This window comes from Papaver somniferum, chromosome 3 (genome assembly GCF_003573695.1).
Source record: "Papaver somniferum cultivar HN1 chromosome 3, ASM357369v1, whole genome shotgun sequence".
NCBI classification, from domain to species: domain Eukaryota; kingdom Viridiplantae; phylum Streptophyta; class Magnoliopsida; order Ranunculales; family Papaveraceae; genus Papaver; species Papaver somniferum.
In genome coordinates, this window is record NC_039360.1 from 127,258,880 (window position 1) to 127,330,968 (window position 72,089).

A 72,089-nucleotide genomic window follows, 5' to 3' on the forward strand; every position below is an offset into this window, starting at 1 on the left:
GTTATTCAAATGTCTTTGTTTGATCTTCAGTCTTCAATCTTCTAGAGTTATTCAGTATGTATGTCTGATACTCAACTACCAAACTCTTATCCTAGTCTGAGACTTGACTTAAGTAGACTTGAAATCAAGATATATTTTTGTGCTATATCTTGATTGCTAAGGATCTACGAACATCCATTGCTTGAATCATATTTCGAGATGTTTAACAAGACAATCTTGACATGAAACTTCTTATTTGCAATATCTACTAGAAGTCATACGACGTAGTCTCATATATATAACATGATAATACTTGTGATTAAATAGAATGGTTCACTCTTCACATACCTCTTTGATGATGAAGTTCTTCAAATGTCTTTGTTTGATCTTCGGTCTTCAATCTTCTAAAGTTATTCAGTATGTCTGATACACAACTACCAAACTGTTATCCTAGTATGAGACTTGACTTAAGTAGACTTGAAATCAAGATATAGTTTTGTGCATCTAGCATTGACAACAAGCTTGAGATAGAAAAATTTGTAAGTTTGACCGAGCAGTGCTCTAACACATACCAATACTTGTGGGTTGAACCAAGCAATATTTTAACAGAACTTACCATCGAATTTTTTAACTTTTTTATTAAGGTAAAATAATCCAGATATTTGACGAATTTGATCATATATAATACATTGTGCGGTAATTTATACAGCGTGATACTTCAAAATTGATAATGTGCCTGTATCAGCGCCGTATCAAGTTTGGATTCTTGGGGATACTTTCAGATAATATTAGATACTTTATTTAAACTTATTTTTTATTATATATTATTTTATAAAAATAAGCAAAGAGCAGTGAATACTTTGGGATACCTTTCATATGACTCAATGATGTTTTCAATAACTTTTGACATATTATCATACATAAAATTTAATTATTTTTAGAAACTTACAATGTATTTCTTTCAAATCCAACATAAAGTTTGTATTTATCAAATAAATAACCTGACTGGTAGACCCGGAGGAGCGTATAAATTAAGCTAATGAAAATGCGGGCCTACAGTAATACCGCAAGTGCACGGTCGTCAGTTGTAGCTCGTGCAAGTACGGGTCGATCCACAGAGATTGGGAGTGCTTTGTAGTGTTTAGCTATTTTGGGTTCTAGTTGCTATTGGGCTCTAAATTTGCTTTGGGCAAATTGGGTCTAATGGGTTTGTTTTTAACAATGAAATGAACTGAGCTTGGGCTCAGTTGGTCTTTGAATTAGGCTTTTGATTAAGCCTGAATTGGATTGGGCCTTTAATTGAGTTCAGGCTTTTGGATTAAGCCCACAATTGACTGAATTGGGCTTTTAGCCTTAACCTAAACTGTGGCTGGGCCTTAATGAACTGGGCTTCACTTTGTACAAACAATGGACAGTGGGCTTCAACTTTTGGTTCAAACCCGGGCTTGGTCTTGAACTGAGAACTAGGCCTTTAGTGGACTGAACTTGAGCTATGAAGAGGAAGCAGCAGCAGCAGTAGGACTTAGGCCTTAACCAGCTGCAGCAACAGCAGCAACAGTGGAAGGAAAGCAGCAGCAGCAGCACAACAGCTGCACAAGCAGTGGAAGGGAGGCAACAGGGTTGCAGGGCAGTGGAAGCAGACAGCTGCAGTAGCAAAGAAAAGAAAGCAGCAGCAGCAGCAGTACTGCACAGCAGCTGCACAAGCAGTGCAATTAGTAGCAGCAGCAGAACAAGGAGAAAAGAAGAGATGGCAGTGAAGTAATGGTGGCACTAAGCCAAGGTAACAGTGGCAATGAGGCACAAAGTCAGTTAACAGGAAACAATGGAAGGTGACAGACAGCACAAAAGCAAGGGAAACTACAAGCAATGAACAATGGAACCAAGGCCTAAGCCAAGGGCAGGGGAGATAGGAAGCTAACAAAGCAAAGCTAAGGCATTCATCTAGAGTGGGAAGAGAACCAGCTTGCTCACAGTCACTAGTGAGCACTAGTTTCTCCCCACTGCTCAATCAACTCAATGCACTGAGATTTCTAGCCTAACATTCCACTAAACTAACATTACATGGAACACAAACATCAACAGGAACAACACACATTAACAGGACACATGTAAACAACATTTAACAGGAACAACACATCTCTTGATTATAGCACATGTAAACAACATGAACATTAACAACACACATTTAACAGGAATTGATTGGAAACTGAAATTGAACATTAACAGAACAAAGTTCTGGACACTGGCTAGTCCAGCATGCCCATTACATACACCACAGTCCTCAATTTATACCCAAAGAAATTTCCCTCAAATTAAAAATTAGGGTTTTCACCCAAATCCCTAAATTACAGACAAAATTAGGGTCTGTGAAAAGTTAACCCTTACCCTGAAATTGTCTCCTCTGTCGAACCCATCTCCCCTCTGCTTCTGTCTCTTCGAGCAACCCCTTCTTTTGGTCTCCTCTGTCGACTGTGGTGAAACCCTAGTTTTATCTCTCTCTTGATTGTAGCACCTAGTGTGTGGGGGTGCTAAGAACGAGAAAGAGAGGCAACTAGGGAATGTGTTTATGGTGTCTGTGGTGAGGGTGGCGCAGGCGGCGGTGGCAAGGACTGGTAGTGATGGTGGTGGCAGGGAGAGGTGGTTGCAAAGCTCTCTGCACACGGTCGGGAGACAAGGAAGAAAAAGAAAGAGAAGAAGAGAAATGTAATGTGTAGTTCTCGATGGTTTTTAGGGTATGGGATGTTCTGGTGTGAGGCGGGTGCATCAAGAGATGATGTTTCGCGAGCTGGGCCGTGGGATGTGTAGTTAATGGATGATCTAACGGCGAGATGGGGATAAATCTTGAGCGACCGTTAGATTACGAGATACAACGAAACTGACGGCTCCGGATGGAGTTAGGTGCTGTAGTGTTTGGCAGGAGCTTCAGACTTCGATGCACGATGATGGAGCGACCGTTGGATGATGAGATGAATCCGATCTAACGGCTGAGAATGGAGGCGGGTATGGATATAGAAAATGGGTTTGGGTAAGGATTTTGGGCCTTGGGTATGCCAAGCCTATATCTTATTTAAGAACAATTCTTCCTTCTTGAGCCCATTTCTACCCTTTTGGTCTTGTGCACAACATTCTTCGCGGCTTCCTTGTGTAATTCCTCCCGGCTTTTCACTACTTTTCTGCTCTTTTCCGCTCTGCTATTCATCCAAACTTTATTTATTACCTAAAAATGCAAAATTAAGTAAGAAAAATATTTATTCTTGAAAACAATGAAAATACAGAATATGTGATAAAATGTAGAATTACTGCACAAAAGATGAGTTAAATGCCAACAAAAAGGGATAAATATATACAATATTTGGCACTCATCAAATACCCCCAAACCTGAATTTTACTTGTCCTCAAGTAAAACAAAACTAAGGAAATCCTACCTATACCACTGTCGCTGGTCTCTCGAATGCATTTAGCGTATGCACTAAGCCTTTTAAACCACTAAGTGTCCCTAGTGGACGAGTTGAAGTCTCGTGAAGGTTTGCTTAGAACGTACCTACAAAGTTCTAGGTCAAAATATAAGCTCAGATTCCATCAAATGTGACATGTGCAAAACAGTTTAAGCTCACAGCAAAATGGAGATGTCAATCTAGCTATCGAAGGCACAATCCTAGCACTGATAACAAAAAAAGACATGTGATAAGAGTGTAAAGGGTATCTACACATGTGTAAAGAAAGATCTGAAGTTATGACTACTAATCACCAAGAGATAGTTTCTCAACCTAAGAACCAAGGTCGAAATCTAGCTAGCTGTCTGGACTTTACGAGAATTGTGAATGAGTTGGAGGTATTTCACAATTACTCGCGTTGTACATCAATGGCATACACCCTCCTTGCTTATTACAAAAAACAACAAAATGACTATTACATTGATTATTCTCTCTTTTATTTTTGGAACAAGAGATGATGGAATTGATAAATACTTGATTTTTTTGTATTTTTTATATTTTTTTTTTTTTTTTTTTCTGAATATATACATCGTTTTTTTTTTTTTTTTTTTTTTTTTTTTTTTTTTTTTTTTTGAACAAGGAAACACTTTTGATACATACAAAAGGAAACAAAAATTACATGACACTTTGCAAGAGGTAGCCCTTTTTGATGCACCCAGTTAAATTCGATGGTTGTCTTTCTTAATGTAACCTCCACCTTCTATCCCAACCAACCAAAGAACAAGCTAGTCAAGTTTCGTTCAGTATTCTAAAGTGATTGGCAATCGTAACTTCCTATCAAACACCTTGAAGATCGAGGCCATACATGTATTGGTAGATCGTGCGCGTGCAAATTTCTTATCACTATGTGAATTGTGCTAGAATCAGGGTGCCTAAATATCTAGACTAAGACTCCTAATAATACATATTTGCACAAGAGTCAACATTTCAAGGTAAATGAGCTCCATTTTTATGATTTTTTAATTTTTTAATTTTTTAATTTTGATTTTTCAATTTTTTTGGAATTTTTCAATTTTTTCAAAAAGAAGGAGTTTGTTTTCAATTATGGCAATTATCATGGTATCTACTCTATACCCCAAACCTAAACTAAACATTGTCCTCAATGTTTCAAAATATGGAAAGAATTAAAATGCAACATATGGAAAGGGACATGCTGAGTAGAGAAAAGGAGAGAGAATACCCGATTTCGGCGAAAGCAGAATTAAAACTCCGTTATTCAAGGCAAAAATCCAACATATTTCAGCCGAGATCATATTGGATTAGCAAAATATATACAAAAGGAACAAAAGGGTTTTTAAGAAATTTTATCTACTGGATTATATACAAAAATTCACCATACACAACAATCTAAAGAGTTGAGGATCAACCCAAAAGACAAAGTGTAGACATTTCAACAGCTTCACACAATAAATATGATAGAAACGCAAGTGAAGCTGTGAAACAAAATGAGCTACCCCCAAACCTGGATTTTACAGAAGATATATTTTGAAAACAAAATCGCGCAGTTTCGGGGGTTCATCATGCAAAGGTCTAGCTCAAATGAACTGTGCTAGGGACGGGCAAACATGCTAATTCCAACTGTGGTTCCTCAAAGTATTATACTTAGAGCAAAATAGTCCAAAGGACTTGGGAAGCACACAGTTCCAAACCTAGATTAGGATTTCAGAAAAAGGTTTGACAATATGGGTACAAACCAAATCTAGGTTGGGTGGAAGGCCATCAGATTGTGACTTAGGTAGAAGATAGGCATATCATTATCAATCAAATCAAAATCTCCTAACTCATCTACACATGTCACATCATGCTCACAATCATCAATCAAATTGGCAAGATCACAATCAGAGTCATCAACATCATCAAAAATTTATTCTCATGCATCGGCAAATCAGGAGAAATATCACAATGTGACCTAGGTAGAGAATCAGACACATCAAATATATTTTCATGCATATTAGTGTCTACAGAAGATTCAACTATTCCTATGTCTCATCTTCACAGAATAATTGTACGAATCCCATGTCAATATCAAAATCATATGAATTACAATGAGTATTAGAAAGAACAACATTCATGAAGGTCGAGGGCGAGAAGCCATATGTTTTGAACCAACAGGTTCCACAATATTTTCATGTTCTTCTAACATATCATCATAATCATCATAATCATCATCATGGTAGCATGCATATTGGTCCTCATTAACAGTGGTGGTGTCATTAGTCGATTCATGTTCCTCTAAATTAGGTTCATATTCAACATATTTACATGAATGGGACTAGACACTTCATTAGGGACAACATACATTTCCTCATGAATTTCCTCCTTTTGTAGGTGAAGCAAAATCTGATCTAAATATGCATGAATTCGTGATGTAGATCTATCATTCTTGCTCACTGAGTCTAAAGCTTCTGTGGTGGAGTCTAAATTCATGGGAGTACAAAATTCTTCATGTTCAAATTGTGGTGAATGGTACATGTGTGCATGGTCATTAGGGTTTACAAAATATTGATCGCAACCCTCAAAGGATTGATTATGGTCCCAATGACTACCATTCTCACAATTCATGGGCATTTCATACATTGGATTTTCTCTAGATTGCCTAAAATTATGCAAAATATGACAATTCTCAACAGGGTGGTCTAAACTACCACATGCGGGACATGCATAGATTTCAGGTTGCCTAAGAAAATTAGATGTGACAGATTCCTCATGTGATTGCATTTCTAAAGCTGTGATTCGAGCTTCTATTTGATCCATAAGTGATGATTGTGTGAGTGAGGCACTAGCAAAATGTTCATTTTCACGTTGCGACGAATGATGCATGTATGAATAGTCATTAGGGTTCATGTATTGCGGCTCGGGACTTTGAAAATGTCCATAATAATTCCTATGACTATTGACATCATGGTCCGTGGAAGGTTCATAACGTGGCACATGCCCATAAGCAAGTTCTCTAAGAGTTTTATTTCCATCCCCAGGAGCAGATCAAAATCCAGACATGATTGGCTCAAAAGCTAAGTAACTATGTTACAAAGCCCAAAATTTGGTTTTTAAAGGGTTTGGATTTTTGGGAAAAATTTGGTTTTGGTGGGAGACATTTTTTTTGGTTGTTTAAAATTTTGGGAGCAAGTTTGGTTTTAATGGGTTAAAGAAGAAAAAATTTGGTTGTTAAAATGGGAGCAAGTAAAATTTGGTTTTTGAATGGGAGAAAAGATTTTTTTTTTTTTTTTTTTTTTTTTTTTTTTTTTGAAAAAAGAAGATAAAATTTGGTTTTTGAATGGGAGCAAGCCCACTGTTTGTTTTGTATTTGCTTTGGCTCCGCTTGGTTGAAAACTTTTGGTGGAACTGAGTCCAAAATCTCGGCCTAGAATTTGGGTACTCGGCCCACTAACGAGTTCAACTAGCGTGATCGGTTACAAGCTCAGCTGGGTTTAAAAACCCAGAATACAAGATACAAGTCCAAATTAAACAAGCTCACAAAAATTAAATACACAAGCCCACAAATTAAACAAACAAGCCCACAAATAAATTATTACAAACCCAACAGAAAATAAGAGAAGCCCAAAAATTGGCTTTAATATTACATGCCCACAATTAAAAATTGGAAGCCCACAATTCGGGTTCTCTTAAATGGGTTACCTTTTAAGCACAGCCCAGCTGCTCTGATATTGTTGCAAAAACCCAGTTGGGCTTTGGTTCTTTTCCTTGGTGGCGTCCCAGCAGAGGAAAAACAGGTTCAGAACAGCAGGTCCAACAACAAAAGAAGTGAAGCAGATGCAGATGCAAATGCTAAGCAGTGAAATGCAAAAATAGCTAATAAAACAACAAGAAAAACACAGCACCAATCCCCGGCAGCGGCGCCAAAAACTTGGTAGACCCGGAGGAGCGTATAAATTAAGCTAATGAAAACGCGGGCCTACAGTAATACCGCAAGTGCACGGTCGTCAGTTGTAGCTCGTGCAAGTACGGGTCGATCCACAGAGATTGGGAGTGCTTTGTAGTGTTTAGCTATTTTGGGTTCTAGTTGCTATTGGGCTCTAAATTTGCTTTGGGCAAATTGGGTCTAATGGGTTTGTTTTTAACAATGAAATGAACTGAGCTTGGGCTCAGTTGGTCTTTGAATTAGGCTTTTGATTAAGCCTGAATTGGATTGGGCCTTTAATTGAGTTCAGGCTTTTGGATTAAGCCCACAGTTGACTGAATTGGGCTTTTAGCCTTAACCTAAACTGTGGCTGGGTCTTAATGAACTGGGCTTCAGTTTGTACAAACAATGGACAGTGGGCTTCAACTTTTGGTTCAAACCTGGGCTTGGTCTTGAACTGAGAACTAGGCCTTTAGTGGACTGAACTTGAGCTTTGAAGAGGAAGCAGCAGCAGCAGTAGGACTTAGGCCTTAACCAGCTGCAGCAACAGCAGCAACAGTGGAAGGAAAGTAGCAGCAGCAGCACAACAGCTGCACAAGCAGTGGAAGGGAGGCAACAGGGTTGCAGGGCAGTGGAAGCAGACAGCTGCAGTAGCAAAGAAAAGAAAGCAGCAGCAGCAGCAGTACTGCACAGTAGCTGCACAAGCAGTGCAAGTAGTAGCAGCAGCAGAACAAGGAGAAAAGAAGAGATGGCAGTGAAGTAATGGTGGCACTAAGCCAAGGTAACAGTGGCAATGAGGCACAAAGGCAGTTAACAGGAAACAATGGAAGGTGACAGACAGCACAAAAGCAATGGAAACTACAAGCAATGAACAATGGAACCAAGGCCTAAGCCAAGGGCAGGGGAGATAGGAAGCTAACAAAGCAAAGCTAAGGCATTCATCTAGAGTGGGAAGAGAACCAGCTTGCTCACAGTCACTAGTGAGCACTAGTTTCTCCCCACTGCTCAATCAACTCAACGCACTGAGATTTCTAGCCTAACATTCCACTAAACTAACATTACATGGAACACAAACATCAACAGGAACAACACACATTAACAGGACACATGTAAACAACATTTAACAGGAACAACACATCTCTTGATTATAGCACATGTAAACAACATCAACATTAACAGCACACATTTAACAGGAATTGATTGGAAACTGAAATTGAACATTAACAGAACAAAGTTCTGGATACTGGCTAGTCCAGCATGCCCATTACATACACCACAGTCCTCAATTTATACCCAAAGAAATTTCCCTCAAATTACAAATTAGGGTTTTCACCCAAATCCCTAAATTACAGACAAAATTAGGGTCAGTGAAAAGTTAACCCTTACCCTGAAATTGTCTCCTCTGTCGAACCCATCTCCCCTATGCTTCTGTCTCTTCGAGCAACCCCTTCTTTTGGTCTCCTCTGTCGACTGTGGTGAAACCCTAGTTTTATCTCTCTCTTGATTGTAGCACCTAGTGTGTGGGGGTGCTAAGAACGAGAAAGAGAGGCAACTAGGGAATGGGTTTATGGTGTCTGTGGTGAGGGTGGCGCAGGCGGCGGTGGCAAGGACTGGTAGTGATGGTGGTGGCAGGGAGAGGTGGTTGCAGAGCTCTCTGCACACGGTCGGGAGACAAGGAAGAAAAAGAAAGAGAAGAAGAGAAATGTAATGTGTAGTTCTCGATGGTTTTTAGGGTATGGGATGTTCTGGTGTGAGGCGGGTGCATCAAGAGATGATGTTTCGCGAGCTGGGCCGTGGGATGTGTAGTTAATGGATGATCTAACGGCGAGATGGGGATAAATCTTGAGCGACCGTTAGATTACGAGATACAACGAAACTGACGGCTCCGGATGGAGTTAGGTGCTGTAGTGTTTGGCAGGAGCTTCAGACTTCGATGCACGATGATGGAGCGACCGTTGGATGATGAGATGAATCCGATCTAACGGCTGAGAATGGAGGCGGGTATGGATATAGAAAATGGGTTTGGGTAAGGATTTTGGGCCTTGGGTATGCCAAGCCCATATCTTCTTTAAGAACAATTCTTCCTTCTTGAGCCCATTTCTACCCTTTTGGTCTTGTGCACAACATTCTTCGCGGCTTCCTTGTGTAATTCCTCCCGGCTTTTCACTACTTTTCTGCTCTTTTCCGCTCTGCTATTCATCCAAACTTTATTTATTACCTAAAAATGCAAAATTAAGTAAGAAAAATATTTATTCTTGAAAACAATGAAAATACAGAATATGGGATAAAATGTAGAATTACTGCACAAAAGATGAGTTAAATGCCAACAAAAAGGGATAAATATATACAATATTTGGCACTCATCACTGACCTATTAACCATGAGTTTTTTTTTTGAATCCACTCTGAAATTTGTATTGATTAAATAAATAACTGGGACTGAGAAGTCCGTGAAATTTTAGCAAGTTTTGTTTCCACCATAGCTTGTGGTCGTCTAATACTGAGCGAGTGAAAGTGATGCATCCGGCCATGTTAGACCTAATAATATATTCTTTATATAATCGCCACTTTGAAGATCTCTACTTGCTTTACTCAGTAGCAATCATTTTCTACTTGTGATATAAGTTTTTTCCAGCACAATGAAATGACAGTTCACTCATTTTGGATGATTCAGTTCAATTTATTGGAAACTATAAACTATAAATCGAAGTAATAATATACACAAAATTAAAAACCAATTTACTATGAATGAAGAGGCTCATACATGACTATGTAGTTGATGAATTCACTTAAGCTTGGCGGATATCCCATGTAGGGCACTAACAAATATCAGAAGGGACCAATAAGTACTTGGACCGTGCATCCAACAAAGCTAAAGGGTGTCCTAATTGCATGAAATAACCAAGTTACCGTTTAATTAAGTTTTTTTCTACTTTTTATTTTTATTTTTTTCCTTTGTATTGGATTTGGCTAGGAAAAGAGAAACATAGTTGTACCTCTATGTTGTTTTCCTGAGAAACAACAGAATAAAAAAATCTAGTAGAGCTCGAGGTTAGGGTAATAATATATAAATAAAATATAGACAAACTTCTATGTTGCTTTATTAAATGAAAAACCCACTGAATTTTGCTAGAAAAAAAACTAGCCGAGTTCATATACGAATAAAAAAATCTTAGCCAAATTTTTATGTTTCTTTTAAAAAATAAACAACCCATTGAATTAAACTAGAAAAAATGAAAATAAAATAAACAAGTTTGGTTATGAATAACAATTGTATCCAAATTCAGTGAAAAATAAAAAACATAGTCCAACAAACTTAATAAAAAAATTAAGTTAAAAAAAGGGGTCAGGATCCCTTAACAAAAGGCTTTCACAAATAACCGTAAGATCTAACGGATGATCCTATGAATGTTGTTCGCTTAATTATGAGTTTGGCTTATTTAGAAACATGCCAAATTTTATTACAGATGAAAGAATACACTGGAAAGTTTCTGGAAAAAAATCAGCAATTTTTTTTCTTTTGAATATAAATCAGCAACTTTGTAATGATTCTTATAAGAGTGATTACTGTTGGATGGTAGGGCGTGGTGATCAAGTAATCATATTGAATCTAAATCTAGAAACATTTTGGTAACAATAATCTTTAATGACGGGAGAAACTTGAAAGGATTTTTTTTTAATCGGTAATAAGGGATTGAAAGAAAATTAACTAATCCAGTATTTTGAATAACTAGCCTACTATAAATTAACTTCGGTCTAGACTGTAGTTGAACCCCACTCAATCTCACACTGATCCAAGGTATAGTTGTGCACCTTACGTCTCTGATCCCAGCAGGATACTACGCACTTGATTCCCTTAGTTGATCTCACCCACAACTAAGAGTTGATACGACCTAAAGTCGAAGACTTTAATAAAAAAATATGTATCACACAGAAAATCCTGTAGGAATAGATAAATCTGTCTCCCACATAAATACCTACGAGTTTTGTTCTCTCTTTTGATAAATCAAGGTGAATATGAACCAATTGATATACCGGAGTTATATTCCCGAAGAACAGCCTAGAAATATCAGTCACCTCACAATAATCTTAATCGACTAGCGAAACAATATATTATGGAATCACAAACGATGAGACGAAGATGTTTGTGACTACTTTTCTATCTTGCCTATCGGAGAAATCAATCTCAATCCAATCTTACGATTGTACTCAAATACGATAGAAACAACAAGATCATATCACGCAACTATAGAGAAAATAGTTGGGTCTGGCTTCACAATCCCAATGAAGACTTCAAGTCTTTAACCTACAGGGACTCGGTGGAAACCTAAGGTTAAAGGAGAATCGACTCTAGCTTATACAACTAGTATCACACATGAGGTGTGGGGATTAGGTTTCCAGTTGCTATAGTTCTCCTTCATCTAGTCTCCAAATCAGGGTTTGCAATCTAAGTTACCTTGGTAACAAAGCATTCAATATTCACCGTTAGATGAAAACCTGATTAGATTCAAGCTAATATCTGTCAACCATTAGATCGAACTTAGCTTGTTATACACAAATTAAATGTAACTTCATTTAGGTTTGAGTAACCGTACCCAACGTGTACACCTAGTTGGTTCAACAATAGTTTACCAATGGTTAGCCATATGAGCATTTTCATATCAACCTTATTCATCTTCATCATAACTAGTTCAAATGACTCAAAAGAACTAGTTATAGAGTTGTTCAATTGCTTAGATCTTATGGAAGTATATAAGACACAATCGAAGCAAAAACGATTCTGATTCTCTCGAATCAATTCATGAAATTATAGCCACGGTTTGCAAAGATTGCATTCCTTAATTTATAAATGTTTTAGTTCACGAATAAACCATTTTTAGAAAATAACCCACTCAAGTATGCATACTTAATTACCCGGATTGAGTTTGTTTTCCGTTCACAAACTCCAAAAAAATTCACGGGATGTGAACTTCCGGCATTACGCATACGGGTACGCGGACTTAGCTTCCAGACATCCTAAACCAGTAAAGTACGCATACTTTGGTTCAAGGATTTTGGACTTACACAAGTATGAGTTCACATACATTCAAGGTTATATATTCTAAACTCTCGTTTCAATCGTTGAAACATTCTTAGAGGATGTTAAATAGAGGTTATCCACACACTATTTTTCATCAAAGCGATTTTCAAGATATTGAAATGATCAACATGACTTTCGTCACTCGTAAATATGAACTTCGCCAAAGCGAAATCTTACCAACACATATTTCGAGAAATAGATAAGCGAGATAAACTCGGCTCGAAATAGCAAATGTGTATAATCGAAGTCTATATAGCAATACAACTTTTGTCTCAAGATAGGAGATAAAGTAGATATACTTTGAGTGATAGATAAGTTCAAGTCTCCACATACCTTTTTGTCAATGAAGATCCACCAGTTCCTTGAGTAGTTTTTCGTCTTTGCATGTTGAACGTCGTGGAGTCTAGAGCTCAACTACGCTAACTATACTAGTTTGAGACTTAGCTATAAGTATACTAGAAATCAAGACTTATAGTTTTGGAAACTAAACTTGACAAGCAAGCTTGAGATAGCAACGCTTGCGAGTTCGACCGAGCAGTGCTCTAACAATCTCCTCATTTGTCAATTTTAGTGACAAAACTATCAATACATATGGAATACAAAATAAATAAACTTTGCAGCTTCTCATCCACATGCATGGTCTCCTTGGTTCTTCAACATTATTCGAAATCTTCGTCACTTCCAAGTACTCCAATGATTCCAAAGATATTCAAATCAGCATCATCGTTGTTGAAGATCCGTAGCCATAACAATGAGAAAACAAAAGCTCTCAATCATTGTTATACAATGTCATAGTATTATTACACAACATCAAAGTTCAACTGCATCATAACTTTGATAACAATACTATGGTGATATGTATCACTCCCCCTTAGTCAATACTCCATCTCACACGAAAACCACTCCCCCTTACATAATGATCTGAAAACCATATTTATTTGTAGTGTGAACTACACATTAATTCTCCCCCCTTTTTGTCAATAAAATTGGCAAAGGTACGAAAATTAGTGGGATCCTAATGAAATTTTCAAAGAGACACTTCATGACCAAAAGAGAGCACATACCAACTTTTGAGATGCAATCATAAAGTCGAAACCAAATGCATTCATCAAGGAGTTTATAAAGATACATGATAACCCCTATACTATTCCACAGCCGCATTCCCCACAAAGATTTGACAATTAAGCACAAGTTCAATTAAGAACTCTCCCCCATAAAATGTCATTCCCGAAAGAACACCAAGAGCGACCTTACTTTCACAAGAAAAGAAGGATTTCTTTGGACATTAACAAATCACATAAGAATATGAATTTGTATCCAAAAATCTCAACTAAATTAATCACAAGAGAACCCATGATTAATTTAATTGGAAATGCTCAATATAAGAGAACTTACGGAGCCGCACAATATATACATAAAAAATATGGATCAGGGAAGATCAATATTGCGGAATAAACAAAGATTCATTCTATCTTTCATCACTATTTGCTCAATGACATATAATAGACTTAATATTTGTAAACAAAAGCTCATCCTTTTTTTCCATCAATATTTGCGTAATGACATAAAAGGCTTAACTTTTGTTTGTGAAAAGTTCATTCAATCTTTTATCAATACTTGGATATCGACATATGAGACACTTAACTTTTGAACACGTATGGGCAGTCATAGTTCACGGACGCAAACACACATATCCCGTAACAAATTGCAATATATCAAACCATAAAGATTAATACTGCAAAAATCATCTTCCAAAAAAACTTTAGAATTTAAATAAATAAATATAAAAATATTAAAGATGAAAAACGTTGGACATAGCTATGTGTAATCACAATAATGGCTATTCCAAACCCTAGTTATCCTTCTTAAAACACAAGAATAAATTCTCATAAGAAGTTTCCTAGACAAAATCAAAACAACCTTTAGAGAACATAATTCGAAAAACATTAAACATGACCAACAACCAGAGATTGAACATGAACGAGCTCATCAGTTGCTTTCTTCAGTTCGTTTTTCAGAAATTCATGATTCCTTGTTGCAATTCCAAGTTGTTCACGAACGACCTCAAAATATCGTAGAAAAATTCCTACCAGTTGTGATGACATCTGAACGGGTAGATTGTTTTCACGATCAACAACATGATATCAGGTTATGAAAATAGGGTTCTCGTGAAACTCGATAGTCTTGCCCTTCTCAACATTGTCTTCCTTGTTGAATCTATCCATTGGCACACAGAAATCAGGTGAACCTTTTGACGTTACGGAACATGTATGTATCAAGGAGGAGTATGATACATATATATACATATGTGTGTTTCATAAGAAACCCTAGGGTTACTCGTATATGTTCCGTGAGGGTCAGGTGTACGTGCCCTAATGGTTGCAAACTTGGTATGATACCAAGAGAATAATGGAGCCAAGTTTAGAAGAAATCTTGAAAAAAAAACTCAAGAACCATTCTAAACAAAATATGACATTTTTAGTTCAAAAGAACATAAGAAAATTGTTGAAAAACAAGGCAATTAACAAGGAATTATTCTCAAGAACGGACGATCAAAAACATTACATCATGTAAAGTACTGGAGCAAGGCTCAACAGTTTTATGATCATCATTACGTAAAGGAAAAATAAAGAAAAATAAAATATAACAACGACTACTTTCTCAATACAAAAAGGCTTCTTGAGATTATGAGCATCCTTCCACAACTCCAAGAAGGATGCTACATTGAGCAGTCACGTTGTATTTTGATGAGCATTTTGCTCATCAAGAATATTGACTTCTTCTCTCTTTCTTTCATGAAGATTTTCAGAAAAATCACTAGGATTAGTTGAAAGAGATTTAACCAGAGGAGAACAAGGGATACATGAACCTGCTGTTTTCCTTGCCTTTTTAATGCTTCGTTTGAGTCTGTTTATGCTGATCTTGAGATCCGAGACTCGATTATTGATATGAATAAAATCTGAAGCAGACACCTTGGGTTCACGATCTTCTTCAGAGAGAGAAAAGGAATTTGACCTTTCTTTCTTTCTCCTATGCCTTTTTCTCTTCTCAGAGTAATTTAAAGAGTCAGTCATCCATCTGACGTTCTTCCTTCTACTATTATAGGCATTTTTTTGTCTCAAAATCATAATCTAGAAATGAATCATCACAGCATTTCTCTTGATTGCAAACACTGCCTTTTACTCTAGCAGATGAGAGACAGGTTTAATTACTTCTTTAGACATCCATGCAAGAATGTTGTGAAGTTTTTCATTCCTCAGTCGAAAACGACATCTTCGTACAAGATGTCCTTTATTTCCGCAACAATAACAGTTAAAGGAATTATTCTTGACTGTTCTCATGCGAGTTAAATTCGAAGGAACACAATCCTTGTTCCTAAGACCGTCAGCTGCTGGAAAAGTTTTTTCACATGAAGAGTTGTCATTAGCATAAACAAAATTGATCTTACCAGTACTTGGAGCGTTTATTCCCTTATAGCCCATACCATGTGTATCATGATGTTATTTACATGCTCCAAGCATAAAAGATAATTTTGTAGAGCCAGAATTGAATCTTTTCGGATTCTCTTCCAGTGTTTTACCTTATTAAGGGCATCAATGAGATCAGTCTCCAAAGATTTTTCTCTGTCATTAAAACATTTTTGTTGAGAGTCATATCTTGCTTCTGATTCTTCAAGTCTTTCTTTCAACACAAAGAGATTTCGAAGAAGATTATCACATTCAGATCTTTTTGAGCATAAGTCTTCTTCTCGATCTTTAACGGTAGATTGTAATAGTTTATATCCACAATCATAACCTTTAAATAGTTTTCTTATCTTTCTGTTTTCTTGACAGAGAGGTGCCAAATATTTACCCAAGTAAGTTATTGACTTCTTTTCTTTCAAAGCATGGTCAAAGAGCTTGATATATTGAGAGATTTCCTCATCAATACTTTTTCCTTCTTCTGAATCACTCTCATCTGGAAGATCATCCAACCGTTCATCAAGACACTTTTCCCAGTTGAAGGAAGATTCAGACACATAGGTAGATACAAGAGATTTCTTAGATGTCTTAGGTTTTTGAAACACCTCAGGGGAACACTGACCTGATGTTGCGTTATCAGAGAGATTTTTGTCGTCCATATAGTCAGATCGCTACAAACACAGACTTATGAGGTCTTTAAACGTGTTTGCCTGCTCTGATACCAATTGAAAAAGTGGGGATCTAACAACCTCACCCAATATTTCGCTTAGCAATCTGTATGGATTAACTCCAATATACTTTTAAGAGAATCAATTAGACAGTCAGACTCAATCTCAATAAAAAGTATATCAAAGAGTTATATCTCAATTTATCGATTCAATCCTACTCAAACAAATAGAAATCTGCGAGCCTAATTGAATACAAGAGAAATTAACTTGAACGGTACCAAAGACCAATGTTCAAGGATCAATCAATTTAAATCAACAACTAAAGGTTGGATTTACCAATTGATCGACACAACACACAACCTGTGATATTTCAATTATATAACATAATATAATGCGGAAAATAAATAACACAGAAACCAGAAGTTTTGTTAACGAGGAAACCGCAAATGCAGAAAAACCCCTGGACCTAGTCCAGATTGAACACACACTATATAAAGCCTCTACAGACACTAGCCTACTACAAACTAACTTCGGTCTGGACTGTAGTTGAACCCCAATCAATCTCACACTGATCCAAGGTACAGTTGCGCTCCTTACGTCTCTGATCCCAGAAGGATACTACACACTTGATTCCCTGATTCACCCACAACTAAGAGTTTCTACGACCCAAAATCGAATACTTTAATAAAAAAATTTGTATCACACAGAAAAGTCTACATGAATAGATAAATCTGTCTCCCACAGAAATACCTACGACTTTTGTTCCGTCTTTTGATAAATCAAGGTGACCATGAACCAATTGATATACCGGACTTATATTCCCGAAGAACAACCTAGAAATATCAATCACCTCACAATAATCTTAATCGACTAGCGAAACAAGATATTGCGGAATCACAAACGATGAGACGAAGATGTTTGTGACTACTTTTCTATCTCAAGCCAATATTACGATTGTACTCAAATACGATAGAGACAACAGGATCAGATCATCCAACTACAGAGAAAATAGTTGGGTCTGGCTTCACAATCCCAATGAAGTGTTCAAGTCGTTAACCTACAGGGTATCGGTAGAAACCCAAGGTTAAAGGAGAATTGACTCTAGCTTATACAACTAGTATCACACAAGAGGTGTCGGGATTAGGTTTCCCAGTTGCTAGAGTTCTTCTTTATATAGTCTCCAAATCAGGGTTTGCAATCTAAGTCCCCTTGGTAACAAAGCATTCAATATTCACCGTTAGATGAAAACCTGATTAGATTCATGCTAATATCTTTCAACCATTGGATCGAACTTAGATTTTTATACACAAATGAAATGTAACTTCATTTAAGTTTGAGTAACCGTACCTAAACGTGTACACCTAGTTGGTTCAACAATAGTTAACCAATGGTTAGCCATATGAGCACTTTCATATCAACCTTATTCACCTTCACTATAACTAGTTCAAATGACTAAAAAGAACTAGTACAGAGTTGTTCAATTGCTTAGATCTCATAGAAGTGTATAAGACACAATCGAAGCAAAAACGATTTTGATTCACTCGAATCGATTCATGAACATTATAACCACGGTTTGCAAAGATTGCATTCCTTAATTTATAAATGTTTTAATTCACGAATAAACCGTTTTTAGAAAATAACCCACTCAAGTATGCATACCTGTACGCATACTTAAGTGACCGGATTGAGTTTGTTTTCCGTTCACAAACTCCAGCAGAAATTCACGGGATGTGAACTTCCGAAAGTACGCATACGGGTATGCGGACTTAGCTTCCGGACATTTTAAACCAGTAAAGTACGCATACTTTGGTTCAAAGATTTTGGACTTACACAAGTATGAGTTCACATACAATGTTTATATCCTTTCAAGGTTATATATTCTAAACTCTCGTTTCGATCATTGAAACATTGAGGTTATTCACACACTATTTTTCATCAAAGCGATTTTCAAGATATTGAAATGATCAACATGACATTCGTCACTCGTAAAGATGAACTTGGCCAAAGCGAAAGCTTACCAACACATATTTCGAGAAATATATAAGCGAGATAAACTCGGCTCGAAATAGCAAATGTGTATAATCTAAGTCTATATAGTAATACGACTTTTGTCTCAAGATAGGAGACAGAATAGATAGACTTTTGAGTGATAGATAAGTTCAAGTCTCCACATACCTTTTTGTCGATGAAGATCCACCATTTCCTTGAGTAGTTCTTCGTCTTTGCATGATGAACGCCGTGGAGTCTAGAGCTCAACTACACTTACTATCATAGTCCGAGACTTAGCTATAAGTAGACTAGAAATCAAGACTTATAGTTTTGGCAACTAAACTTGACAAACAAGCTTGAGATGGCAACACTTGCGAGTTCGACCGAGCAGTGCTCTAACATTAGGGTTTTAATTTTTAATTTTTTTTGACACTCCAAGGGTTTTAATTATTATTTTTTTAATTTTTATGCAGAATACTGATAGGAGAAGCTGGAGTTCTTCATCAAGTAAAGTTGTGTTGAGACTTTGAGGAGCATGTAACTAGTGTTTCTTGTTTTTGTTCTTTGTTTTGTTTCAGAGATTTTCTTTGTTTTTGAGACTATTTGTGTTGTGTAAATCTTACATAGAAAACCCATTTGTTTGAAAATGTGTTTGAGAATATTTATTAGGGTTTATATATCTTATCTTGTTTCATATGGTGTGTTCCTGTTATTGTTTATTTGAGTTTTAGTTTCTTACAGAGATATGTGTAAGACCCATGAACTTTAATAAGACCCATGAACTGATGGTGTTGTTGTCGTAGTTGTTGTTGAAGTTGAATTTGTACCTGAAACTCGTATGATATTATGATATCCGGTGAAACTTTTAGGGGTTGGATTTGATTTCTGAAGAGCATCCAAACTTTAAGGGGCATGTTTTTTGTTGCTAAAAGTTTGATTCAATTTGTTTACATTTCACAGGGGCTGTAACTGCTAATGGTTGGAGCTTAAAATTTGCATTGCTTTTCAAGTTTTCATCTGTTTTGACTTTTGAGTCATTCTCTTTTCTTATTTGTATTGCTTTTCTTCTTTGTATTGACTTAAAATTTGTATTGCAGAAATTTTGGGCCCATTGCCAAAGATTTGAAGGTTGAAGATTAAACGGGGTAATTGAGATGGACTGCAGTCTTTTACTTGGTTTAAAGCTCATGCTGATGCAGACTTTTACTTGGTTTTCGTGCTACCTTTATTTTGTTATGTTAAACTTTAGGACTCTTGTTTTTGAACTTTAGAATCTTTGGTTTTGAACTATAAGACTTTGTGTATCAGTTTATTAACACTTTGTGTGTCAGTTTATTAATTATCTACTTTTTATTAACAATTCAGTTACGGTTTATTAAGATTTAGTATGAAATGGATGTACGGGTACAAATGAGTGAGCAGTTCAGTTTCAATTTAAAATCGAAAAACAATTGAACCGTATCTGTTCAGTTAAAAATCAAACTGGAGAATGAACAGTTCAGTTTCAAATGTAAAAACCGTGTTTTATACAGTTCGATCAACGGTTTTGCCAGAAAATCGAACCGACCGACCGTTGTGCAACCCTACTCACCACTACACATATTTCTCCCGCCCTACGTGGCACCATTGTTCAACTCATCCTTAACCTTCTCCATAAGAGTCGGCCTTTAAATGATATACACTATCAAGTCACACATGAACTATAAATGTTTTTTTTTTAGAACATCTCCGGCAGCAGGTGTTAAAAATCATGTGTGGAAATTTATTAAGATCTTTAAGGAAGATTTGATATATTGTAAATAACTAATAAACTATCTCCAATAGAATAGAAGTCTGACCTTCAGAAGATTTTATATGATAAAATTTTAATCATGTAATTGTATTTAATTAATTAATAAAAATCAAAAATATGACATAAATGTCATTGCGAAGGTCTAGATAAGACTTTCTTTAAAACCTTCGAAATTAATATTTCATCATCCCTGTCAGAGATAAAATCAATTAAAAAAATGAAAGTACGAAATTCTACGAGTCATTAAAAAATAAATCTTGAGAAAAGCTCAACAAAATTCGTTATTTCAGAAAAAGGTACGCATATAGTAAGACTCTGCAACAAGGTATCAACCATGTGCGAGTCTAACTCAGTTCAACCCACCTAGTCACCAGAACCTGTTCGTACCTAATCTACCCTCTTAAATCTTAGAAAATGATTTTGTAACTTTTATTTCGGAACAACTACTGCTCCAAAGAATTGGCAGCCCTAATTAACCTGGCGTTTTTAGGGGCCACTCAAAAGGATTTAGGGGCCAACAATAAAACAAAAAAGGTCACCCAAAGGGAAAATGTAGCCAGCCCTTATCTCGCGTAATTTGTAATGGAGAAATTACCCTTATATATTCGGAGGATATGATAACATTGTTACCCTCCGAATGCAATCGGAAGCCAAAATCGTTCCCATACTTCCGATTGTAGTCGGTGCAGTATTAGAATGATTTGTGTTTCATTTTTTCCATTTATTTTTAATTTTTGAGTTGTTAGAGTTATAGAGAAGAAGGTGAAGGAAAAAAAGAGAAAACCCATTTTATCACTACAAAAATGGATGGATACGAAGAAGAAGGTGAGAATCATGACGAAGAACAAAATGTTGAGGGTTCACGACCGTTTAGAGAAGACGATTTGGGGTATATGTTGAATGATCCAAACTTTTGTGGAGAGGAAAACATAGACGACCCTTTCATGGAAGAAAATGGAGAATCGCATGATATTGAAGCTAACGATGCATGTAAAACACAGGTATTGTGTTAAGAAACTCAAATACTCGATTTGCATGCGTTTGTGTGCTTTTGTAAACAAGAAAAACCGATTATTGCATGCATTGAATGCCATGAACTACCCAGATTCGGTAGATAATTTCTAGATTAAACTTACGAATATAACACACTGAGTACCAAATATGTATATTCGGTAGTTACAAGATACTAGTTTACTGCCGAATATGAGAAAAACCCCAAACTGGTTTTCCAAAAATATCTACATTCGGTAGTTATGTAGAGTTATTTACCTCCGAATGGCCCCAAAAACGAATTCCTCAGAAAATTTCAAAACTCAGTATTCTTATCCTTTACAATCGGTAATAGTTTAACATTATTTGACTGCCGAATATAACAGTGGCCTCAAAATAAAATTTCCGAAAACTTGAAAATCGGATGTTTATCGATTAAAGTTATCTCCCGGTTATTTATATTCGGCTGTTTTACTATATATTTTAGCTTCCGATTATATCATTTTTTGCACTCAGTAAACTGTGTACATTCATTTGCATAAATCGGGTGTTTTGGGTAACCGATAGGATTCCGAATATAAAGTATTCGGAAGTTTGACTTATTTAATTACCTCCGAATATATCATTTTTTTCACTCAGTAAACTGTGTACATTCATTTGCATAGATCGGGTGTTTTGGGTAACCGATAGGATTCCGAATATAGAATATTCGGAAGTTTGACTTATTTAATAACCTCCGATTATTGTATAATAATTTGTTGCTTTCATATGCAGGCCGTTGAAGAGTTTGTTGATGACTTCTATTTGAGGCCCGACACTTCCCTATACTATGCAAACGATTTGGTATACTCATTACTATTTTTTCTTTTTTTCAAAATTTATATGTTAAATGGTTATGCTTATTAGGTTTGTTTTGTTTTATGCACGTTTAGACATTTGGAAGTAAGAAGGAGGCAAAGGAATGGCTTATGAACAAGGCAAAAGATAACATGTGCGTGGTAGTTCAAAATAATCATGTTAGTGACACTCGATTTGAAATGATTTGTGAGCGAGGTGGGACGCGAAAGAGTCACGAGGGAAAGAATAGTAAGTACATACGGAAGACGAATAGGAAATACCGAAGCAATACCAAGAAGATAGGATGCCCATTTAAGATTGTCTTCTATAAGCCCGATGGTATTAAAGGTAAAGAGTATAAAATGTATAAAGTTGATAACGGTTGTCACAACCATGATGATCCGTTGGATTTAATTGGACATGTAATGGTTGCCAAGTTAAAACCACATCAAATGCAGACGGTGAGGTCTATGCGGATCCAAAAAGCGAGTGCGATCTTAAGTAAAATAAAGGCGGACGATCCCGACAACTTGTCTTCTTTGTCTACAATTAAGTCGGCCCTAGCTACGATCAAAAGGACTGATTGGGATGGTAGAACGGTCATGCAACAATCGGAGTGGTTAGCGGAGTTACACGGCTACACCTTGAGAAGGGAAGAAAAGGATGGTATAGTGGTTCGTATTTTCTTGGCACATCCCGAAATGATCCAATTGGCTCAATGCTTTCATCAAATTTTGTTGATAGATGCTACTTATAAGACAAACAAGTATAACATGCCGTTGTTGAACATTGCTTGCCATACTTCGGACAAAAACACGTTTACGATTGCATGGGGTTTAATGGATCATGAGAACAATGTGAGTTTCATTTGGATGTTGGAGACGTTGAGGTCCATTTATAACGGTGATAATTTTCCAAGGGTTATTGTAACGGATAACGATCAAGCCTTAATGCATGCAATAGCGGTAGTGTTTCCGGAAGCCCAAAACTTGCAATGTACGTGGCACATTCAATGCAATCTCAAAACCAATTGCCATCATCATTTCCAAGCTAAAAGACCAAGGAAGGGTACCAAGAGGTCAAAGGAAGAGGATGAGCGCATTAGTAAATTAACCTTGGAAGAACGTAAGGAAGAGGATAGGCTATTTGAAGAAAAGTGGAAGGAGGATGGAATAATTTGGAAAATGTTCATGAAAGCATGGGACAAAATCGTTTGGTCGATGACCGAGGAAATTTACGAATGTAACTTGAAGAAATTTGAGGATGAATACAGCACGGACTACCCAAAACCGGTTGAGTATTGTAAAACACAATGGTTAACGATTAAGGAGAGGTTTGTGTTTGCATGGACATATGAATATCGTAACTTCAAGAACGAGGCGACAAGCATTGCGGAGGGGTCTCATGGTCGACTAAAGAAAATACTAATTGGTAGTCAAAATGGAGTTGTGTCGATCCAAGAAGCAATCCATGAATTCACCAATCGTGATCTCGTAAAGATTAGGAAATGTATGCAATTTAGTGTACACCAATTCCCGATGGAACATATTAAGGAAAAATTGCTTCTAAGGGGAGTTGTTCATAAAGTTTCAAGATGGGCAATAAATCGCATGATGAAACAATTGAAGTTATATAAAACTTATGATGACGAGAATACGGTTTGTGTTTGCAAGGATATGATAGGTATTGGACTCCCATGTCGTCATAAGTTGGGTAGGTATGTTGAAGTGATTGACATCGATGATATTCACCCATTTTGGAAGCAATTAAATTTCACTCCGAACACCCCGGTAGTTGATGGTCCGTCTTTCTTCGAGTCGGAATTGTATACACGAATAGCCGAGCGTTACGCTACATCAAACGGCACCAAAAAGCAAATATTGATGCATAATTTGGAGGAAGCCCTTCACCCTTGTTTAAGGGAGGTTGATGAACCTATTAAGCAAAAGAACACCGGTAGGACGAACACCGAAGTGTCGAGGACCATCCAAAGAAAAGAGTTGAAGGAGTATTTGTCTAATAAAAGAATATTGTCTAGGCACGAGTGTTCGGAAGCCGAATTTGAAGATGAGCCGGAACCTAATAAAAGAGGTCGTCCAAGAAATGATCAAAGTGGACCAACCACCCGACAAGTAAGGCCAAAGATCTCTACAGAGCCTTCTCAAGTAAGTCAACCCAATGTTGTCGAAGAAGTTGTTGAGAAAATAAACGCCTCGCAACAAACCCAACCAATGGAAATTCTTACTATAAAAGAGGACAAAGGTACTCTTCGTTGTCCTAGAGATCTTAATGGAAGACCAAATCGATCCACATATACAATATACAAAGAGTATTTGGAACAACTCCCTCCACTTATCATTCCATTTGTTTTGTCGACCGACGAGGTTGATGGGGATGGAAATTGTGGGTTTCACGTTGCTACGGAACAAATGGGTTACTTTAGAGAGGCGGATATCGAAGATGTCACCCAATGCCAATATTTAAGAAATAAGATGGAGGTACAACTAGTGAAGGACAAGGGTTTTTATATGGAGATGATGAGGCGAGGAGATAGATACGACAAAGAACAAGAGTTCAAAGACTTAGTTGCGCGTGTGAAGTGTCGAAAGGGATTGAAGACAATCGGATCCAAGTATTGGATGACAATGCCTAAATTTGGATATCTCCTAGCGGACGTTTTGAATTGCGTGGTACATTTCTTCGTTCCTCCTATGTATGGACCTAGCATGACGTTTGCACCCACAAGAACGGCTTGCGACGAGTCGGTTAAAGATAGAAGAATCGTAATGGCATTTGTGAATGAAATGCATTTTATCGGTTTAAGAGTAAAGAAAGATTGTCTGTTACCTCCGTTGAGTAAGTGGCACGATTACTTCCCGATGAACCATTGCAAGGATTGGGTGAAACAATATGAGTCCAACATGGTTGATTGGGATCGTGTTATGGACAACAACTTTCCCGCTGAGTTACTCGAATTGATCCCCTTGGATGATGACGATGTTTGATCGTTTTTTTTCGAGGCACGATTATAATTTTTTTTTGAAACTATGTAATCGGAACAACAGTATTATAACACTTCAATACAATTAATCATATTTGGGAATTCCATATTTTATCAAACCGCCGATTAATATTAAAAATTTGAATTTACAGCACTCAAACATCACATGTTATTCTTTTTTCCCAGTCCGAGATGCAACAATCAACGCGGCTTCGAAATGTAGAAACGACTCTCCTCTCCACTTGGAATAAGCATCTTGTGCCGCAAACCTGTCGTCTCTGTGCCTAGCAAGAATACGGTTGTACTCGGTGCACAATTTTATAACATGGTGCACCCTTGAAGAAACATGGGATGGTTCATAATTGTGGCGTGGCTTCTTGTACTTACCAACAAAAGGACCCAATGAAACGTTAATCCAAAATATACGATCGTCCTGCTGTTCTTTGGGTAGATCTTTCACAATGTAATAATTTTTTATCCATTCGGTCTCTTCCTCAACTTGTTTTAATCTTTCTCTATGATGGAATTGTTCTTGACCTCGCTTCTTAGCCTTGATTTCCTCTTCCTCCTCCTCCGTTGCCACTAACGATGGTTTAATTTTTTTGGGTTGTTTGTTCCTTTTTTGTATTTCTTCTTCCCTTGTTGCAATTGATGTAGTTGTTCGCTTGCATCTTCGAAATATGTTGTCGATTGATGATGGACTTGCCATTGAAAAGGTTTTTCATTCAGATTTGTTACTCAATAATAACTGAGAGGGGTTACCCTCCTTATATAGATTAGAGTTCCAACGGATCTAATTTTTGAAAATATGGCCGTTGAGGTTTCTGAAAATATGGCCGTTGAGGTTTCGTATCATTGGTGCACTACAATCGGTTGTTAACGGTACACGTATTACCTCCGAATAAGACATTCGGTGGAAAACTTAAATTCTTATCTACCGATTAAGTTGGTATTTCTAAACACGACTATATTATTCGGAGGATAATTGTTTTGTAAAGTTCCGAATGTACGATGGCCCAAAAATCAGAATTTGGGAAAAACTTATACTTTTCAAATTTTGAAATTGAAATAATCGGAAGTATAATTAGTTACCCAAACTTCCGAATATGGGCTGTCTAACATTCTATATTGGCCCGTGGAACCACCTAGAGCCAAGGCGTGGTTTGTTTTGAACTTGCTATATTCGGAGAATAATTGTTTTGTAAAGTCCTGAATGTACGATGGCCCAAAAATCAGAATTTGGGAAAAACTTATACTTTTCAAATTTTGAAATTGAAATAATCGGAAGTATAATTAGTTACCCAAATTTCCGAATATGGGTTGTCTAACATTCTATATTGGCCCTTGGAACCACCTAGAGCCAAGGCGTGGTTTGTTTTGAACTTGCTATATTCGGAAATAATTGTTTTGTAAATTCCCGAATGTTCGATGGCCAAAAAATCAGAATTTGGGAAAAACTTATACTTTTCAAATTTTGAAATTGAAATAATCGGAAGTATAATTAGTTACCCAAACTTCCGAATATGGGCTGTCTAACATTCTATATTGGCCCTTGGAACCACCTAGAGCCAAGGCGTGGTTTGTTTTGAACTTGCTATATTCAGAAAATAATTGTTTTGTAAAGTCCCGAATGTACGACGGCCCAAAAATCAGAATTTGGGAAAAACTTATACTTTTCAAATTTTGAAATTGAAATAATCGGAAGTATATAACATTATATTGTCTTCTGAATAAATACTGGCCCCAAAATGGGATTTTTCCTATATCAGAAATTTTGAGATTTTTCAATATATATATATATATATATATATATATATATATATATATATATTCGGTAGTGAGTGTACTTCCGAATACTGTGTGTCTACTTAAATATATTCGGGAGACAAAAAATTCATTAAACTACCGATTATTACCAGTTTGTATCCAGGAAGATATGACCAACAATATTCGGCCGATAACCATCAAATATTTCTCCCGAATACTGTCGATGTTCTTGAGAAATGAAGAACACGACTACATTCGGAAGTAAAGGAGCATGAATATCGCCCGAATCTGGATAAATAACCGAAAACCCTAGAATTATTTTTTCTCGATTCGCCGAATTAAAGCGAAATAAACCCCAAAAATGATAGATTCTTACCTAATTGGGGCCATTTGACTTTGGAGCGGATTTTTTTTTTTCTTCCACGATCGAAAGATAATAGGAAACTGGAAGAAGAAGAGTTGAAATGAGTAGAATTGTTTTTGATTTGGTTTTCATACAGTTTTACCATAAGGGCATTTATGTAACTTCAATATCATATAGGGTACCCCTTAACTAGAGTCTTTGGCTGGGTATAAATTGATGGCCCCTAAATCCTTTGGGGTGGCCCCTAAAAACGCTAGGCTAATTAAGCCTCACTGGAATAACAAACATATTCGCAAATCAAAGCCCACTGAAGATTAAGACAGAGACGTCTTCAGTTCCCTCCGTTTCAGGTCACTTCCTACTTCATTCCATCTAGGTTTGGTGTCTTTGATTTTTATTTTGCTTGTGTTTATGCATTTTACTCATCGTTTTGGTCCAAATCATGCATTACCCTTCTGAGTCAATCTGTTTTGTTAATTGAACTTAGATAATTGATGGTCAGGTTACTTTTACATCTTGTTTGTAGATGATTGATCTTAGGCTTGTGATATTTCTGAGTTTAGGGAACTGAATTCAGTCTCTTTTGCTAGAAATAAGTGTGTTGATTTCATTGTTGCACACCTTTTCTTTTATAATTTCTTTTACAATGATGTTTCTTCTCTTCTTGTGAGTGAGTCAATGATGAGTCGTCAATCAATTCCTATTGGAAGTACGTCGCCGGCAACAGTAAAAATGGTACACACTGAAACCCTCCATTTCATTTTATTTACTTGAATTGTGGCTGGAAAATTTGTTGATCTAAAAGTTACAGCTCTTTATGTATATTCTTATAAGTGAGCTCATTACTTCAAATTTATTTTCGGGATCCAAACACCATACCTTCTTCAAATTTTCCCCATCCTCCACCTGTATCTCATGGTCCTTATTAGGGAATCAAAAGCTTGCAATCTTCTCCACCTTCGTCCACTTCACAAGATATGATCACAAACAATGATAATGTTCAGGAATTTAAACCTGTAGTTGGTGGTCTATCCCAACCATTACGTCCAATAGGCCTGTGGCAGAAAGTGCGAGTATTTTGAATAATATCTCTCAAATACGGCAAGCTATGGACTCTGCTAATCTTAACACCGCAAATTCTATGAGTCTTCAACCCATGGGCGCGACTCCACTGGTCATGCATATGCCAAACGTGATATCCAGTCGAATGACATCAATTGCTTTGCTCCTCCGCGAAAATGTATTCTCATCCGGAGATATGCAACTATCACCTGGACATGATAAATATGTGAAAGTCTGGGAAGTAAGTATTTGATTTTCCACCGTTGTTCATTATACATGTCGTTCTTTTTGAATAACTACTAGATTTGGAGTATGTTAGGAATTCAAAAGACACTTTTCTGTTGCTTTTATCTGCGATAAGTAAAATACATTATGTTATGTTGTCATACTGTAATAGCTATCTATTATATATGGTTATGCTAACGCTAACTCCAGTCTTTACTCATATGTAATATTTGTTTGATCATTCATTAAATATGCTTCGTTGTTGGGGGCAGGGACAAGGACAACCTGTGGTTATCATTATACTCGAAGTACGATTTCTGGTACAAAAAGATATATCTTTTCTGCTCTCTTTTTTTGTCATTTATTTAATGTGCATTGGAGATTTTCCTTCTTCTTTTGTTGGGTTTATGTTTTATGCATATTGGTAGCTGACTTTAATATGTGGGAAGTAACCAAGAGTTTCAAATTTTCATCCTCCTGATTTTTTTTTTCTTTCTGTGTGGTAGGGGTACACGCTTGCATCAGTATCAAAGACTAAGCCGACGAAGCATAATCCACTTTATCATATTTGCATTATGCCAAATGGTTACGTTGTTGAAATGAAAATGAAATCAATCCTTACCCTTGGAGTTGGATGTAGATGTCCTTCAGTTCTTTATATGGATGTCAAAAGGTAAATCATGTTTAGTTATTGATTGGTACTGGATAAACTGATAAGTTATTCTTGTCCCATCTTAAGTCAGTTGATATATTTCTTCGACATTTAACAAATTTTGCCAATCCTGACCTTAAGATAGAACTTGTACTCTATAATTTGATACAGAAAATGCGTACATATATATATTTAGGAAGTGGTTACAACTTTTAGGTACATTGCTTTACTAACTGTTTTGCATGCCTGTCTCAGAGCTTACTGAATCTCGTCTCTTCATATAATTGAAATAGCTTTATTATTATAGATTTTAGTTGATGTCTTTCATGTGCTATCCTCCTCTTAGTTTGATTTTTAGCTCAAAGCAAGACCATCAGGTTGATATTTTTATTGTCTTACGTGCTGGTTTTGCATAATGAATTTAAATGGATATAAAGTTGTAACTGCAGTCTCTCTCTCATTTTCTAAGCACACACATAAAAATATTTTCTATTGTCATTATCCACTCTAACCACAAGTATCCCGAAGACATGTAATCCTCTCTATCTTGCCTTTATAATTCAATAGTCAGAAGTTCATGTCATTTGCATATCTTTTAGTTCGTGCATGAATTTTTATATTTGTCAAGGGTCGTCCACTCCTCTGTTGATGGTAATTAAATTTTGTTGATGACAGGGAGGTTGGGCTTGCCGCTTAAAAAATAACAAAGATCAACCCATTGTTTTACTTGGCTGGTCTACGGATTAGGAGCAAAGGGATGCTATTGTCGTTGAGGTCATCTGCAGTTTCAAGGGATTATAGTTAGGGCTTGTTGCAGCAACAAGTCTCATGCTTGTGTATAATGGTGTTTGCATTGGGTTGCATCGACTGGAAGTATGGAAGCTTCAAGTGAAGAGAACCTTGATTTGGCTCAAGAGGATGACAATGAAACTAATATCCAATTTGAATAACATTTAAACTCTTGATCTGTCCTTGATACTCTCTTATTTTTTTGGATAACATTGTGAATGGATTTGACAATGCTGGTATTTACGTGGTCTATCAATCATTTTCTAGGTACCCAATTTATTTATGCGATCTAGCAGTCAAGATACCTGATTTATTTAGTTAGTCTACCAGTAAAGGTACCCGCGTTATTTATGTAGTCCATCAGTAAGGCTACCTGAGTTATTTCTGCGGTCCATCAGGGAAGGTACCCGAATTATTTATGCAATCTATAAGGGAAGGCACCCGAGTTATTTATGCAGTCTATAAGAGAAGGTACCCGATTTATTTATGCAGTCTATAAGTGAAGACACCTGACTTATTCAAGTGATGTCGGTCAAATACCATTATAATCCACTTGATATCCCTGGGAAGTTAGACCTGCAAATTTCAAACACAACGCAGTAGAAAAATAAGTTTTATATTTATATTACATGTAAACATTTACATCGATCACTATATTTACAGTAGACAAACAATTTCACCCCCTCGACTGAAAGTTGCTCCAATCAGTCTAAAAACTACTAATAATTAGGCTTAATGCCTATAGCTAAAGGACACGCCAATATCCTTGTCATTGTAGGTTGGCTAAGTCACTGGAGGTATAGAAGTTAGCTGGTAATGGACCTCTGAACGAGGTTTCTACAGCTTCAGCAGTTTCAGACAAAACTGTCTTCATTTCTGAAATTATCGACCCCATTGACTCTTTGTACTCCGAAGCAGAATCAACCAACGGGAGCAATTCACGGGCACACACCTGGATTTCTTCTTATTGTTGTTTAATAGTTTCTTCTAACTTCAAGTTTGAGAGCTGCTAACAAAATTTTCAAGATGATTATCAAATAGTTTTTGTTGCATCTTTACCTCAGCGTAAGTCAAAATGTAGTTAGTACATACCTTAATGTATTTTTCAGCTTTTTTCCCCATAATCTCTATATCACGTGTCTCTCTTTCGAAATCTTCTATGATTCTTTTACCTACACTTTATCGTAACTCTTTTGTTTTGTTAAAGTCTACGGGCACAGGTGAGTGACTAAATCGGTGGTACACTACACCTCGGCCAGTATGGCCTACACCCCGGGTGTACAAGTGATAAAGTAGGTTAAACACTTCGGCAGTAACTCGGCCTACACCCGGCGTACGCAAGTCTGGATCTGAGGATTAGCTCTCATACCATGTTAAAGTCTACGGGAATCCAACTCAAAACCAATTGGCAATGAGTGGAGCGACCCTTCTATATTATATTTTAAATTAATTAAGCGGATTATAGCGATGTGGGACTATTGTCCTTTCACATGTTTCCTTCTTCATCATGCTTAGCTGAGATTCCCACTATTATGATAACTTAACATATCAGCAGTGCTAATTGGATATCTCATTCACCACCACAGATAAATAATTACAGAGACAAATTCTCATCCAGGTAACAATATACCAGCTTAATGAGTATAACGGAGAAATATGTAGTATTATGAAAAAGCACACCATGCGGCATAGAGCACGTATCGTATCAATCTTAGATTGAAGCTCTACAAGGAGAATTCTTTTAGCCTGAAGTTTCATAGCATTTTCAGTCCACTGTTGCTGCAAGGAAATCTGCTCCTCCAACTTTGCAACAGAGTTTATCTTAATATCATCAGTTAAAGCATTGGGTGCGACTTTGAGAGTTTTGTAATCAATCCCCAATACATCTGCAGGAGTGGATCCTTTGGGATTTAGCACATACTGAAATTCATTTTCAAGCTTCAACCTAGAAAATGTTCGCAAGATATCAATCATGAACTCACATTCCTAACCATTTGAAGAAAAATATCAAAGAGAAAGGCAAACAGAGAAAGAGGTACACAGTTTTAAAGAAGATAAGAGTATCGGACGCATCTACCAAGTTCACCGTGAAAGGACAATAATCTCACATCGCTAGAATCCGCTTAATTAACTTAAAATATAATATAGAAGGGCCGCTTCTCATTGTCAATTGGCTTTGAGTTGGATGCCCGCAGACTTTAACATGGTATCAGAGCTAAGTCCCAGACCTGCGTACGCCGGGTGTAGGCCGAGTTACTGGCCGAAGTGTTTAACCTACTTGTCACTTGTATACCCCGGGTGTAGGCCATACTGGATGAGGTGTACCCCCGATTTAGTCACTCACCTGTATACACTTGTTACCGATTGCCTGGTAACTCGTACGTAGGTCCACGTGTGAGTCCCAATAACTGGCCTTACACGTGAAGGGGCGTGTGAAAGGACAATAATCCCACATCGCTAGAATCCGCTTAATTAACTTAAAATAAAATATAAAAGGGCCGCTCCACTCATTGTAAATTAATTTTGAGTTGAATGCCCGCATACTTTAACATTCACTAATTCACATATCACATATAATGACAACCTTAATTGAACCATCAAACCATCAAACTTAGAAAGCTAGGGAAGCAAAGATATTCAAATCAGAGCATGAGTCAGAGTTAACCTTAAAGAACCTAACCCAACTACTGTAACTAACTGAAGGGTAGATTAGGTAGGAACTGGAACGGGTAAGTGGTGAGTTGGACTCCGTACCTTTTTAACGATTCCGACGGTGAGACAACCTTTCTGTGAAATATTGAATATCTGTGAGGTTTAATGGGTGGAAGAGTAATTTAGACATTTGATGTGACCTGAGACATCCCCTAACCAGTTCATTTAGTATCGAGCCACCATGTTAAGCTTCATAAACGTTTTTTTCATGAGTCGTGAACGGCGTGACCGCACCCCCCTATGTCACGAGCGAACTATAAATACTTGCATACATTGAGGTTCTGTGTCCCTACATTTAGAAAAACTTTTCTCCGCGCTCTCACTACATTCTCTCTCTATTCAATTTGGGAAATAGAAAAAGAGAAAAAGCAAAATCATCAAGAAATGGCGTCAAACCAAAGCACAGAAGGAGATTCAAAACCAGATGATCAACAAATTTTCGAGACTAAACTCATAGATTACAATGGATTTCAATTACGGATCGTCGCTCAAGATAAGAATGGACCTTGTCCTCTCATTGCTGTCTGTAAGTACTCTTCATTTTCCGATTCTTCTCATGTACTTTTGATTTTTAGGGTTTTAGTTTTCATTACTTCATCATCATCTTCTTCTTCTCCGATTTTCATCGATTATTTACTTTCTTGAACTTTTGTTCAGATCGGTTGTTTCTTGATTAATTCATGCGTTTCGTTTCTCTCGATTTGCGTCTTCTTTAGGAACTTCTTGTTTTGTACTGAATTTACTTGGAATTTTGTTGTTGTTAATGGAAATAGGTAATGTTCTGATGTATTTTTCTTAGATTTTTAGGTTTTACTACTTCATCTTCTTCTTCTTCGATTGTTTATCTTGAACTTTCGTTCAGATTGATTTTCTCTTGATTGAATCATGCGTTTCGTTTGGTTAGGTTTGCGTTTTCTTTAGGAACTTCTTCTTTTGTACTGTATTCTAATTGGGAATTCACTTAGGATTTTGTTGTTGTTGATGGAATTAGGTAATATTCTTATGTATTGTTATTAGGATTTTTAGTTTTCATTACTTCATCTTCTTCTTCCTCTTCGATTGTTTACTTTCTTGAACTTCCGTTCAGATTGATTTTCTCTTGATTGGATCATGCGTTTAGTATGGTTAGATCTGCGTTTTCTTTAGGAACTTCTTGTTTTGTACTGTATTCAGTTTGGGAATTTACTTGGAATTTTGTTGTTGTTAATGGAAATAGGTAATGTTCTTCTTTTAAGGCAAAAGTTCCACTTGGTTAGCTTAACAGTATCAGCTGACACATTACTTGAACATGTTGCTGATCAACTGTGCCAGGTAAGATTACTCTGTAGGTTTCTTCTATATTGAAAGTATAAAAATGTAGTTATAGCAGTTGAGGTTGTTCTTGACATTGTTTTTTTGGATGCAGGGTGCTGCGTCCGTTGCTGGGGATCAAAATCAAGATTTAAGCCAAGCTTTAGAGGCTCTCCCTCGCTTTAGGACTGGGATTGACGTCAATTTAAGATTTGACAAGTACTTGAGCTTCCTCTTGTTGCTTTATATTTGTGAGCATTTGTAACAATATTGTTTTCTTGGTTCAGACAGAATGATTAACGGTTTTCATGGCAGGATTGATGGTTTTGTAGACATGCCAGAGCTTGCAGTTTTCCGCCTTCTTAAAATCCCACTTTATCATGGCTGGATGGTTGATCCACAGGTATCCATTTCAAGATTCGTATTTGGATTCTGTTTTAGACTTCCTTCCATTTCTTTAAGATTCGTATCATGGCTGGATGGTTGACCCAGCTTTTGTACTATCCAAACATTTTATTCTAGTGGTGTGGATTAAAGTGGAGTCTCGTGTTGCTACTTCCTAACAGATTTTGTTTCAACATTTCATAGTTTACTAGTCATAGTATTTGTCATAGATTTAGCATGTTTACAACTCGATCTTGGCCATAGATTTAGCAGTTTGAAGTCATAAAAGCCCCGACAGTTAGTTACTGAGTTTGGAACCGAGGAGTGGATAATATACTACAACTGGATGAGAGCTCAAGTTATTGGGGATGGCTTTATTGGCATAATGGTGCTAATCAATAAGGTCAATATCATTTGAGGGAAATTAGGGACTGTAATAAGAGGATGCTCTTTGTGTGATTGAGCCATGAGGGGACTAGAAGGAGAGAATCATTAACATTTCAGGGGGAAATAAATTTTTGGCTTTTAAGATACGAATCTGCATAAAGGTGTGAAACTAGCTACAAATGATGAAAGGTAACAAATGATGAAAGGTAACTACCTTGATAGTTTGGGTCACCCGCGATAGGTTTAGAAACCGAAGGTTATTGGTTACCTTTACCTTGTTTCGTATTCATAAATGTTTTCCATGTCCCCATGTCATGTTGTATGAATTAGACTCCATGCATATTAATAGGAGACTAGCATACCAAATGCACATGGTAACTTAATTAGCTCTGATCTTACAATGACTACCGATTAAGCCCAACACATTGAATTTCCTTACTTTATTGAAACTCAAATGTTTGGTGAAATATTATCTTTTATTGTGTGGCAGTCAGCTGGAGATTATATTTTCTTGGAGGTGTTCATCTAAGTCACTGTTCCTAACGTCACACCAAAATCTCTACATTCCAATCTGTAGATATGTCAATGTTGGAAAGTTTAAAGTGTTATTTGTTTTTTACAAGTATAGATTACTTGGATCAAAAGCTTCTTGCACCAGCTTGAGATATGGAGTAAGGTTTTTTTTTTATTATAACTGATGTATGGTTCTAGACTTGTAGGGCGTATGATCTGTGGGCCTGAACTAAGGATTTGAGTGTCCACTGCTCACTCAAGGCTATGACTTCCTTAAATGTCAGTTTGAGCACATTAAAATGATCAAGACATCATATTTCGAACTTCTAAGTGTTGGTTGTCATTGTTGACTTGCTAGTGTGTTGCTTCTACAGTTCTACATTTGAAGTGCTTGAAATAAACTTTTTCTCATATTTGCATCAGCAAAAGTATTTCTATTACTTTAAAACACTTTGTTTTCACCTTTGATTGAAAATATCATTTCCTAGCTTCAGAGATCAAATAGTAATTGTAACTTACGTCAAACTTCAGGATTCTGATACTGCAAAGGCATTTGGATCGAAGCCTTACAACAGAATTATTAAAGAGGTTGCTGACTTCCGCGCAAGAAATGCCGGGGGAGAAGAAAAGAATGTCCTATTAGAAGATGGTGGTTTCCACCAGAAGGGGAAAGGAGATTTAGAAGAACAAAAAGCTCTCCATAAAGCCTTGGCATTGTCTTCAGTTTCAGAATCCGCTGAGCTGGTAATGTATAATATTCAAGACAGACTGTTCCAGAATAAAAGCCAAGGTTTACTCACCCTTGACGAGGATTCTTCATTTGCAGGATGAATCTGGGTGTTCTTTGCATCTTGACAAAGCAGGCCACCTTAGTGCTTGCGACACTACTGCGATTCTTGGTCCATCTGCAACTACTGGTGTCAACTCAAGCATGGATGTCAGAGGACCTGTAGATGAACGTGAGGTGGTTGTGGCCAAGCAAGTTGAAAGAGTCTGTGAAAATGATTCCGAAAGAGATCTTTCTCCTTTCATTATGAGAGCAAGAGGTACTGTAGGTTGGTCACGGTCAATACTTGTTGACGGTTATATTTTCTTCTTTGATCATAGCATCTTAAGTTTCTGCTGATATTTCTTTATACATTCGTGCATTTCCTTGTAAGCAGTTCCTTAACTTTTATATATTCTTTTCTTCTTACTTTCAGGATTGCTGATCGATACGTTTTTGGAAAACAATAAAAACCAATTGACCATTTATGGGTAACCAATTTGTTTAATTTACATTTAGATGTTGATAATTTTGCATCTCTATGTTTTGTTCTCATTACTTCCACGTTACAGTCTTTGTGCTCTACAAGAAGGTCTAGCGGACGGTGAACTGTGTGTCTTCTTCTGCAGCAATCACTTTAATACCATGACAAAGGTTGGTTTAAATTTAATTCCCTGTCTATAGTTGTTTTGAAGGATAAGAAAACTACTATAGATAAATAATTAAATATTAGTTGTCATCATTATAAATTTGAGTTATATAAAAATGATTTCCCTAACTTCTTTGCAGTGTAAAAATGAGCTTTATGTCTTAGTTACTGATCAAGGCTACGTTAGCCAAACTGATTTGGTGTGGGGGAAGTTAAATGAGGTAATGCTCCTGGATATAACTCTCTGAAATGATCTTCCTTTGCTCGCGGTTTTATTATTTATTATACATTTAAACAATTGGATATTCTTAGGAGTTTTATATTTTAACTTGTATCATCAATATTCATCAGGTCAATGGGGATACAGTTTTCTTTACAGGCGACTTCAAAATATTTAGGCAGGAAGCTTGGATTAAGGACTCTTGGGATGAGCAGAAAGCATTGACCGGGACAAATGTGAATATATCTCATTTAGAATAATGTATTTTATTAGTTCTTCATAGATGAAACTAATACAATTTTTTTCTGCCTCAGAACTATCTTGCTAGCAGTAAAAGTTCAGCTCTAAGGTAGTCTTTTTTAACCATTTTTTCTTTTATTAATATATGAGCTTTTGTGACATCATAACTCTCCGAAACATTATTGCCACAGATCTATCTTTCCTTTGGTCCTGAATCTTGGTTAAATAAAGGCTTTTCATGTTCCTTCCTCATCTAGGATGGTCATTATATTTAACGTTTCAAATTGAAGAATGATAACCCTATTTTATGTTTTCAGTAACGATGAGCAACTTGCGGCTGAGTTTCAAAGGAAAAAGTACAAAAGCAAGGTGCAGCGGCGACCTACTTCAAAACCTGCTTCAAGAGTCACCACTGGTCTCCAGGTATAATATAGATTATCCAAGATTTGTTTCTTCCCTGTTTATATCTCCCTTACTCACTTTTTGCCTTCTTTTTGCAATTCACTTTAATTTCTGCTCCATTATAACTTCATATGAAATGCTTGAATAAAATTCCCTTGTCAAAATCTATATCCGGCAATTAAGAATTTTACGATTAAGTTGTTACAGTTAGGACTTTTTCTTTTTTATTGAAAAAGGAAAAAACACTCTAGTACAGCAACAGAGATAAGACATAATAGGAGCCAATTCAAACTAAAACACACACAAGGCAAACAACGATGTATGTAGTTTATGAATAGGTCGTAGTTAATTTCAAATGCAAGGTGTTTCAGATGTATGTAGTTTATGAAGACTCTGAATATACATATAAATCATCTTTAACTGCATACACAATTTAAAACTGTTGTCTAAAGACAGTTTCAATCAGTGAACCCTAAGACTGAAACTCACATGCCATGTTTAGGTCAACTGTAAACATTAATAAAACTATTTTGTTAGCACTGTGCTGATGATACTCACATGTAGCTCAACCTGTAAACATTATTAAAACTAATTCGCTGTCATCGTGTAACATTTTTGAGCTACCACAAACAAAACTTAAAAGAAATTTGTGTTTCAGCTTCTGTGGGTTCTATTTTCTATAGCAGGACAAGTGGGATATTTGAACTAGAACCTTTGCAAAACATGGATACCTATTGGGTATTGGATACCCAAAGGGTATATCTATCTATTTCCTTACTGCAGCTCACGACTCACCAAAGGTCTCTCTTTTTAGCTAAAAACTCTTGCCCACCCTTCTTTGTTTTTCTACAGGTCGAGCCTGGTCACCCAGAAGATCTATTTGATGGTGCAGATGATTACTGGAATGACTCAGGATTCTGAAGGAAGTATACTCTCACCTCCTATAAAACATTACAAGACCCATGAAAGCAAATAGGAACAGTCCTATGAAACAAACGTTTATGAATGAGTTGGAACTTGTCATGTTTCTTCATCTTCTTTCATTCTTTGTCTTTGAATCTTGGCGTGATAGTAATTCCTCAAGAGAAGCGTCATTAGAATTGTCATGTAGAGGCGTGAACGCTTTTATTTAGGTTTTATAGGCTCAATTTGTATACACCTCCAAGTATTTTTTTTTTTTTTTTGGTTTCCTCGTCCTTTAGCAACATTTTCCTATATCTAGAAACTTCTGAGTGCTGATGTAAGATGAGATGTGGCAAATGAACTTTCCTTGAAGATGCTTGTGAATCCTTTCTTGCTGGCTTTACCTTGTAAATTTTACTTTACAATACTAAAAACTGGCAAGGGAAAGAATTCAAACTCTATCCCTAGAAGTTACCTAAGGAATCTAGTGGAACCTAAGAGTATTTACCTGAGCATTGGTACCTGATGGGTGTCATTCCATGATAAACAACTACTTCCCTAGCAGAACTACACTTAATATAGTGATTAACCGATGATTGTTTTTAATTAACAATGAATAGTTTATCATTGTGGCAAAATGCATCCTTGGAGTCATTTTCAAACATGTCTCACAGGCTGGTTAAATAATATAGTGGGTGCAACCTTAAATTAAGCAGTAGGGACTTGAGTGGATAGTACTTCTTGGGGGTAGTACTGGAAAGACAAAGAGACATTGGAACAATGTTTCGGGGAGCTTGGGGGTGTGTAGGAGTTGCACACGCCTCCTAAAGTTTTTCTTAAATTACATTCCGTTGCTATCTTTATAATGACGCACAATCTTTTGGTATGGTGAAAACACCAATCATCACAATTATTCCGACCTGGATACGGTTTGGGTCAGAATAAATGTGTTGATCAGGTTGCAGCAGTTTCAGTATAAAATTTTAGGAATAAGTAACTAATTAAAAGACGGATAGCTAATTCCAGTTTATTTTTGTAGAAGAAAGCCTTTAAGTTGATTGAAGTGAAAAACCTATTATTGGGCATACCAAAATAACAAATTGAGGAAATAAAGCCGAATATCAGTAGAACAAATGTCTATCTCATGGTCTCCCATTTTCACAAGTTCTTAGACACTTTCTTAATTACTGTTTAGCTACTCTTCCTAGAGCAACACGACTTTGAAGCATATCTTTTGTTTTTACCTAGATCCTCGGCCTCCCTACCCCAGATTGCACCCATAGTGCAGCTAAAAGTTACCATGTTGTCGTAAAGTGAATTTCACATTTTGTGTAAGAATCAGTGTCCATATGGGATTGCTTCATTCTAGAGCCAAAATACTTTAGCGGTTGGTGACTGGCTCTTGACAACTTAAGGATCTAGTTTACAGATTCCAGTCATGAGCTTGGCCAGTTGTCCAATTCGCAATTCATCTTTGCTTCTCTTTTAACCAACTCCTTCTTTCTTTGGTCTCTTCGAACGTATAGAATCAGCACTTACAAAGTGGTGGTCGTCTGGCCTGTTGGCACTTCACTCTTTCATTCACTAGCCCTGATCTCCTGAAATTCTTACATCACATAAGCCATGATTTTCCCTAAATCAAGCAATATTTGTTGTGTAATACTGGTGTATGCTAGATTAGATCGTAATAAATTGCTGATAAATCCTCGGAACACTTTAATTTCATAAGATTTTTCCGAAGAAAACCCTTTAACAATTCTTTTTCACCCTCTTTAGACTTCCTCATAATTTTCAGATGCTATACAATCTTACCGGCTTTCAGTTTTGTCTCTTTCTTTCTTTTTGTCTCAGATCATTTTAATCAAATGGTATAAGAAATATTTTGTCCTAAGACTCATTAATCTCCACATTCGATAGATTTTTTTTCAGTAATACACCCATTCAAGTTGGACTTCATAGCAGTTATTGCCCTGCTATTTTGGGTGAGGCATGCGGCATGCCACCAAAATTCTTGGTCACATGGTTATTCGTTGCCTTCAGCCATTTCTATCCGTAAGGAGAAATGAGTTTATCAGTAATTAGTGCTAATAGACAACTTCATAGGGCTGTAGACATCCAAATCTTTATGACGATGAGTTGTTTATTATCTTTCTAAACTGACATACTCATTATAAATAACAGATGAAAAGGACTGAAGGCAAGGAATAATCATTGTCTATATATGATCAGAATGTACTATTCGTCGTTCTTAAAAATGGATTTCTGTACACATTTAGATAGATAATCCTACAAGAAACTGTGACCAAAAGGTTCACTATACTGCAGCCACAACCACATATAACTGCCATATCCTGGGTTTGATTGTGTATGTAGAAAGTAAGTAGTCATTGTATTATAGGTAGTCCGATGATGAATAGTCCATATTTTATGATCAGGCGTTTGAAACCTACTGAATGTTGGAAATTTTGGGTTAAACAAGAGGATGAAAACAGAAACAGAAAATGGTGTACCCCTGACTTCAAGGCTCTTTCGATTTTTTTAGACAATAATTCGACATTTCCCAATAAATTTGGTGAGTACAAACGGTCTCTCGAATTGTGCCTTCAGGATTCAATGAAGCCCTAACACCGTAATCGAATTCAAGGATTGTACTTCCTTGACCCGACCAAGAAACACACTGTATAAGGTTCTGATGATGCTTTTTAGAGAAGAAGAAAACAAATTGTTTTTTTTGATGTATTGGAATGGGAGAACATCTTCGCTACTTATAGTGATATTCATGCCTGTTGGTAGTGTCGTTTCATCACCAACAGACGCTTCCAAAAGCCATTAATGGTGGCTTATGGGAAGAGACGCGTCTGTTCAATTTTGAATGGAAACTTCTAGGTTTTACAAAGTAAAATCAGAAAAAAAAAAATTCCAGGTCGATCACCGTATAACTCTGCGTAGCGGCAAACCTTGAAAATATCCAACACTGAATAGGGTGAATACTGTTGCCCCAAAAATTGGAACAGCAAACCAGATATTACTCGAACATCTTTGTTGTAATAGCAAGTCTTATGGTGGAAACCAAGCTATTTCAAGTTTGGAAAAAATGTGGAATGTCAAGTCTCGGCTTTCAAATAGGAATCTTTCACATTTTTTCCCAGGCATGTTCCAAGATTTCATGGAAGAGAGCTTGGATCAAGTGGGTCTTACTTGATTGAGTAGATGGCTAAGAATAAAACGCAACTTTTAATCCTACTTGATCCGTTGACTAGTCAAACGAAAAACAGATTGACGTTTTGTCGGATTCCACCGTTAGACTAGAAATTCTATGATATATTCCAGATGGTGAGATGGCATGTAACCTAGAAGATGGAATTCTTCCACTCGAGACTTGCTCGTAGTATTAATTTGCTTTCCACCATATGGTGAACTTCTGAGTAGGATCTTAAGCTATTTTTAGGAACAACTCTCTGTAGATATAGGTGGAAAGTAACTCTAGTTAGTTTAGAGGTAAAAATACGATGAATCGCGCATCTGCAGGATGAGTACTTCGACATTTTGTTGTATTGCACTACTGCTCTAGGATTTCCAACACATTAGCCCATCCTTTATCCTTTTCTCGAATAGGTAATATTGAGGAGCAATGGCAGTTATCCATCTGCCAATCAGGAACCTAAATGGATTGTTATGGATTCTTATGTCGCGTTGTTGCGGAATGTGAAATTTAACCTGTTTAGACATGTTTAGCCAATGCACAGGCAAATGAAGCCGCCTATACCACGTGCTACTGCTAACTCCTAACCAGTGTCTAGTGAAAAATTTGCAACGAAGGAATTTTTCCAGAACTTCATTTTTTTATACAAACTAACAAAAAACATTACAAGAAACAGTTTCACATCTTCTTTCCTATTTTTGATTCAGCATTAACAAAGTATCATTACAACCAATTAAACAAATTACACAAAGAATCAAGAACACAAAATGGGTTGTGCTCAAACAAAATAATGTACGTTATTCATTGTTTACATTCTTCATCAACTTCAACTTCAGCTGCACAGTTATCGTTACCATTATCATTATCATCTTCCGAAGAAGAATGTTGCAGATGATCAAAGAAACTATCAAGATACCAAGAACATTTCTCATTCCAATCACCTCTAGTAGCAGTAACTCTCCATTTCTGATCAGATATCATCTCTGGAGATAACCCCCATTCCTCGAGTTCTTCTTCACTATGATGAACAGCTAAACTATATTCACCACCTGGCCCTAATTGCATAACCCTAACTTCACAATTCCTAAAATTGTTTAAATGCTCAAATTGTTCAACTGTCCATTTAAACCACTTCATTAAGAAAACCCTAGCTGCTAATCCATGTGATACGATTACCAAATTTATCTCCTCCTCTGATTCATCTTGTTGTAGTCTGTTCATATGTATATCCCTCCACAACGACTCCAAGAAACCTGCAATAAGCAAAAAAAAAACATCCAATTAACAACAGTTCGATCCCATTCGGGGATATTCAGTTCTACTTCCCGTCAATTTTGAATCATTTCAGTTTTGATTTCACTCAAATGGTACATTTAAAAATAAAGTTAAATCTTCAATTAAACTTGAAACGTAGAGTTAAAGTAGAAATCCACTGACAGCTCTAATTCAGAGCATCCATGATGCATGCTAACAAAAGGCAAAGTCGGCTCTTATCTGCACATTGCCAAATTTGCCTAACTTGGCAGTCAAATTTGGCAATCCCCAAATACGACCCAGCACACTTTTTAATGATTGGGCAGTGAGAATCGGCAATTGTAAAATACTACCAACCTTACTTTTAAATGGTTGCAGTTACACAGTTTAAAGTGAGCCTAGTCATTAAGCACATTATAGAGATATGCAGAGCTTTGATTGAAATAACACCTAACAAGGGCTGCTTGGATTGAGCAAACATTAAGAAAACACCTACTCAATGCGGCAGGCATTCAAACTCAACTTAGAATCAAGCACATATTCTAATCAGCTCTGTCTAAACAGGAAGGATCTCCCACTGCCAAAAAGCCAAATATAATTTACCAAATTCTGGTTTTCCCGGCATGAATGCTCTTAATCATGAGAAAACTAATAGGTCTATGAATACAGACCCTAGAAATCCTTACTTTAATCAAGGAATAGCTTCACTTCTACCCTAGTTTAGATACTATGATCAATATAAGTTTCGGAGCCAGCTGAAGGCACCAGCAGTATTGTCAAGCTTATAGGCTCAGGTTATACCTAATACAAACATATCATATGCATAAAATCCCAATTTGAAGGAACAAACCAACAACAAAAAAACAAAAAAAATCCCTTAAAATGGAAAGCAAAAAAGCTTACTGGAGACTCGATCGAAGACATCAGCCGCAGATTCACCATCAGGGAAACGAAAGAAGAACCTACCAAATTTCTCTCTAGTTTGTTTAATAGCTTTCATTCTTTCTTCCACTTGAAAATTCCCGAAATCCTGTTCTCGTATCCTACATTCTTCTCTAACACCAATAATCCGTTTCTTATTAAACGATTTGCCAATCTTGCGTAGCGTCGACCTCGTTCTTTCATACGGAGATACATAGAAATACACTTTCCAATTATTCTCTGTTTCTGATTCTGATTGTGATTGAACAATCTGGAGAATGTTTTGACCGGCGATTCTTGCTTGATTTTGACCTAATTCTGTTAATGGTATCTTGTAATCTGGTGTTGTTGTGTATGCTGATCCGTCCAAGTTCCCTTTACTTTCTCCATGACGAACTAATATGATCCTTTTTGGTAGTCTCATTCTCTGTGAAATTTCTTCTTCTTCTCTTGATTTCTCTGATGGTTTTCTTCTTGGAACTGAAGACTTTATACGAGAGAGATGATGAAGTCTATGTCGTGAACGGTGGGAATTGTTTAATATTCGTATCCAGCGGCTGATATTATATTTGTGAGTGAGGGCACCGCTGTACCCACGCGTTCTCCACTAACAGTTGGCGCTACTATTCACCCTCTTTCTCGATGCCTTGGTTCGTTCCTTGTAGTCGACTATGCGGTGCCATCGTCGGTTTGTCAACTAGAAGTAGAAGTGTTTTCGCTTTTCTAGGAAGAGACCTAGTTTCTTGATGTTGGAAGCGGCCGTCGATATAGCTCCCCTTAAATTACCATGGTCGGTTGTCAATTAGAAATATAAGTGTTTTTGTTTTTCCAGGAAAAGACCTAGTTTCTAGATGTAGGAATTTCGGAAAAAGTTATATTTTTGCTTCTAAAAGATATTCTAATACTTATTTATCAACTTAACTTAATTTCCGACTTATCGATCTGATTATATTTAAAAATTACATTTTGATCTTTTGTTCGTGTTTAAATTTAGAAAGAGATGTATCCAGAGGTAGAAATTTGGAAAATTTTGCTTCGGAAGAAGTTTGCGTTTGTGCTTCCAAAAGATGTTATGATATTTGGCTATCAACTTTTACAACTGACTTTCGATTTGATTAAATCAAAAAATTACCTTCTAATCTTTCGTGTTGTGTTTATTTCTTTTCATTCTCTCTGAAATTTCTTCAACTTCTCTTGATATTTTTGTCAGCTGGTTTTCTTCTTTTAGAGCGGAAAACTTTTACAAATAAACATCTGAAGTCAATGATGTGAAAGGTGGGAATTGTTTATTATTTATATCCAGCTGTTCATATTATATATTTTTTTTAATAAACAAGCATTTTATTAACAATTACGGAAAGTTACATACAGAAATGTCACAACCATTTACAAAAGCTTCCATAATAGAGCATTTTAGGCTGTTGTGTAGGGTGGTAAGAGTACAAAACAAAGTTAGACTAAGTTTGCATGTGTTTGTGGTGGTGGTCCAGATTTGTCCTCACAAAGATAAATTAAAGGCTGTGATTCTCCAAACCACCCCATACAACTCACACGTGTGGCGTTAATTCCAATATTAAGGATGAAAAAAGAGAGATGCACCCAACCGCACACCCCATCGTTCTCTCTCACCGGCTCACATCTAGAAACATTTCGACGCTGCGGAGAAAAGGTATGATACATCGTTTAGGTTTCTAACCTTTCATTGGGGCTGTTTTCCCTGATTAGGTCAAAATCGTTTAGACATGGAACACGCAGGTTTCATTGTGAGCCTTTCATTGGGGATGTTTTCCCTGATTTTGGTGTTTGATTTCTTACCAGGGAAGATGAATAAGTGCTCCCTGATTTTGATATTTACAACAATTACAGGTATGATTCTGTTAGTCCATGAAGAGATCAATTTTGTTCGTTATTTGTATTGATTATTATTTTTACTTGCTTCTCTGATTCCCTAAAGATTATATTTTTAATTCTGTGTGAATTTTTTTTTTTTTTTTTTTTTTTTTTTTTTTTTTTTTTTATGTTCTGATTACGTTTTAGAACTAGGAATTGGTTTTTGGGTTTACTCCCTGCTGATCTCAATTTTGACCTAATTGCTCGGTGCCATGCCAATTTATACCTGATTTGTTAGCTCGCGCATCATTGGACGTTTCAGGTTATTTACGTTTAATTGCCTCTTCAAATCTGCCGTTACAAGCCTCCTAATTTTAGCCAGAGTAATTGCTCGATACCTTTGGCCTTCCATCTTCCTTCCTTCCTTCCTTCCTTCCTTCCTTTGTTTTTTTTTTTTTTCCTTTATTGCCCACACATGTTTTGGCAGGCGTTTCATTTTGTGCCCATTAATTGTCCTGGCATTGAAAGAATGAAAATCTGTGGCCTATATAAGTCGCCAGATTTTCAGAGGCAAAGCACGCTCAACCACCACATCTTCCCTCTTTTGAAATTCTCTGCTGCAGTGATTCCAGGTGTGTAAATTTTGGAGGGCCATTTTCAATATGAGTAAAGGTATGTGCTAAAGCTTATACACAATACGAGACTCGAAAGCGGAGATGCGGAGAACAGGGAGTTTGCTGATTACTTAATAAAGGTATGCATAATCCAGTATGATTCATATTCAACATTTCTTTGTTATCCTAAACTATGCCTGTGCCGTCACCTTAAACAACTGTAGATTACGATAGCCGTGTGACAGAAACCATCAAGGTGAAAAATTAAACGTGTATGTAGGTGTTGCCCATTTTTCATGAATGGAACTGAAATTGTTGTTCGCTGTGTAATTAGTGTTTGCATGTGTTTATGCTTTTACTCCATATCTTTACCTACATATTCCACAGATAAATCATTTATACCTACAGAAACGGTATACCATGTATTTTGAATTTAGTATGCTTTCAGAACTTTGTTTGCTCTCCCATTTTGGGTTCTATCTTCACTTAAAACTCCTCATGATGTTATCGCTATTAATATGCAGTCCCTAAAAGGTATCAGCATGCCCCACTTAAAACATATTTTAATTAATCCGGTGAATGGACATTTACCATGATGGCTGAACATTAAACGTAAAATCGATGTGTTTGCAGGTGGGAGAGGACCCAGAGCCGAAAATTCTTCTACCGCCTTCAATGAAAAGATGTGAAAATCTTAAAGATCTTATATCGACCGTATATCCTGGAATTGAGGAAATGGGCATCCCCACAGCAAGCTATATGATCGAGAGAACAATTTTGTGCCCCAGGACCGATGATGTGACGGTAATCAACCAATTGATACTGCAAAGTTATCGGGGCAAATACTACCTTGCCGTAGACAAGCCAGATGAGAATTTAGGCAAGGGAGCCTCCGGATTCAATGAACAGAATCCCGCAAATTGGCCAAATGAAACATTGAACCAGCAGAACCCCCCCGGATTGCCACCGTTTAAGTTGGACCTGAAAGTTGGGTGCCTTGTTATGCTGCTTCGCAACATCGCGCCCACCAATGGAATGTGTAACGGCACCAGGATGAGGGTGTAAATATGCATGGATCATGTGATTGTGGCGACAATATTGACAGGAGATAAAGCTGGAGAAGTGGTTTTTATTCCCCATATTTCCCTCAAACCGTCTGCTTCAGATGTCGCAGTACGAATGACAAGGAGGCAGTTTCTCATAAAGTTGGCTTATGCAATGACAATTAACAAATCAGAAGGTCAATCTGTAAAGTACGTTGGGATAGATTTGAGAATCCCAGTTTTAAGCCATGCCCAGCTTTACGTGGCACTCTCGAGATGCACAGCTGCAAAAAGAATTTCCCTCTTGCTGCCGGTAAACAAAACGGGTGAGGAAACGGATAATGTGGTCTACCCAGAAGTTCTCACATAATGTACTTTTCCATCCTATAAAAGACTGGTTAATCGCTAATGACTGTTATTTTGGTGCAAAATATGAATTCAGATAATGTGATTTTTGGTTTCGTCTGTTTTTCGAAATTATAATGATTTTCACTTGGTGTTCAGATACGTATCCTTTGAATGTTTTACCATGTCCACTGGTGAAAATGAAAATTGCAGCTGCAAAATAAAGCCATGTGCAGATACTTGATTGTATCCTTAGAAGCAGTATACAGCATCACTGTATACGGTCAAGAATTTGAGTTAAATTATGGATCTCCTTAGTTCGTTATTATCTATTCTGGGATTTGGTGAGAAGAATATTGTAATGTGCCTGGAAATGGACTGTACCTATTTGCATGTAAACAAGTAAATGTGGCATGTTTTTGGTAATTACCCAGTAATCAGAACACACCAATTGCTATGGACGCCATACTGGGGAAAGTCCATAAGATTCCTTTATTTTGATTAGTCGCTCATAGAATCCGGTCATCTCATACACCTGATGAGATACCTACACAGTTGAGTAACTTTCATGTTCTTTTTTGTCATTACTGGCTAATTTGTTTGATGCAGTTCCAATTCAAAGAGTTGTGGGAGAGCAAGTAGGCTTATTGGTACAATTGTTGAAGCGGTTCAAGAGATTGGGGATGGGGAGATGATACTTAATTTAGGTCGGAAGGAGATGTAGAGTTTTTTATTTTGTTTCATTTCCCACTCCAGGAAATGGACGGCATTACCGCAAGAATTTTTTTGGCGACAAAATGTGATCAGTTGAGGGAACCATCGTTGAGGAGGTAACCACATCTTCGATTGTAGCACATCTAAAGAAACGTTATCAAGACCAATTTTTTTTTTCTGGACTGCTGGGCGAGGCGAAAATTTTGGTTAAAGTAACTTTTTTCGAAACTGAAAAAAAATGATGAGGAAAGGTGCTGTATTAATACCATCATTACATTAACACCATTAATGGGCATAACAGTATATACTTGATCGATTACACAGCCAATCATAACAGTATATATTTGATCGATTCCACGGCCAATCATTACAAATATCACATACAAGGAAGAAGTAGAACAAAGGTAATAAAAAATCAAATCAAATATCACATATAGTGGTCAATTATTTTCGGATTTGGGGTCTTCATTGTACTAACCCTTTGTGTTATACATGTGCAGGTATCAAGAGTGAAGATATGGCACAACAGTTGCAAGGTGGAGCACATAGGTGCATGTTGCCTTATCTTAACAGGAATATTTCGAAAATCACCCTGCTACCAGGTATATCGTTAAATCTCTCTCAGATGCACATTCACAGATACAGAAAATTACTAGCAAGAATAAATTATGCACACTTACGAATGCATGACAATGGTGATAAAACTTATACATGTGCATAAAATGAGAACAACATGGTAGAGGACAGCGAGACGATAATCACCCCAGACGCCATGCCACAACCTCCATTACCTTTGAACAGGGAGCACATAGTGCCTATTTTTGAGATAAAGTCTTCAAAAAGGGAGAGCACGAATGAGGTTTACCCATACAAAAACTATAACTGATATATATATATATATAACAAAAACTACATGGGTGTTAATAATCATAAATTGCAGGGAAATATGTCATTCGCAATTGTAGCAGAAATCACGTCTTTTGCCGACAAATGGTTGATTGTATATTGTCATATATGCTTCAACCATATGACGGAATGGAAACGACAGGGTCTCTGCAAAGTATGCTTGGCTACGGTCTAACCAACGGCAAGGTACCACACAAAATTGAACTCACTACAACATTTATTTATTTATTAGGATAATAAAAACTCATAATATCTAACATACGAATCACATTACCAGACTAAACCTCACAATGGAGAGTAGATAGAAACGTGAAAGGGTATCACGAATCTCCTTCAAATTCGCGATTTTGCGTTCCCAAATAAGATTCGTATTAGGAACGCGATCCTAACAAGCAAAAAACGCGCTCCTAACTAGTCAGAAACGTGTGCTTTCAAACTCCAACCAATCCCAACATAAACTTAATTCCTACCACCGATTTCCAATAAAACTTAATCCCGATATAATCTTAATTCCAACGTGAAGTTAATTCCCACCGATTTCCAATATTTAGTTTCTTGTAATTAGATAGCAAATTGATTTTCTTATTCACTTCAGATCTGGATGCTGAAGAGATGATACATCCAATATAAGGTCGTTACTCATACTTCCATAGTTCCATTAAACAAACTGCTCTTATCCCTCTATCCTCCCCTACACCTCCACCCGCACCTCCAAGTTCACGAGAGCAGGAAACACAAGCACAAAGTCGAGTTAAGAGTGCTCGTAAGAAACACAAAGGACAAAAGAAAGTCAATGAATGAGATATATTCCCCCACTTCATCAACATTTTCTAGATATTTAAGGTTTTTGTTTTATTTCTTGATTACAAAATTGGAAATTAGTAATATAACTAAGATTTCTAAAAAATGTTTTACATTCCCGATTCGTTCCTTGAATTTCATTTTTTGAAAATTTAACGATTTTCGTTTCTGTCCTCGCTCTCGTTCCCGTCCCCGCTCCTGGATACTAAGGGACGGAGACGACAACTTTTGTGGCCGATGGAAATATTGCAGAAGATTTATTGAACAACACGGTGAAATCATTGATACACAAAAAAGAGGTTGAGGACTACATATTTACATTTAGAATCACAACCATATGTTGCTTTTATTATTTCGTTATTTAGACATTTTTTTAAAACGTATTGTGTTTTCGGAGATCATATGTTGATCAAAATGTAGCTGTTTTCAATTCAAAGGTTAATTGTTAATGAATTTGCCACTTTTGGTTTCAGTTTGACGTTATAATCGTATGCCTAGAAATTTTATAATTGGTGACAATATGACGTGGAGAGCACACTGACAACATCGTACATTTCAATTGACATGGAGGAGAGCATAAGACGGACAACTTTTAAAAAATGTTGGTAGCACACAGACTACATTGTACATGTTGGTAGCCAAGTGTTTTGAAATGTTGTACTACCAAACTAGAACTTCTCGGGTAAGAGTTAAAAATATTTCAATCATAGCTTATCGGCAACAACGATATCATTTTCATAAATATACCTTACGGTTAATCTCCAATAATAAAAGGATTTTCAGAAACTATTCCGCACATAGCTTACATTTTACTTCCGTTTCGACACCTACAAGAGCTGGATATTGAAAGAAACTGAAACTGAAACTGTGAAACCATATGTACCAAATTTTTTGTCTTGCAATGAATTTTATGAATCGTTTCATTTAATTTAAAGTTATTCATGAAATGTTTGTAGAAATGCCTCAGAGGTCAAGCGTATTTTTTTGGATGACAGTGTGTACTAAGCGTATTTTTAACACAAAATTGGTCAAAAAGACCAAAACACAAAATTCTTGGGTGAAATAGATTCTTAGCTTTTGATACTGTTTATATAGCCAAACATCAGAAATATACTGTTTATATAGCCAATTTGGATATTTGGTCCAGGAAAATTAAAATAAAAAAATATGTCTTACCTAAAATACCCCTAACCTTCTAAACTCTTCTTTTCAAAGAGAATTTATTTCTCTTTTCAAAACCTCCCCGTCCCGGCAGAGCTCGTTTATTCCTCACCTGCAGAATTCGATCAAAGTTTCAGAGCTCGTGTCTTTTTCAGATCTGGTTGATCAATCATGGTGATTAATGACTGTTGAATAGTTTGTTGAATCGAAGTTTCAATTGGAGTTTCAACTGTTGAATCGAAGTTTCATCTAATAGCGTCGAACGGTAAATTTCAATTGAAATAATTTTGATTTGGTTTATGTCCAATTGAAGTTTCTCTGTCGATTTTGAAGTAATTTTTAGTTGTTGATTATTTTTTATGAATTTGAAGATTAATCTTTGTTAATTTTTGATTTTAGTTGTTGATTTGGAATATCCAGGGTTTAGTTGATTATGTGACATTATTTGGGTTTGTCTCGAATCATGTTTTCTAGGGTTTAGTAATCTTATTTTCAATGCAATATACACAGATGCAAACCAATTTTGGGTTTAGGTTATTATTAGGATTTCTCCTTTACGTTACACAACCACAGAGATGTTATTGAAAGACCTAGAGATGTTATTGTGAGCAATTGGAATCAAAAATACCTTACACAACCACAGATTATGCATGCAGTTGTTGATGCTTATGTTACTTTCAATATTGGTGATGAACTCTGGATTGATTGATTGGTTCTTGTTTTTTTGGGTATTTACTGATGATAACTTGGTTGAGTGTTAGAGGCTTAAGGGAAATAGAACTTTGCTAGTAAGTACATAGTAACTTGCTGAAGGAGAAAGTATTATATGGAACTGTTTAGAGCAGTACTTGTACTTGTAGTCGTAGAAGTACATAGTAATTTATGACAGCTTCTTTGGTGGTACATTGTGCCAAAATGGTACTTTGATGGTACACAGATGCAAACCATTTTTGGTTTTAGTTAATTTATAGGGCATTGTACACAGATGTTCGTTTATTCGTGATGAGCAAATCTGGATTCCAGGGAGGAGAACATCTGCGTTAGGAGATGTTGCTGTAGCGAGATTATAATGGTTGTTGAGAGAGTGGAAGAGATGTTGGAGTATGGGTTGTATGAATACAGTTGGTGTTCACATTGTATGCTTGTAACTGCTGCTTATTTGTTTACATATTATTTTTGTCTTTGTTTATTGTCAATTGAATACATCCAGATTCATTTATATTTGTTTTACATATTCCCTGTAGATGGATCGTCATTTTCTCTGTGTGGTTATCCGGGGTACCGATGCGTGTCCATACCAAGTTACTACGAAGTCAACAGTTGATGAGTTGAAGGCGCATGTCTGTTCTTATTGGAATAGCATTTTACCAGACTCAACTCAGTTTGTATTTGACTATGAGGGGAGAAGCAATGTTGTTGACAGTGATGTGAAGCTCTGTTCTTTCTTGTCATTGTGTATTGTTAACCAGTTGTCTATCTTGGAGCTTCGTTTATTTGAACGTGTTCCTCTTCGTGCTCCTGATTTTGTTCGTGAACCTACTACGAGCGAGTTTAGTTTAGCACCAGACCCTAGCAGAGCTCAGTTGGTTAATCCTTGTCATCTTCCGAGCAGCAGTAGAATGAACGAGTTTCGTTTAGCACCAGACCCTAGCAGAGCTCAGTTGGTTAATCCTTGTCATCTTCCGAGCAGCAATAGAATGAGCGAGTTTCGTTTAGCACCAGATCCTAGCAGAGCTCAGTTGGTTAATCCTTGTCATCTTCCGAGCAGCAGTAAAGTTACTCCTACACCTACAATGACGGAGTTGCTTTTAGCTCCGTCACCTTTTCCTTCCTCTCAAGAGCTTGTTTCTTCTCAAGATATCCCCATGTCTCAAGAACGTACATACAATGGAAAGTTGGCAATTAAAAGATCTTGCAAGGCGGCTGAATGGGAGTTTATTATAAAAGGTGTTGGTCAATATTTTTATGGAGGACGAGATGAAGCTCGTCTTGTTGTTGAGAAATATAACCATTTTTTTTGTCGCAGGGTGAGAGTCGTCAAGAGCAATCCAGAACGATATACGGTCGAATGTTATTACAAGGAGAAATTGGAATGCGATTGGATGTTCCATGCAGCTCCCAAGACTTCCAATGTGAAGGGTCACTTATTCCTCAAGGCCTATAACGGGGAACATAAATGTTGTGCTGGAATTATTTTTTCAAGTATTTCTCTTCATTTTTATAGTATATATCTTTTAGTCTTATGTTGATTGTTTAATTATACATTCCCTTCAGTTTTTCACTGTAAAATTTGAATGTTTGCGAAGATTCAAATTTAATCGTACAAGATGTAACCAGTTTCATCCTGCCTATTCTGGAAAAAATGAGATTTTTGGCCAAGATGAAACTGGATTTCATCCATCACATATGGACAGAAAAAACTATTTTTTGTCAACCACACCCATTTTCTCACCTTCCACCATTGTCAAACCCACGCGTGTAAAAGTTCACACGCGCACCCAAAATCGGCGTATAAATTCTGCCGAAACCCAAAATTTTCAAAATTCAGTTTTCTTTTTATTTTAAATAACATATGTTACGCAGGAAAACATAATGTGCATAACTTGTTATGCAGTAAAAATAACTATGCATAACTGCGTAGCTAATTATGCATAACTGGTTATGCAGTAAAAGCAACTATGCATAACTGCGTAGCTTATTATGCATAACTTGTTATGCAGTAAAATGAAACATGCTGAACTGCGTAGCTTATTATGCATAACTGCTTATGCAGTAAAATCAAACATGCTGAACTGCGTAGCTTATTATGCATAACTGCTTATGCAGTAAAATCAAACATGCTGAACTGCATAGCTTATTTGCATAACTTGTTATGCAGAAAAAGCAACTATGCATAACTGCGTAACTTATTATGCATAACTTGTTATGCAGTAAATACAACTATGTTGAACTGCATAACTTGTTCTGCAGTAAAAACAACTATGCTGAACTGCATAACTTGTTATGCAGTAAAAGCAAACATGCTGAACTGCGTAGCTTAGTATGCATAACTGGTTATGCAGTAAAAACAACTATGTGCATAACTAGTTATGCAGGTACATAACTTGCATGATGCATAAGGCATGATGATTTAACCCCTTTCTTACTTTTATGTACTTATTATATTGTATCTTTTGTGTTGAATTTGTCTGTTTCAGTCAAGCAAGTTGTTGATAATAGGAAGAAAAGAAAAAGACGTGAACCCCAACAAACAGAAAAACTTAAAAAGAAGAAGAACCAAGGTGAAAATGAAGAAGAAGAAGAACCTGCCCCCTTATGCATCAATTATTATAAAGAAGGTGCATTAACCTGGCAATCATTAATAACATGTTATCCCCATATAATTTCTTATGTTCAAAAAATAAATGCATAACAGGTTATATACTATGCATAATAGGTTATGCACACAACTGTCTGTTTAAAAAATCTGCATAACAGTTTATGCATAAGCCTGGATAAAAGGCATATGAGGTTATGCAGTGAAAGTAGCAATTCTAACTTAGTAAAATACTTTTTTATTTTGTTATTTTGTTTGTGCAGTTAAAGCTAAGACCAAGCCTGCAACTCAAGGAGGTACTTATAGAGCAGGTTTTCCAAGGATACTTGCATTGTTCAATAGGATAAGGGAAAGAGGTGGTTTTAGTCCGTTGCAGGCTAATATGATCAATGTGTCTCCATTTGGGAAAGTCTATAACTGGTTAAATACTGCAAACATTTCATACTTGGATGGTAAGAGCAACCAGCTGATGGATGAGGTCCTTCTATCATATGACCATGATGATTTGAGTCAACATTCATTCAAGGTGTCAGAAAACAAGTTTATACAGTCAACGGCTAGTGAGCTTGCTGTTATTTTTCAGATGCCAAGAGTTAAAGGAAACAGAGGAAGAGATATTCTGACCTCAAAAGAAGAGATAGGGATGACTCAGTCACTTGCCCTCGTCAAGCAATTCCCATGCAAAACAAGAGCAGGTGCTGTGAATAAAACTCCCAAATCACAAGTAACAAAGGTGTGGATAGATGATATTGAAAGGTTGTTGATGGAAAAACTTGATCAGAAAGGTCATGAAGAGGAAGTTGTTTCCCTTGCATGCCTTTACATGCTAGTGGTTCTGTTTTTTTGTCGATCAATGTGAGACTCACTGGACGTCTCGTATGTTGGTTTGGTGAAGGATTTGGAAACCATGGATTCTGTATCTTTTCCTGATCTAATTCACCAACACCTGATGGATGGTATCAAGACTGTCAAAAGAGACAATCTTCTTATCAGGAATTGTGGTGGTTGCACTGTATATTCTCTTGTGAGTTCTTTTTTTTTTCTTTTTTAAACTTTCTTAAAAAATATCTGCATAACTAGATATACAGTACCATAAAAATCCGCATAACTAGTTATGCAGTAACTAGCTATGCAGTAGAAATAAAATGTGCATAACATGTTATGCAGTACAAAATGTGCATAACAAAATATGCATTACAAATAAAATAAATGTACATAATATCTTTTTTTTCAGCTTTGGTTGGCTGAGCACTCTAACATAGCTGAGATATCATCATCAGACATTGTCAAGGTCAATCCCAATGCTACACCAAGAGCTGCAAGGTGGGACTTTGCAGCAATGAAGAAAGCAATGCTCAAGAAGCATATTTCAAGCTTAGAGGTACTTGTTTATGAACCTTAAGAATGAATGTATATTTCAAGCATATGAAAGCAAACATGCAGAACTGCATAACTTATTATGCATAACTTGTTTAACTGCATAAAATACGAACATTGTTTAACTGCATAACATCTTATGCAGATCCAAAAATAACTGCATGACATGTTATGCATTGTTTAGAGTATCTGCATAACTTGTTATGCATATAAGAAGTGTTATTGTTTTTGTTAAGCATTCCCTGCGTCACTTATTGTTTTAATGCATAACATCTTATGCAGATCCAACATTGACAGCATGACAAGTTATGCATTGTTTAGGTTATCTGCATAAGTAGTTATGCATATAAAAGGGTTTTTACGCCTTCCCTGCGTCACTTATTGTTTTAATGCATAACATCTTATGCAGATCCAACATTGACAGCATGACCTGTTATGCATTGTTTAGGTTATCTTCATAAGTAGTTATGCATATAAAAGGTTTTTTACGCCTTCAATGCGTCACTTATTGTTTAACTGCATAACATCTTATGCAGATCCAAAATTAACTGAATGACCTGTCATGCATTGTTTAGGTTATCTGCATAAGTAGTTATGCTACTGCTTCCTGCAAAAATTTGGCACAAAACCAGTTAAATCATATTTTTAAATATGGATGAAACTCAATTATATCCTATCTTCAAAGCTACATGAAAACCAGTTTCTGCAGGAATCAGATGAAACCCAGTTACATCCTATATATTTTGAAACCCTGATTCTTCAAATTGATTTAAAACCCTGATTCTTCACTGAACTGATAGATTGATTGAAACCCTAGAAACCTCTGATGTTGTACAGTAGTGTTGATGGTGTTTGAAAACGGTTAATGAAAACCAATTTCACGAAAGTGTTGACGGTGAATGAAACCCAATTTCACGAAGGTGTTGAAGGTTGATGAAACTAGCAGACGGTGGAGGAAACTGATTTTCGGATGGTTTCTGATGAATCTGCTACTGTTGATGGTTAGGAGACGGTGGAGAAAATTGATTTCTGATGGTTTTTGGTGTAGGGAAACAGTGGACGAATTTGTTCCTCTTCTAGTTTGTGAGAAGATGAAGAAGAAGGATGTTGGCGGTTTTCATCTGAAGAGAGAAGGAGAACGTGGTTTTGTTGAGGAGACGGAGAACGTGCAGTTACAAAAGGGTAATTGGGTCAGTTTCAATTAAAAAGTTGAACTGTCCATTTGACCCAGACGAAACTTCTACCAGTCCATATGGCCCAGAAAACTTGTGTTTTTGGCTATATAGCCCATTTCCTGTATTTTTAATTTAAAGTTATTCATTTGTAACTACCACAATCACAATTCATGTATGCTTTCTCTTCCGAGTGCATTATCTGCCGCCACTACACTTATGTAACTCCCACACCTTATAATCATAATTGAAATTTATGTTACCATTTTGAAACGGAAACATGCACACACAACATGTCCATCGAATGACTTTCCATTGTCCACATTAACGTTAAAAAGTGTATTTAAAGGGGTGGAAAGGTTGAGATACCACATGCGATAGATAAGTTTACCACATATTTTCAAACTTGAATATGGCCGCACAGATAAACTGCAGCACGACAAAATATGTCATGTCCTATCTCAAGAAACAATCACCAGGAAGAGCATTCACACCAGGTACAACAATTGATCCACAATATTTAGATATGAGAATCCTTTTTACTTAATTTTAATCTTCAAGATGTAAACCAAAAAATTACTCAACATATAACCTTCTTTCTCATTTGCAGGAACAACATCCAATGGCTCGAACAACAACAGTAGCATGACTACCATCCAAAAGGACCAAGCAATCCATTCTACATATGAACGAAGACACGGGATGTCAATTGTTATGCTATGTGGGAAGAAACTGAAATCAGAAATTAAGGTATGAACTAATAGATTAATCTATTTATCGGTTGAGAAGACCGTAAGTGCTGTATTTATATTGTTGTTATAATGTGATATATTTTCTATGTGAGAATACTCCAGTTGATCATTACCCAATATGAGTACGGTTGATTTCCGACATCCTTTTCCTTTCCAGATTTTGAGGTGTTGTGTTACATGAGTTAGTCCAGGTGTAACTCCATTTCGTTCATTAGGAATATCAGAATGACCATCATCATTTAGTTTTACGGCGAGACTTTCCACCTGTTTGAGTTAATTTATTGGTCGCAGATACACATAAGCCACTATAGTAAATATAAATAGTTAAAAATGGTTTTACAACGGAACCTCCCTTGACCGATAGGTTTTAAACATCATTAATTAGTCAAGGCACACAACCATACTAAGCATACTGCCTACCAAAATCCATGAACGGATACCCTACGCATGCAATGCAACCGTGGCAGGGTGCATGCCAATACGCGAGAGCAATGGCCTGATTTCGATCATTTTTTAGCTTTAAAAAATTTAACAATCTGTTTAATTTCATTTTTTGGCTATATGATATTTACAATCAAGGGAAACAATGACTACACTGGCGCAAATAACTGAATTCGCTGATGATTGGCGCAGCATGTACTGTCCGGAATGCGGCCAGGATTTTGAGGAAAGAAGGCACGGGAAGCAGTGTCTAGAGTGCTTGAAATACATGAACTCAATCCCGACGTAATATTAATGTTACTATACTTTTTGTATAAAAAAAAATGAACATTACATAATATCGACATAAAGAGATTGTTATACTAATCAACACTTGGACAGACTACATCTGACAATGATGGTTACTGATGGGACAGAATCGGCAATATTCCAAGCGAAAGGAACTGCAACGAAAGAATTGCTGGGACATTCGGCAGATTACTCGGTGCGAATGAAACAAGTGTAGATATTTAAATTCATAAATGACATAAAGTTTATAGTGGAAAATGACATAAATTAGTAAGGGAACTGCTGACGGCCTTCTAATTTGAAATAGGAGCACGAAGTTCAGCATGTGTTCAAGGTTCTGTACGAGGTCCTGCATCGCCAGATTGTATTCCAGGTGCAGATAGGAACAGAAGGAGGCAATATGGAAAAAACTTTTAAAGTTGCAAAAGCATTCATCAAGAGAAACTGCTGGGCACAATTATATGTTGAATATTTAATGACAGAGGTTAGCATATACACTACCTCCTCTATAACGTAATGGGTACAGATTTCAAACATGCGTTCTAATGAGTGTTATAAAAATTACAGGAACAACATGCCACGCTGGAGAGTTTGTATCATCCGTTTGATGCCAAAAAATACTATTTGGATGCAATAAATCCTATTCTCAACCTATTTAGAGGATCGCCAACATGACAATAACAGAGGAGTCGGCTGAAATGAAAGGTTTAACATATGTAATGGAGAAATGTGCTATCAAAGAGGAGTATGGGGAGACTTCTATGGAGGATGTCGATTAGTTGAGTTCAATGAGAAGGGAGTTGCTGACAAACAAAACAATACTAGAAATCGTCAATCATGTTTCTTTATGTCTCTGCATTTTGTTTTACTGTGTTTCCCTTTATGCATTTAATACGTATGTTTCCGTTACTACATTCTGTTGAGGTGTAGCTCCCTTTTCTACATGTTAATCTTAGTACCGTTTATCTATTTGAGAGACGCATTTAAATTTTAGGAGGTTCACTGTGTAACCGTGCTGATATGATATGATAAGATTTATTCTGCCTTCCGTCAAATTTTGAAGATATATGAGATTAAACAACTAATAGCTATTAATAAGGCATATATGTCCTACTTAATTGAGACTATTTCAACTATTATGGGGAATGTGAATATGAACAATGTTTGTAAATGTGATTGATTTGGGCCCAACAAACTTATGGGCACAATAATTGGTTGAAGATTTGATGGGAAGGGTTCACGTATATACTACACCTTCGAAAAGGAAATACGGGGGCAGAGACGAGATTTTTATATTAAAACATAGATATCATTTTCACGAAAAAATAAGATGAAATTGGAGCAAATCTATATTTTTATAAAAAATAAAAAAAAAATGAAAAAATAAAATAAGGAAATTCCGTGTGAATTTTATTAACTCAATGTGGATCAACATATATAAGGGATAATAACGTATTTTAAATACAAACCCAATACAATTTTGGGACCAATACAAACGGTGTTGGCATCAGAAGGAGTTGATAAGTTTTCGGGACCCAGTATTCAAAATAAACCAACGCCGAGGCCCGTGCCGTTACGGCACAGATAAAGATCTAGTTACTAGTACAAAAATATCCTTTTTACATCTTTCCCATTTAGAAATCTTATCAACTTCCCTAAGGAAGCTTTTATTTACATAGTTTATTATACTATTTACAGAACCCAAAAAAACCTTCACTTCTTCTAAAATATTCTTTGTTCTCTATTCACAGCTTGAAGGTTTATTGTTCAAAAATTTTGCCACATTCTTACTATCACTGTGCACCTGTATATTGTGCAGATTTAGATCTTTCGCCCACTCCAAAGCTCCTTTTACTACAAGAGCTTCTCCGTATTCTGCACTGGTGGTGAATCCTACAAAAACCTTAATATCAGAGATATGTTCATTTAACCACAATATTAGCCCAATTCCAAATTCCCAGCATTCAAATCAAAAGAAACATCCACATGTATACATGTATGAGTGTTTCGCATAATCTCAGTTCCTTGATTCCTTTTGGCCGAATAAACAGTATTACTATTGACCCGTTTCTTCTCAGAAGAATCTTTTTTCAAAATCAAGCTCCATTCATTTATAGCAATTCTAATCATATTTATATAATCTAAAGGGTTTGGTTTAACCCCCTGAAAAAACCACCAGATTTCTGTACTTCCACAGTTGCCAACATATTATAGAAAACATTTCTTTCCAATCCTTAAGAGGGTGTGAAAACCACGATTTTACCCACTCAAAAAGATTGTTATTAAATGCTGGCATTTGTATTCCTAAACAAAACCATACCGCTCTTGTAAAACAACATTCAACAAATAAGTGTTTGGTTGTTTCTCGGATATCCGTAGAACATAACATGCAATATGGCTCTGAATGTCCCAACTTATCATGCAATTTAGATTTAAGAATGAGAATTTTCAGCTGTCGTTTTCTGAATAAAAAGAATTGTTCTAGGTAATAGATTCAGGTGCCAGATTTTCACCCAAGTTTTATCATCAGTGCTGGAGTTTTCCTGAGACACAATATTATAAGGAGATTTAGTAGTAAACTGGCCATTCTTATTACCTAGCCGCATAAGCATATCTTGAGAATTTTCACACAGATAAATGGATTTAATTCTATTAGCTATATCAGGTCGAAAGATAGAATTAATTAAATTGATATTCCAGGAACCCTGAGTTCCAATGAGATCAGAGACATATTTTACATCTTCATGATGCCAATTAATTAAACAACCTATACCGGGAATCCAATTATAAAAAGCAACATGTATGTTTCTACCATCACCCATTTGCCATATGCTATTATCCTTTATTATTTATAGACCTATTCTAATACTATGCCAAATCCATGAAATGTTATAGTCCCTGTTCTTGTGAAAAGGGTGATTTTGTACCCCATGCGTTCTCCACTAAACTGTTGCCGCTGGAATTATTCGATGGGATTGTACCTTTTTTACGGAATACGTCTTGATGTCATGGAACCTTGTAGTCGACTATGTTTTGGATGTAGATCACGTTGACTTAACTAATAACGCCAGGTTTGACAATAAGAAGTAAAAATGTTTTTTCTTTTCCAAGAAGAGATGGAGTTTCCAGAGGTGAAATTTAGAAATTTTGCTTCAAAGAAGGTTTCCTTTCTGCTTTTAAAAAGATATTCTTATATTTAGTTACAAACTTAACTTCTGACTTTTCGATTTGATTAAATCTAAAAATTATTTCTTAATCTTTTGTGTTGTGTTTATATGTTTTGTGCTTTGATTTTAGTTTTTGGTAGTTCTGAGAATGGTGACCCGTGAGTCTCACACAAAAATCATGAAATCCATTCGGTTTTTGCAATGTTTAATAACTCCGTTTGTCGATCATTTTTTGAACACATAATGGTAATTTTAACTCGTAAATAATCAAGTGTCAAATGTCTCATTTCAATGACTCATCACTTGCACTACACTTTCAGATTATCTTTTTTTTTTTTTTCCTTTTTGAGATAATTCTTTTCTTGTTCAGTTATTTGATATTTTTATACTGGTAACTGGTAGTAGAAAGTGACAATTAACTCCATAAAAAATTAGTTGAAACTTGTATAAAGTCTATATTACTCAAGACTGTAGAGAACAATCAGACTTTGTCTAAGAATACCGGGGTTTCCTACTAAACTGGACTTTGAATAGGTTCCGACAGTTAATCTCTAAAAGTGAAGGATTTTTCCCAAACCCAACCTGCTACTATTTCAAATAATAGAATCAGATTAGATGACATGCCAAACCTGGCGATGACTCCTGAAGTAATTCGGGAGATTAACAGAAAGCTTATACTCGAAGCCCGAGTTGTGATGATGTTTTATACTCAAATAGTGTTGGATCTAGCTGATGAATAAATGGTGGGATAATCCACGATCAGTCTATCACAACTAATTAACTTCAAACTTTTTCAACGAAGTTTCTTTTAAGATGAATTAAATTACACATTGAAGTTATTTTAATTAAGATGTGCCATTCCAAGAAGAATACACGGAGACTTTGGACTTCTGTATCTTGTAGCTCTAATTTTATTTTATTTTGAAGCATAGTTTTAGGGAATGAAGTGTGTTAAAAATTTCATTTTATATGAGGAGAGAAAGAGAGTGGGCATATGCGATTTTTTGACTTTTTTCTTACTATTTTGACTTTTCTAGTGCTTAGATATTTTTTATGTGTAACTTGAATCAGATGGAGGGAAACTAATAAATCATGTTATTCTTGTTTTGGTTTGATGTTCGTGATTTCGCTCTCTGGTTTGGTTTTGTTCATCTTTAGCTTGGTGTTCTTCGTCGTCTGTTAACCATGGTAATTTTAATTTTTAAACTTGTTTTCATCGAATCAAGCTTCTCCATTTCAAGTTCTTGTCTGTTGATCAATCCCCCCTTCTCTAGCCCGTCTTTATAGTTTCTGGTTTGGTTTTATTTCTGGGTTTTGATTTATCCATAAATTTGCAAGTGTTTGTCTACTGCCCTTTTAGTTTCTCGACTTGCATTTTTGTGTTTGTGAAATTGTTTCATCTTCCTTCAGCAGTGCTTGTTCATTTTAGATTATTTTATATGTCGATTATTTTGAGTAATGTACCTTTCGAGGAGGTAATCCTTCGAGAAGGGACAATTATTGTACAAGGAAGAGCAAAATTCATATTCAAAGTGCAGCATCAATACAAGGGGCATAATTTATATTCAGGTTGAAGACTTATGTATAAGGGATATGAAAGTTTTTGAAGTTTACGACACCAAGACAATACGAGTTATGAAGAATCAAGTGGTAAAGTAATTCTCCCACGGTCATAGTTTATTTTTATTAGTTCTTTAAAAAATTAAAATTTTTTTAGTGTGTATTTCTTTTTGTATCCATTCAACAAGGTTACCATGTCTTTACCACAAATGTAGGTCGTTCATGTTTTTGGAACAACTATCTTTTTTTATATCCTGTACATCTTTCTTGTAGATATTTTTAGTGTTTCTCGGCATTGTTCCGACAGTTCTCCAAGTATTTCTTTTCTCTGTTTCCCATAAAGTTTCATGCTTTGCTTTGGGTTATTAATTTTATAAATGGGCTGCTGAGTTTATAGGAAGAATCAGTGGCTTTGAGCCGTCATATTCCCGGATCATCTTTTCTGGATCATATAAACATATAATATTATATTACACTAATCAATCGTCCCCTCTTATTGAAATCGTCAGAAATCAACTCTGTCCATGGAAATATGAAGCAATAAAAAGACATATCTGATCTTTCTAGTGTCTAGTGGTTAAATAGTTTTTATTTGTCCCACCTTTAATACTAGCAGTGATTAGTGAGGTGAGATATTCCATATCCCTTTTTTATACTAGTCTAGTTTCTCTATCTGGATTTCATTTAAATATTTTTAATATTTAAATAATTATCATTTCAATAGTTGTTGTTCTAAACTTTCTTTTGTAAAATGTTCAAGTAAATTTAAGAGAAATCATATTCAGAGTGAAGCAACAATACAAGGACCAGAATTATATATTCAAGTTGAAAACTTATGTACTAGAACGAAGAATATAAAAAGATGAAAGTTTTTGAAGTTTATGGCACCAAGACAATGCAAGTCATGAAGAATCAAGTGGTAAAGTTCTTCTCCCACGACCATAATAGTTTCATTATTTATTTTTATTAGTTTGTATTTTATTTTTCGTTCAAAAAAAATATTTTAATGTTTTAGTGTGTATTTCATTTTATATCCATTCAATAAGGCCATGGAGAAGAATAAATCTATGAAGAAGTTTCAAGAAACAAGAAATTGAGGAAAAAATTTACAATTTATCAAAGTTCTACGAAGTTCAAGAGTTAAAGACGAAGACGACGTTTCTATGGGACATTGTGAGTTGATGCTGATTGTAGATCGGATGCGAATTTAAGTAACTTTTCTTTTTGCTTTATTATTTATTTATTATTATTGTTAGACTATGTATGATAATTGTTTCTGAACTTTGTAGGATCATGATCGAGATTGGACGGCTGAGCTTTCTGCTAAATTTGCCTAAAATCTATTTTGTTCCAACTATGTACCTCCTAAGGAATTATATAAGACATTCAAGCCTGGAGATTGGATTAAGAATGCTTCTACAATGCTGTTTACAAGTTTGGATAGCAATATGACTAAGGTTTTTGTTGCCGACAGAGACGTACTCTATGAAGTAGAAAATCGTGCAACTTATCAAGGAGGAAAGAGAATGTGGAATCAAGACTTTGGGAGGGCTGGTTATACTTCCTTCGGATTAGGTTTTATGTTGAAGAGGGAGGGGTTCATCTGGCCTAAAATAGTAGATGATAATGTGTGGAGTTCGGTAATGATGATGAGAATGTGTGCTTTGGGAGATAATAAACTTGTGGGATGCTATCTCTTCATCACTTGAGCCGACTTGGTACTATCTCTAGGCTTCCCCACTTCCACGCCGATGAAATTGAGCGGTTAGTTGAGTATTATTATCTGTACATTGCGGTTCCTAGAGCAAAAAGCATTGACCCGGACATCACAAGTTATGAAGAATCAAGTGGTAAATTTATTCTACCACGGACATAGTACTTTGATTATTTATTTTTATTAGTTTGTATTTGATTTCTCTTTTTTTTTTTTAAAAGGAAAAAAATAAGTTTTAGTGTGTTTTTCATTTTGTATTCATTCAATAAGGCCGTGGGGAAGAAGAAATCTATGAAGAAGTTTCAAGCGACAAGAAATTGAGAATTTTTTTTACAATTTTGTCAAAATTCTACGAAGTTTAAGAGTTAAAGAAGAAGAAGAAGACGTTTCTATGGGACGTCATGAGAGTGATATTGATTGTAGATCGGATGAGAAGGTAAGTAAGCATTTCCATTCTCACATAATGATTCATTTTCTTACTTAGAGATCACCAAAAAAACAAAAATATGTTTTTTAAAAGTAAAATTATAAAAAAAAAAGTTTTGACGCCATGTCATACACGTGTAAGAATTCTTTCTTGATTCCTGCTTACATACCCATTTATATCGTCTTACAAGTGCAATATCATAAAAACCAAAGACTCGTACAAGTCACGATATCTTTTTTCAAATCGAATCACATCTCGTAAATATTCCCTCCTTTATATGAGGGTCTTGAATTTTTTACGCCCCTGACCATTTTTCAAATTGAATCACATCTCGTAAATATTCCCTCTTTTATATGAGGGTCTTGAATTTTTTACGCCCCTGACCAATTAAAGCACCTGACTTTTTTTTTCTATAACTCTTTCGATGGGAATCGAACTTCGTACCTTACTGATGCTGGATAGACATCCTAACCACTGAACTGGTAGATATTTATTGACATTAAAAGAATAATTATTGAATATATTACGATACAATCATAATATTCTTGAATACACATCGTTTATGCTAAGTATTAAGGTATAATGATTTTTTTAACATACTTCGAAAATCAATCATGAATCGGTGCTTAACGTCTCAATATACGGTTCGATTCTTCAAAATAAATTCACGCTTCACGTTTTCACAACCTTGCATAAAACCCTATTGGTGAAGCAGAAGTCGAGGCGAATACTTATTTTGTTAATAATATCTTGTAATCTGGTGTTGTTGTATATGTTGATCCATCCAAGTTTCCTTTACCTTCTCCATGACGAACTAATATGTTCCTTTTTGGTAATATCATTCTCTCTGAAATTTATTCTTCTTCCCTTCTTGATTTCTTTTGCCTGCTGGTTTTCTTCTTTGGAACTGAAAACCTTTATGAATAAAGATAATGTTATGAACGGTGAGAATTGTTTATTATTTGTATCCAGCGGTTGATATTATATTTGGTAGTGGGTTACATTGTACTCACGCAATCTCCACTATATTATTGCCGCTGGAACTATTTGGTGGGATTATACCTTTTTTTTTGCGAGATAAAGTATACATAGTTACAAGCGATATATGTTTAGATGTCACTCTTAATCTTAGATGTCATGGAACCTTATAACCGACTATGCGGTGGATGTAGATCACTTTGACTTAATTAACAGCCGCTTTGGCAACCAGAAGAGAGAGTGTTTTAGCTTTCCTAGGAAGAGGTGTAGTTTTCGAAGGCTGAAATTTAGATTTTGACTTTAAAGAAGGTTGGGTTTCTTCTTTTAGAAGATATTCTAATATTTAGTTTTCAACTTAATTTCTGACTGAAAAAGCGGGGGTCTAACAACCACACCCAATAATTCGTTTGGCAATCTGTATGAACTAACTCCAATATACTTTCAAGAGAATCAACTAGACAGTCAGACTCAATCTTTAGAAAAGTATATCAAAGAGTTATATCTCTATTTCTCAATTCAATCCGCAATCAAACAAATAGGAATTTGCGAGCCCGATTGAATATAAGGAATAACTTGGACGGTATCAAAAACCAATATCCAAGTGTCAATCAATTTAATCAACAACCAAAGGTTGGATTTCCAATTGATTGAACTTACGCACAACCTGTGATATTTAAATTATCAATTATAAAGATGAACAATATAATGCGGAAAAGAAATAACACGGACACCAGAAATTTTGTTAACGAGGAAACCGCAAATGCAGAAAAGCCCCGGGGTCTAGTCCAGAATAAACACACACTGATTATAAGTTGTTACACCAATTTCCTACTACCTGTTCGGACTAGATGTAATACCTGCTTCAACACTTATAGAACTCCTAGCAGAACGCCGATTCTCTTTAGGAATTATTCTCATATAACTTCTAGCAGAACACAAATTCTCTTTAGAAGTTATTCCCGAAAAAATCTTCTGGCAGAACAAAGTTCTTTTCAAAAGATACAACAACACCGTTGATATTTTTCGATATTTTGTTTTCACAAAAACACCGATTTGATTTCCCTTTAGATGTAAATCAAGGTTTTGGAAATCTTGTGTTTGTTTCGAACAATTACCAGATAAAAGTAGAGATACCTAAACAAACTTGTAGATTAGGATTTAAATTTACAATCAGTATGTGTACACACAAGGAGTCCGTGAACCTGATTTTCGTAAGTGAACTTGGGTGATTCCAAAGATCAATTTCCAAGTTAAGAAAACCCTAATAATTCTACCACAAGAACAACTAAAAAAAATCTAGAGATATCTTGTTTAAAACTTCTTAAGGTTTTTTTGAGATACCTTAATCGAAGTTTTCTTTCTAGCTTCCAATTTTGACTAACAAGTGTTGATATATGATCGGAAATTGAAATCTATCAAAACCTAGGGTTTATGATCAACAACTCTTGAATGGTTTTATATCATAAGAGAAAACCTTAGAATAGACAAAAGGTGAAAAACCTAGATTACAAGTTGTATAATCAATCACGAAGATTAAATCCAACTCGGATTTGTGATTCCCAATACAAAGACTTTTATCTCACTCTTGTTCACGAAGAACAGAAGACATGGAAAACAACCTTATGAAGCTTACACAAATTTTCCAAAGGGGATGAAAAAACGTGTAGCACTCACAAACCCTTTATTTATAGTGAAAGTTAACTTGAAAGCTAGCAAAGCTATTTTCCTTTTTCAAGACTCTCCTAATTTTGGGAGTCTTTCCTAAGTTACAACTCTTGCCAAAATAATTAAATAAATAATTACTTAGCAAATATTGTATTTATGTGAATAAATCACATTTTAACTTAGGAAGGAAACACAAACACTTTAATATGGTAATCAAATATGTTCGGAGTAATAGCTATCTTGCCTAGATAAGGAAACATCAAAAACATGACCAAAAATGGCTTCTAGTCACGTAATTGGGCTCAAGTCCGTGAACCGTTACAAACGGTTCATGTATTGTTTCCTACTAACGAACTGTAATAATTACAACAACACTTATAATTGTTACTGTAATAAATCACTCATAACATCATCGTTATAACTCGGAATTGAGTGATTTTTGGCTCGTTGAATTCGTAAGCTCATTCACATGAGAACCTTTCCAGGGATAAAGGTTATTGTCACAAAAGTCGTGGCTCAAATAACCTCGAGTATATATACATAAATGTACATTTACCGTCATAGGAATTGTTCCATAGAGTGAGCATTTGTTTCAATAGATTAGAAAGGTAGAATTGAACAAGAATCCAAATGAAATCAATTACCACATACCTTTATTGATGAAGTCTTTGTTGATGTCTTCTTGTAGTCTTCAAAATTCATCCATCAAGGATAGCTTCGATTCTACTTCTTACACTTAATCTAGTCCGAAGCTATCTTTAGTATACTAAATTAAGAATGCATTTTGGCAACTAAAATTGACAACTAACTTGACATACCAACGCTAGTGGGTTCAACCGAGTAATGCTCTAACACTGACTGTTCGATTTGATTAAGTCCAAAAACTGTTTCTTAATCTTTTGTGTTGTGTTTATTTGTTTTGTGCTTGATTTTAGTTTTCCGTAGTTCTGAGAATGGTGACCGTGTAAGTCTCACACAAAAATCATGAAACCAATCAACATGTAATGTTCGGTTTTCTTATTGTTTAATAGCTCCGTTTGTCAACCATTTATAGACACATAATGGTAGCTTTAACTCGCAGACAATCAAGTTCCAAATGCACATGTAACTATATGGTTTGATTTCATTGACTCAACACTTGCACTTCATTTTCAGATTATCTTTTTTCCTTTTTCGAGATGATTCTTCTTTTGTTCAATAATTCGATATTTTTATAATGGTAGTTCGACACCCTTATTTCACTAATCCACTCACTGAAAGTGACGAATAACTCCTTAAAATATTAGCTGAAACTTGTACAAAGTCTATATTACTCAAGATTTTAGAGAACAATTAGACTTTGTCTAAGAAAACCACGGTTCGTTACAACGATTCTATTGGGGGGCAGGGGGGAAAACGAGTAAATTTGTCGGTTCGCACCCCACAAATGAATGTATTGTTAACGCAATGTTGATCATTACTGATCTACATGAGAAATATGTTTACTTCATTAGTGAATATCTAACAGGGGCATAAACACGGTGCACCAAAATTTGAAAAATAGCATTGGATCTATTATACACATCTCATCTCCTCAAGCCTTAATTTCTAGGAAAAGAAATCACAGGCTACTTTTAATACCCACCAAAGGAAATCCTATGACGGGCTAATGATTCAATCCATTTGACCACATGGACAAAAAATTTGGAAGCCAATGAAAACAGGTACAAAACCAGTTTACTGAAAAATGATATACTTTAGATGTATTGTTAGCGCATTTTTCTGTGTACGACATAATAAACACTGGTATTGATGAAAAGAAACAGTTAAGAATAAGAGAAAAATTGCAATATTGAAATGTATATCCATTGAAAAAGAAAATATAATTTTGCAAAGGCTCATGAAAGAATATGTAGCAACCACGTTGGTGGACGCGGTCCAAAAGAGTGGACGTATATGCAAAAGGATACTTAAAAGTACACAAAGAAGTGTGTGAATTTCCAAGTGCACGATGCAATTCCAAAAGACTTGGAAACAAGTTGCACCTAATATTAAGTCCCTGGTCGTTCTCTAAATGGAGACCGAATGTCGTTGGACCACTCCTTGAACTCCAAGCAGGGTAAAGTTTGTACTGTCCGCCTATGACTATTTTAATAGGTTGAAAAAGTGGCATTGGTACATGAGGATAGACATGGAGTATAAATACTCTTATGGGAGAATAATGCCTGCAGATTTGGCATCTCATACCAGATGGTGTCAGATAATGGGAAACAGTTCGATTCTGGATTGATCAAATATTTCTGTGAGAATTTGAAAATTTGACACAATTTCTCAGCTGCTTGTTAATCCCAAAGTAAAGATGACATGCCCGTATACTTTATTTAGTTAGATATACCATGTTCAATCGAGCAATCTAAACACTCATTTATGTTCATTTAATCGATCCGAATTCAATTAGCATTTCCTCCTAAACTACTACGACGTGTAAGGAATAAAAATCAAAGAGAATCCTAGAGAGAGATAGAAAGTACATAAGAATATTAACTCTTATTATCGAATGTTATATTTACAATATGAGCCTTTCTGGCTATTTATACAAATTTGATTCTCACACTAAAGGTGTGATCAATAAGGGACCACTTATGTTCACATGTTGATGACGTATTTAATCCAAGCAGATCACTCTTACCCTCCTTCTAGTATATTGGAAGCTGGAATTATCTCCCATGTTGTAGTCTCAGTTTCTAGGTCTGGGTCCTTCAAAACTTCAGGTCTCATCTCAACTTTCTACTCTAGAACTCAGGTCTTATGTGTTCAATACCTGGATCTAATTACTTCCTAGACAACCTCAAGAAAATGCTAGAAAAGGCAAATGGAAAATGTGCATAAAAGTTTCCAGGAGTCTTATTTTAAACAACCTCAAAAGTATCTATTGGATTTTTTCCCTTTTTAGTGGCATACAGAAACATAGGCAGTCATACCACCAAGATAGCACTACGAAAACTTATGATGTCAGGTGTAGTGGGGAAAAACGATTTGCTGGTTTTTACGGAATTGAAGAGTCGACCGTGTGGATACTCCTTGAACCGAGCGAAATGTTGAACCTCACACAGATGCACTGCAAGAAGGGAGTGCTTTAAGTTCGAGAGATCAATCTGTAATACCCCGACCTAAACCAAGAACAATGGCCGTTCCAGAGTCAATTCGGTCACAAGAGAGGATGGGTTGATCTGTAGGAGGGAAGATGAGAAATGCGTGAGATCAATGGTGATCTGAGATTGTAGGTGTGTTGTGAATTCAGCGTGAAAATGCTCTGAATGATTGAATTTTGCTCAATTGAGAGTAATTTCGGTGAGTTCGTGTAGACGAAAAATTGTCTGTGTGAACTTTGATGAGAAATTGCTCGTTTTGTCGAATGTTGTTCGAATGTTCGAAAACCTCTGTCTTTTCAATCAGGATTCAGAGACATTTTATAATGCCGTAATTGAAAACACCATGATCTCATGAAGTGTGACAGTTGCTAGAATCAGAGAATGGGAAATGGGGAAATCGTGTTAAAACCAATTACTCATCGTGCAGAGACTTGGTTAACTTTCCACCCACTACTTTGCTGACTCTTCCAACTGATTGCACGACTTGCTCACATTCTCATCGTGGGTGAACACACGTGCCGTAGACCGCCAGACCAAAACCCTAGTTAGTATCCCCTCATGTGACATGATTGAAATCTCGTGATTGTGGAGTCAGTTGCTGACTTTATGGGACGATGAGTCCATGTATTGCTGAGTTGAACATGATTAGAAAATGTTTCGAAACACATGAATTTAATGTGTCTGCTGAGACGAGGTATCATTATAACATAAGACGAGCAAAACTGTGTTGCTAAATTGTTGAATATTGGTAGTTGAACCAATATTCTTTGATTTGAGAAAATATTGCTAGTCTGAGCGAATATTGCTAATTGAATAAATATTGCCGGTTCGAGCGA

At 36.1% G+C, this 72,089-nt stretch overlaps 4 protein-coding genes across 8 annotated transcripts; 3 read left to right on the top strand and 1 right to left on the bottom strand.

Moving 5' to 3' along the window:
• Positions 1-27,595: 27,595 nt before the first annotated feature.
• Positions 27,596-30,273, top strand: LOC113361615. Of its 2 annotated transcripts, none has more exons than XM_026604804.1 (4): positions 27,596-28,583; positions 28,840-28,887; positions 29,074-29,240; positions 29,895-30,273. In XM_026604804.1, the coding sequence occupies exons 1-4, from the start codon at positions 28,389-28,391 to the stop codon at positions 29,914-29,916; spliced, it is 432 nt and encodes a 143-aa protein (XP_026460589.1). In that variant the 5' UTR covers positions 27,596-28,388; the 3' UTR covers positions 29,917-30,273. The 2 variants fall into 2 exon arrangements, with proteins under 2 accessions (XP_026460589.1, XP_026460590.1); XM_026604805.1 differs by having other exon boundaries at positions 28,840-28,875.
• A 2,744-nt stretch (positions 30,274-33,017) lies between these two features.
• LOC113357323 (ubiquitin carboxyl-terminal hydrolase MINDY-1-like) lies at positions 33,018-38,846 on the top strand. The gene is made up of 13 exons (XM_026600693.1): positions 33,018-33,246; positions 33,937-34,031; positions 34,126-34,229; positions 34,326-34,413; positions 35,826-36,038; positions 36,121-36,340; positions 36,497-36,551; positions 36,633-36,714; positions 36,850-36,930; positions 37,061-37,165; positions 37,244-37,278; positions 37,487-37,592; positions 38,424-38,846. The coding sequence occupies exons 1-13, from the start codon at positions 33,105-33,107 to the stop codon at positions 38,490-38,492; spliced, it is 1,395 nt and encodes a 464-aa protein (XP_026456478.1). The 5' UTR covers positions 33,018-33,104; the 3' UTR covers positions 38,493-38,846.
• Positions 38,847-42,339: 3,493 nt separating this feature from the next.
• LOC113359959 (phosphoglycerate mutase-like protein AT74H) lies at positions 42,340-44,534 on the bottom strand. Its single transcript, XM_026603516.1, has 3 exons — positions 44,527-44,534; positions 43,834-44,453; positions 42,340-42,929 (listed from the first exon to the last, which is right to left on the bottom strand). The coding sequence occupies exons 1-3, from the start codon at positions 44,532-44,534 to the stop codon at positions 42,478-42,480; spliced, it is 1,080 nt and encodes a 359-aa protein (XP_026459301.1). The 3' UTR covers positions 42,340-42,477.
• Positions 44,438-53,608, top strand: LOC113357324. Of its 4 annotated transcripts, XM_026600695.1 has the most exons (11): positions 44,438-44,501; positions 45,062-45,126; positions 45,342-45,520; positions 45,670-45,717; positions 46,004-46,064; positions 46,169-46,435; positions 46,929-47,709; positions 48,293-48,801; positions 48,898-49,489; positions 49,581-51,530; positions 52,510-53,608. In XM_026600695.1, the coding sequence occupies exon 11, from the start codon at positions 52,510-52,512 to the stop codon at positions 53,512-53,514; it is 1,005 nt and encodes a 334-aa protein (XP_026456480.1). In that variant the 5' UTR covers positions 44,438-44,501; positions 45,062-45,126; positions 45,342-45,520; positions 45,670-45,717; positions 46,004-46,064; positions 46,169-46,435; positions 46,929-47,709; positions 48,293-48,801; positions 48,898-49,489; positions 49,581-51,530; the 3' UTR covers positions 53,515-53,608. The 4 variants fall into 4 exon arrangements, 2 of the variants coding, with proteins under 2 accessions (XP_026456480.1, XP_026456481.1); XR_003363570.1 differs by lacking the exon at positions 44,438-44,501 and having other exon boundaries at positions 45,080-45,126; positions 48,898-51,530; positions 52,510-53,212; positions 53,292-53,608; XM_026600696.1 differs by lacking the exons at positions 44,438-44,501; positions 49,581-51,530 and having other exon boundaries at positions 45,078-45,126; positions 48,898-48,999.
• The last annotated feature ends 18,481 nt before the right edge of the window (positions 53,609-72,089 follow it).

Bases quoted from the DNA above. Each gene is read 5' to 3' on its own strand.
- LOC113361615 (XM_026604804.1), top strand. From the start codon at position 28,389: ATGGACTCTGCTAATCTTAACACCGCAAATTCTATGAGTCTTCAACCC. The intron at 28,888-29,073 runs GTACAAAAAGAT...TCTGTGTGGTAG, and splicing joins TACTCGAAGTACGATTTCTG to GGGTACACGCTTGCATCAGT. The intron at 29,241-29,894 runs GTAAATCATGTT...TGTTGATGACAG, and splicing joins CTTTATATGGATGTCAAAAG to GGAGGTTGGGCTTGCCGCTT.
- LOC113357323 (XM_026600693.1), top strand. From the start codon at position 33,105: ATGGCGTCAAACCAAAGCACAGAAGGAGATTCAAAACCAGATGATCAA. The intron at 34,414-35,825 runs GTATCCATTTCA...GTCAAACTTCAG, and splicing joins GCTGGATGGTTGATCCACAG to GATTCTGATACTGCAAAGGC. The intron at 36,931-37,060 runs GTAATGCTCCTG...AATATTCATCAG, and splicing joins TGTGGGGGAAGTTAAATGAG to GTCAATGGGGATACAGTTTT.
- LOC113359959 (XM_026603516.1), bottom strand. The intron at 42,930-43,833 runs GTAAGCTTTTTT...TGCTTATTGCAG, and splicing joins TGTCTTCGATCGAGTCTCCA to GTTTCTTGGAGTCGTTGTGG.
- LOC113357324 (XM_026600695.1), top strand. From the start codon at position 52,510: ATGGATCGTCATTTTCTCTGTGTGGTTATCCGGGGTACCGATGCGTGT.